Source organism: Ixodes scapularis, unplaced genomic scaffold, assembly GCF_016920785.2.
Source record: "Ixodes scapularis isolate PalLabHiFi unplaced genomic scaffold, ASM1692078v2 PGA_scaffold11__112_contigs__length_91849675, whole genome shotgun sequence".
Taxonomy (NCBI): Eukaryota; Metazoa; Arthropoda; class Arachnida; order Ixodida; family Ixodidae; genus Ixodes; species Ixodes scapularis.
The window spans coordinates 65091188-65163276 of NW_024609837.1; the positions used below are offsets into that span (position 1 = coordinate 65091188).

The window sequence follows — 72089 nt, forward strand, 5'->3', positions numbered from 1 at the left end:
GTCGAGTGTCATGCTTTCGCCTGTAATGAAATCTCGGCCCAAGATCACAGGTACCACAAGTCCTGGCATATAAAGAAATCGCTGACGTCGCTTCTTTCCATTAAACCGAATCTGCAGCCTCACGGCTCCTCCAGCTGTTATCGCTGTACCAGAAGCTAGCTGCAAACGGGTTTCGCACTCCCGGAGGCTTATCTTTTTTGCTTTGCAGAGTTCGAAAACGAAATCCCCTATGAGCGAGATAGCGGCCCCAGAATCCAAAAGTGCGGCAATGGGAAAATCGAGCAGTGATATTGTCATGCGCGGTTCAATGATATTAGGCTCGGGCTGGATTCGACATACCGATGGAATCTGTGCCACGGCCTCACTGCTCCCAGGGACTGAACCGGCCGTCGGCGAGTGGCTGTCTGGTTTCAGCGTCGCCGGCCGTAGTAGTTTCCCTGGTTCTGGTTCCGGCCCTTTGCCGCCGTCTCGTGCCACCTCTTGTTTGTAGTGTCCGGAAGTCTTGGGCACTGGTTTCGGTGATGGCCGGGCTGCTCGCACTCGTAGCAGCAGTCCGACGACAGTTGCCTGCTTAGGTCACCCGCACCGAGGTGCCCGTCGGACCGCCTCCAGTGATCGGATAAAGAACCACTATGGGAGGGCCTCCACCAGGCTTGCGGCTGGCTGTTGTCAGGAGGGCTTGTTCCGTTGCGGCGGGGGTCAATGCTGCTGGGCTGCGGGTTTGCGACCGCACCGTGCCAGTTTTCGCCAGCACTTGCAGGAGCAGACTGATGAAGATGGTTCGCTTGGGTGGTGATCTCCGTTGGGCCCCAGCTTACGATAGGGCACGGCCAACGACCTCCCACCTGTCGCGGCGACCCCCGCCCGAAACCCTCACGGGCCTCGCTGTGACCTCCGGGGACCTCTCGGGGAGAGTTAGGCGAACATACGCTTATCCCGCACGGGATATCACCATGCATGCCACGCCAACTCTCCTGGTTGACGTGGTGGGGAAGGGAGGTCTCGTTCGGACAGTCCACTTGCGTGGAGGCCTCGGGGCCCCGCCATGCGCATGCCGGTTCGAGCGCGTACTTGGCTGGTGGCGGCGGCACGTAGTTCCGCTCGGCATGAAGAGCTTCCTCGATGAGGCGGGCGCCCCGGGCTAGCTCTTCAAGGGTCTCAAAGGTGCGGTTGATCAGGTAGACGTGGTACCTTGGGTGACACTGTCTTCTGACCCGAGCTACTCTGTCCGACTCCGGTGACTTCGGGTCCGCCCTCTTGAAGAGCTCTTGCATGACCCGAACGTACCGGACCAGACTTTCATCCGGGTGCTGCGTCCTTGCCTCGAGCTCTCGGAGAATCTGCGTCGCGTAGCCTGCAGGCAGGAACTCTTCGCGAAGCCTTGTCTGGAAGTCCGCCAGGCTGGCGAAGGGGGCCTGTGACCCCAACCAGCACCTGGCGCTGGCTTGTAACGCCAGCGGGACAATCCGGTCCACGATGAAGGCTTCTGAGGCACCGGAGGCAAGGTGGTACGTCTGCAGCTCGCCCAGGAAGTCTGCCACGGACTTGACGTCGTCGTACCCCATGTAGACCGGAACAGTCAAGTGTGGCCTGGGCTCTCGCGGTGGGGTCTCCTGCTGGCCAGGCGTGTGGGCCAGGCGCTGCATCACGGAGTCGCACATCTCCGTGACCTTCGTGAGCAGGTTCATTTGTGCTGCTGCGGCCATCGCGGCTTCCTGCTCCCGCGTGAGCATTCCTGCAAGCACAAAAAAAAGAAACGCCCCCAAAAACCCAACACAAGCGCGCAAAACGATTGCCGCGTTCACAAAGACACGGTCACAAACACGCCAATACAACAAACGTGGACGTGACGGAAGCACGAAACAACGATAGGAAACACGGGGAATATGAAAAAGGCTTACCGAAAGAAGAAACCAAGCCCCGTGAAATTCCTGCGAGTGGGTAGCATACCACGTTTGGGCGCCATTGTGGTCGGTTTGCCTTGCTGCATACCCGACCCGGAGGAATAACACGGAGCCAACGGTTTCAACAACAAGAAACTACATTTAATTGGACATGGACAAGACGATTAACATTGCTACCGGCGCTGCCGGAGTCCAGGCAGCGACTCTCCGTGCGCCGCCTCTGATCTGCCTTATCAAGGCGGCGCATCCGATGTGCGCGTGGCTGGCGTGACGTCGCCGCCACGCGGGAAAAGTTCGGCTTGAGCCTCGCAGTCGGGCAACTTGGCTTGGGAGCCGCCAGGGTGCCCACAGCTCTTGACAGAAAGCGAGAAACTTTCGTACCTAAAGCAGGGGAGCAAAAGTTCCTCCGTCGCCTGCATCTGATTATGGTGGCCACCAATCGAGTAAATCGAGCTCAATAAGGCTTAACGAGAACACTAAGTCTATTGTGCGGAGCGAGAGGAGCAGCAAATAAAAACGTAATACGAGCTTTCCGCGAACTGTATTTATTTCCGAAGCCGACTTCCCCTTGCAGGTAAAGAAACTTACGTTTCGAAAGCATGCAGTCACTCAGTCTTCTCATCGTCAGCACTGCGATGTTAAACGTAAACAACCGGCACCCAGTTCGCGCACTTTATGTCTCACCTTTGCTATTCCTCAAGCCACAATTCTTTCGTCAACCGTTGCGTCAACCGCACATCACGGAGGAGTGGTAAACCATTCGCCCGCAAAACCAAAAGCCGCTCTAGAGAAAGCAAATCCGAAGCAGCCTCTTGGCTCATTTCAGCACGGTAACACGAAATTATGGCCTAGCCGCGTAGAGTAAAAGGAGGTTAAATCGCTTGCCACCAGATGGCAGGGTCAAGCAGAGTAGTCGCAAGTAGCTAGCTAGGTGGCGCTAGCTACCGCCCAATTCATGTTCTACAAAAACATATTTTATTTTCTCACACCACCAGTGCGCTTCGGGATCATCCGGAACGTCTTTCATGCGCACATGTAGACATATTATGCATACTACAAGCATCAGCTGAACGTACATATACATGCACACTAACCCGTTCACTACTCCAGAACTCTGCGTTTCCTTCTTTTATACTGGTCGTTTTGAACGTACGAAATTTCTCGGTGACTCCCTAAGCAATAAAAAAATATTCCCAGCATGTTGATTATTTTCCTGCAATGTCATACATATGAGAGTATTTATAATGGCTCAGGGGATGAATCTCTTACTACAACGAAAACGCTCGATCATGCCGGAATTATTTGAAAGCCAATAAATCGAGCCGCTCCAATGTGGTTCCAAGCCATGAGTTTGTTTTCCCGCACGGCCCTTCGTAGCCAGTAATTATAATGTAGTGTTTGTTTTTCTAGTTGTGCTGTTCGCGCACGGCTGCAATTGCCGTCTTGAATTAATCTTTGTAAAGCGGATATTCACTCAGCTGGAAGTAATGCTTCACGGGCAGAGAAATCGCTTTTCGATCAACTTGAATGCAGTCAAAGCCGCGACTTGCGGCAACTGTTAAGTGTACGGAGCTACGCCTTTGCGAGCTCGAAAACGTCTAGCGCTCATCCCAGCGCGCCACTTGGAGGCCAGTTTCAACAGGAACCGTAATATATTGAAACATTAAAATAAAGGATAGCGTTTTTTTTCAATTTTACCTGTTTTTTATGCTAAACTTCCATTGTAAATATACGTACTTTTCGTCATACTTTCGTACTGTTCAGTCTTTTCCCCAGAGCGCAATCGCTCTCGGGGACCGACAGTCACACTGGCCACTGTACAATAGGAGCTTACCGCTCAGACCAGCGTTCCAACATGACTATCCGCACGTCGATCGACTGCACCTAATTCCTCAAGTGGTCTTAAACTCTTTAATGTAAAGCGGAATGTCAACCTGCGAGTCCTTCTTCTCCGATCACGGCCCGACCAGCGGCATCAATGCCCGACAGTTTACGTAATCTCATCTTGTTTGTTACAACCACTGGTACGCGAACACACGGTCACACCGGCGATAATTCCAGTCTTCTGTTCACTACGCACAACACTGTCATCACGATGTTGCTGCTATGTTGCTGACACGCAGAAATACAGAACCACGTTGAACGCCGGTTGGCACTCGGCACGGGAAAACAGAACCCAACTCAGCACGGAAGGCACCCAGGCAGCAGGCAAGAAAACCTGTCTGCCTTGGGACGCAGTTCCTGCGATTTCCATAACGTCGAAAATGTCGACACAGTTCCGCTACTGCAGTTCCGCCACTGTAGTTCCGCGTCGCAATCCAGAGACGGCCATCTTACCCAGTGTACGTACGTAGTGTTGCTGGCACTGCTCCGGAACTTCGCTGTTTCTAGCGGCTTCGTTTTCTTGTTTGATAAAATTAGCGATAAAAACGTCAATGCAACCGAAATGTTCTGCACGTTTGGACTAGAAGACGGAATTACAGGCGGCCTTCGCTGCCGCTGAAGCTCAATCAACTCAGCTTTAATTTATTAAACAACGTGCGCGACGCGCTCAAAAAACGAAACCGAAAGAAGATGAGTCGGGAGGGCGAAAGCTTTCTCCCGTCTGCCTGGAGAAGGAGGAAAACGTCTCGTTCCTCCCTTCTTCTCGTGTCCTCTTGGAAGCGCGTCATAGGGGAGAAAGACGCGTCGTTGCCACCTTTTTCCTCCATTTTTTCTTAGAGTGCAGCATGTGAAACCCGCTCAAGACCGACAGCAGCCGTTTCTACATATTCGATGGAGACATTCAATGAGTGACAAAAGTGCGTTGTCACTTCGCTAAATGCTCTTGTGCTCTTGGTATCACCGTCTAGGACCAATCACGCACAAAAATAAGACCAGGATCGCGGCGCATTCGTAGTCTTAAGTAGCGTTCACACTGGCGATGCGATCTAGTCGCGCGATAACTTTCATCGCAAAAGCGACCATCGCGGGAAAAAAGCGACGCGATTTCAGCAGTCGCTTCCTGACCCGACTTTTTGCGATGCGATTCGCGGAGCGTCTGAGCCAATGAACGGCGTTCGGAGCGAGGGTTTTCGAGAAGCGACTCTCCAACAAAGGCGTTAGACTGGAGGCGCCTTTATACGGAAAAGTATAGCGACATCCTTTGAAGAATGCCGCCTGTTATCTTGGGCTAAACCAAGGGGCGCAACCGTCGACGCGTGGGTGTAAAAAGGCAAAACATAAAGAAAAAAGGTGTGCGCGTCGGAGGAGGAGGGAGAAGATGTCGTTACCTTTTTTTATTCAGGAGCATTAGTTGGACTCCCTCATCGCGCACGCCAGTGTGACCATCTTAATTTTTTTTGTGATGCGATCTAGTCGCATCGCCCGACTGTTTGTATAGCCGGTGTGAATGCGCCTTAATAGCAAAAGTAGAAAGCGATAAGCGCCGTGACGGAGCACTTTTGGCACTCCTTGAATGACCTTATCGGATCGTCGCGTTTAAAGTCAAATAGATGAGGGTTTGGATATTTAGGGCCAAAGTTGCCTGGCGAAAACGAACAACCGTGGGAAATGAAGTCTTACTCCGGCAATTATACTTGCGCGGCAATTTCGAGCCGAGGGTTCAGATTCTGACAAAATAAATATAAAGTTTGGTTATACTTTGACTTTTGGGAGCTTGTAAGGCCGTAAATAGCGAGGGGAAAAACAACTAAACTTTGGCAACAACAACCGCGCTACTTGAGGTATCTCAGTGTTTGAGCCCCTTCAGAAGCGCGCGGGGCATATTTGGTCTCATAACCCCTTCACTCGCATTAATCCTTGTCTTAAAATAAGATATCTTCATTTTAGATCGACTAAATTGGTAAATTGGTAAATTCAGCTTGAAACGCGGTATTTTGTTCGAGGGGCTACGAAACACGAAGAAAGCTTACGGAAATGTACCGGGTGGTTGGGAGAAAAGGAAACGGTGTTTTGCTCACCGTAAAAAAAATATATTAATTGCCGAACGCACAGTTTAGGCTCAAATGGTGGCGCTAGCGTTTCATGCCAGATTCAATATTTCAGAAATTAAACCCTATCTGGTCCAAAAGTTACGGGCGATTTTCGAAAAATGTTAATGAGAACATTTTGGTCGAGTGAGCCTCCGGATATATGGCGATGAATGACGTCTCCTTCCAAAAACGGGCCCCCTGTCATTGATTTTTTTATTTCATCGCATGTAACTTTTTAATTGAAAAATTCTAAGTTCTGTAACTTTAGCGTCATGTGCGAACCACTAGCACTACATTTGGGAGAAAACTAAGTAAGCCATACATAGTTTCTTTTTTTTTTTTGACGGAAAATGCAGGTTTGTTTTTCTAAAGTTAGGATGTTAGAGGGAAATTACATAAATGGCGAGGACAGGACGACACATTTCTGTGTACTCATCCTCGTCAATTATACAATGCTCCTCTAACAACGTAACTTTACAAGCCAGCTCCGTTTTCCCGAGTTTTTCTAAACATTCGCTATAATGAAATGCCAAGAAAGCAGCAAATACGGAGAGTGCATAATAAAAACGCTCAACACAGTCTTTTGTTTCCTTTATTTCTTTGAGTGGAGGGTTTCACCCCTACCATTTCCTTCCTCTGGTCAGTTTGAAAAGTCCTTTACCCTAGTCTTTCAAATTCAAAAGCGTAAAATTAAAAGAGTCCTTTACTGTCCAGAAACCCTCGGTTGTGTCAAGAGCAAGGCAAGATGCCAGCAGAAGGCAAAAAGCCGCACTCTAAGAAAAAAGGGAGGAGAAAGGTAGCAAAAGCGACTGTTCCTCCTTGTTGCGGACAAGTTGCCCAGAGAAGGGAGGAACGGCAGTTCAGATGAAAGGAGGAGGGCGAGTTCCTCCTTGTTCAGTTGGCGCAGGGGTAGAACATCGCGCTACTGACCGAGTGGTCAACGGGTCAATCCCCAGAAAAGTGGGTTTTTTTTTTTTTTTTTTGTAAAGTTTTTTTTTTTTTTTGTTTACCAAAACACACACAAACAAACCCAGACCGATGAAAGGAAAATTAAAGTCCTTATTATTCTCCGAGATGTTTTCCTCCTCCAGGCAGACCGGAGAAAGCTTTCGCCCTCCCGACCCATCTTCTTTCGGTTTCGTTTTTCGAGCACATCGCGCACGTTGTTTAATAAATTAATGTTGAGTTGATCGAGCTTCAGCGGCAGCGAAGGCCGCCTGTAATTCCGTCTTCTAGTCCAAACGTGCAGAACATTTCGGTTGCATTGACGTTTTTACCACTAATTTTATCAAACGAGCTAACGAAGCCGCTAGAAACAGCGAAGTTCCGGAGCAGTGCCAGCAGCGCTACATACACTGGGTAAGACGGCCGTCTCCAATTTGCGGGACACACGCGGAACTACAGCAGCGAAACCACGAGGAACTGTGTCGACGTTTTCGACGTTATGGAAATCGCGGGAACTGCGTCCAAGGAAGGCAGGTTTTCCTGCCGGCTGCCTGGGTGCCTTCCGTGCTGAGTTCGGTTTTGTTGTCCCGTGCCGAGTGCCAACCGGCGTTCAACGTGATTCTTCTGCGTGTCAGCAACATCGTCAACGTGGTTCTGTATTTCTTCGTGTCAGCGACATCGTGATGGCAGTGTTGTGGGTTGTGAACAGAAGACTGGAATTATCGCCGATGTGACCGTGTGTTCGCTTATCAGTGGTGTAACAACAAGATGAGATGACGTAAACTGTCGGGCATTGATGCCGCTGGTCGGGCCGTAATCGGAGGGGCCGGGGTGTCGCAGGGTGACATTCCGCTTTACATTAAAGAGTTTAAAACCACTTGAGGGATTAGGTGCAGTCGATCGACGTGTGGATAGTCATGTTGGAACGCTGGTCTGAACGGTAAGCTCCAATCGTACAGTGGCCAATGTGACTGTCGGTCCCCGAGAGCGATTGCGCTCTGGGGAAAAGACAACACTACGAAAGTATGACGGAAAGTACGTATATTTATAATGGAAGTTTAGCATAAAAAAAAAAATACAGGCTAAATCGAAAAAAAACAGAAAACGCTATCCTTTATTTTACTGTTTAAATATATTACGGTTCCTGTAGAAACTGCCCTCTAAGTGGCGCGCTGGGATGAGCGCTAAAAGTTTTCGAGCTCGCAACGGCGCAGCTCCGTACACTTAACAGTTGTCGCAAGTCGCGGCTTTGACTGCATTCAAGTTGATCGAAAAGCGATTTCTGTGCCCGTGAAGCATCACTTCCAGCTGAGTGGATATCCGCTCTGCAGAGATTAATTCAAGACGGCAATTGCAGCTTTGCGCGAATAGCACAAATAGAAAAACGAACACTACAATATAAATACTGGCTACGAAGGGCCATGCGGGAAAACAAACTCATGGCTTGGAACCACTTTGGAGCGGCTCGATTTATTGGCTTTCAAATAATTATGGCATGATCGAGCGTCTTCTTTTTAATAAGAGATTCATCCCCTGAGCCATTAAAAATAGCCTCAGATGTATGACATTGCTGGAAAAAAATGAACATGTTCGGAATATTTTTTTTTGCTTAGGGAGTCACCGAAAAATTCCGTACGTTCAAAATGACCACTATAAAAGACGGAAACGCAGGGCTCGGTAGTAGTGATTGGGGTAGTGTGCTGTTGTATTGATGTTTGTATGTGCGATGGCTGTGTATGCGTTCAATATATGTTGACCTGATGTTTCCAGTGTGCGCAACGTGTTACATGTGTTAGAGATTCCGAAGAAAAGGAAACGCAATTGTGGCGTAAGAAAATAAAAAAATATTTTTTTTGTAAAACATGAATTGGGCGGTATCTAGCGCCACCTAGCCTAGCTACGTGCGATTACTCTGCTTGACCCTGCCATCTGGTGGCAAGCGATTTAACATCCTTTTACGCTACGCGGCTACGCCATAATTTCGTGTTACCGTGCTGAGATAAGCCAAGAGGTTGCTTCGGATTTGCTTTTTTTTGAGAGCAACTTTTGGTTTTGCGGGCGAATGATTTTCACTCCTCCGTGATGTGCGATTGACGCAACGGTTGACGAAGGAATTGTGGCTCGAGGAATAGCAAAGGTAGGACATAAAGTGCGCGAACTGAGTGCCGGTTGTCTCCGTTGAACATCCCAGTGCTGACGATGAGCAGACTGAGTGACTGCATGCTTTCGAAACGTAAGTTTCTTTACCTGCAGGGGTAAAGAAACTTCGGAAATAAATACAGTTCGCGGAAAGCTCGTGTTACGTTTTTATTTCCTGCTCCTCTCGCTTCGTGCAATAGACTTCGTGTTCTCGTTAAGCTTTACCGAGCTCGATTTGCTCGATTTGTGGCCGCCATAATGAGATGCAGTCGACGGAGGAACTTTTCCTCCCCTGCTTAAGGGACGAAAGTTTCTCCCTTTCTGAAGGAACATATGTGTCAAGAGCGTTCCTCCCTTTAGGGAGGACTATACTGACCCTTTTTTCTAAGAGTGCGGTCACGACTTTTCCATGCAAAGACCGGAAGCCCTCGGATCTTTGGCACCCCTGGGTTCATTCCCCACTATCTGCTGAGCTTCGAGGGTGCCGCAAAGATCAATCCCTTGTTTTATTTTTTTGCTCCGTTTTATCTCAAGCTCTAGAGAAGAAAAAGAGAAAAACCGGCAGAGGAGGAATGCATGGTCGAGATAGCCACGCGATCTGCCAAGCTAAGGGACCATCATGCATAAAAGCCATTGCTGCTTTTGCACTTTGGTTGCTTACATAAAGCGCGAGGTTGCATGTAAAAAACAGTCCCGGGGCCAGGCTGTACTTTATCACGCCTCTGAGCACTTCTACGGTTCGAGGGGAGATTGTGCGCGCACTGGCTGACAATAAGAAGCCCGAAAAGACACTCAAGATCACGTACACCGCGAGGCAATCCCTGTCGAACACTCTCAAGAAAAAAAGGGTGTATTGTTACACCCTTTGTCCCATATAATACACCCCAAAACTTCAATTCGACGTATAGCGCCCTACAGTCGAACAGGCTGCCTCAAATTTTACGAGGGGCTTGATAGCCGTGTGGTACAACTTATTAATATAGCTAATGTACGTTTTACTGAACACGAAAAAAAAATAATAATCGGGGTTTTCTTGGCCCTACAGTAAAAACTCGGTGTTTTCTTTATGTGGTATTGGATACGTACTTTAGCTATTTAAAATGTACCACACGGCTACCAAGCCCCTCGCAAAATTTCGGGCCGTCTGTTCGACTGTAGGGCGCTGTACGTCGAAATGAAGTTTTGGGGTGTATTATATGGGAAAAAGAGTGTAACGAGACACCCTTTTACGCCCTTTTTTCTAGAGAGTGAAGCAGCTCAATATTATGACGTTAAAACCTACAAATTATAGAACTGGATAATTGATCGATTTGCATTGTGATTAATCCAGTAATGTTTTAATCTCGATAAATATTTAGACGGTAAATCGGTTAGGATCGGAGTTGAAAGTACTAATGCGAACAGAAAGGGTTAGCTCTATAAGTTGGCGCGTATATTTCCGTTTGATGAGGTGACACCGTTGGCTTCTTTGCTAAAGCAATGTAGAATTATGTGCGGCTTTAGTACAGAGCGAATAGGAGGTTAAAGTAATGATTAAAATATATGTTATTTAAGATTGGTTGCCAGCGTTTTAATCTTGTAGCGTCAGGGCGTCAGAGTTCGAATGAGGCCCCAAGCAGCACAATTCACCGGCTCAAGCTTGAGCCTGCTTGGGCAGCCGGGGAAAGTTTCCCTGGCCCAAGCACCGTTTTGCTCCAAGGGGCAAGCTAGCCCCAGCCTGGCTAGCCGGCCCGGCAGTTCAGTGGGGGTTCCTTGTACAGCCAAGCTTGGCTAAACGGTGTAAAACAAGCCTGGGCCAGGCTGGCAGTTCAGTGGTCAGCCAAGCTTGGCAAAACGGTCTAAATGCATCCTGGGCCACACTGGCAGTTTAGTGGTTAGTCAAGCTTGGCAAAACGGTGTAAATGCAGTGTGGGCCAGGGTGGGAGTTCTCTGGTCATTCAATCTTGGCTATACGGGGAATTTACAGACTTCTCCCAAGGAAGTCTATGTTGTCATTCAAAGGATGTTTTTGTGGCATAAGATATAGTCAGACATCTCCAATTTTTGGTGCTGTGTGCAGAAAAAAACTGGTTGCTACCTTGTTCCGGATTTAGTGACCCACGATTAATGGAGCTGCTCCAGTAATTTTCTCAGAATACTTAAACAATAAAATGAAAGTTGAAAACATGTGCGAGCTGCTGTATTTATTGTGCAGTTGGCATGCAAATGAAGCTGCAAAAGTTTGATACAGTGGTTTTTTATTTCATGTTCAGTACATGGTGCTAGCTTATGCCCCGAGTCCCACTACAGCGACAAACAGAAACAAATGACGACAAGTCTCGAACCTGAGTCTTTCGCGATTTGACAGGCTTTGTGGAATAAAGGAGGCTATGCTTAAAAACAAGCATCATGCACGCGAGGGTATCTTTGACAGGCTTATACCCTAGTTACACGGGCGCTTTCAACTGCCATTGAGTCAACGACAGTTAACTCAATCGCGATCGGCCGGAGTTACACGGCGGCGCCAACTGTCATCGAGCCGCTAATGACAGTTGAGTTCAACTGAGCTCCCCTACCTCAGTTCAACTGAACGGACTTCCCCAACTGAGGTAAAATGGCGCTTGTTCGCGGGACCGCTGCCGCCGACCATCGTTTGCGAGGCACTTACTGTTTTGGAATGCGGGGGTAGGCGTCTAGAAAGAATCGTAGCAGCAAAATATCCGGGAAGGAATAGGTTTAGGCGCCCGAGCTGCCGCTAAAACGATCCCGGCTAGCGGGCAAGCCATCAAACGAGCGAAGATGGCGGTGGGACCGGCTGTATGAATGGACAAATAGTAACAGTTGCACCGATCGTAGCGGGCGGTAGTTTGCGCCACCTATCCTAAAATATGCGCAATCTAGCCCTGAATCTGCTTTGGTACTGGTGTAAACGCCGCTAAAAAGCAACAAGATATAGAACATATTGTCCGATATACTTATTATAAATAAAATGTGTGTCTCCGACTAAATTAGTTTACCAATTAAACTGATCATGTGGCACAAGAGCTAGTTTCGTTTTAGCTTCAACTGGGTTCTAGAGAGCCGTGTAGCACCATCTCAGTTCAGTTCAGTTCGATCACAGTTGGCGCCGATAACTGTGATTGAACTGAACGACAGTTCAAAGCGCCCGTGTAACTAGGGTATTAGAATCACTCATGCTTATTTCACGAGCACCGAACGAATAAACGCCTGCCAAAGGTACCATCACGGGCATGCTGAATGGGTTGGAGGCTTGTAGCTGTCTTTGTTTCTGTTTGTCGCTCTCGTGTCCCACTAGAGTGACAAAGGCTGGTTGCTGGTCGAGTATCTGCTGCCTGGCAACTGGGCTTCACAGCTAGTAGGTGGCTCTGTCGATTCGAGTACTTATGACAGCAGTTGTCCATGGTTCACCCCATGGCCACTTCATGGCTGTGACGTAGAGCTGGATAGCAGCACCTGGAGAAGGAATAAGATAACCAGTGATGCATGTTTAGTAAATATGTTTTACATGAACCATGCTCCTAATTAAATTATAACACAGCAGAAAGCCCACCCAAAAGGTCTTGGTGGTATGTTCAGTCTCCTTCAATATAAAAGACGTACTAAAAGCGCGTGGCTGTGATGGCCGTGGGCGCTATGTGCGCTCCACGAGATTCTGTTCTGCCTCGAGGAAAGGACACTCACTCGGGGCTGAACCGGTCCTGAACTTGTTAACCGTTTTTGGTTTAGGTTTAGACTAAAAGTTTGCTTTATCGGCATTGCGCCCAGAGATGTGATCATGGAGGCTCGAAGTAAGCATGCTCATTATTGTTTTCGTTATCAGTTGTTTCTGGTGTAAAATTTGAAAACAGGCACAAATATTAACGTTACACCTGAGTCTCATATTTGAAAAATAAAATGTCTTGAAGAGCGGAATCATTAATCAGAAGGAAGGCATGGACCATGCTATTTAAAAGTGAAAATAATTGCCTTGACTCGGGCCAGTTTCTCTCGGACAGCCATTTCAGAATTAATTGCTGTGACATAATGTGAATGAACTGCTCTCCACCGTCAACCCGAAAACTGATAAGTGTGCATTGCGCTTTAGCTGAGCACTATGTGAGTTCCCCCTTGGGTAGATTGGGATCTCCCAGAGCGCACACAGTGCCCCCACCAGTCACTGCCTCGGCCAGGCGCTCCCACTGGGTCTTTCATACTGCAGGAGAATACAGAACGCAGGAACTACAGAATTTGACAGTGACAAGCATGATTTCCCTCCATTTGTAGAATACTACTGTCAGTAAATGCAAAATAAAAGCCAGTTAAAGCACCTCAATGTGAACACCACATATAACATACAGTACAGTGGAAGGTTGCTCAGATCGTTTGAAAGCAGACTGAATTGCCGCAAGGGAATTTTCTTGTTTCTCTTGATAGTAAAACCAAGCCATAAGTACAACTTCACTGTAAAGACAATGTTTTCTATCTGCTTTTCTTTAAATGCATAGAAGTACTTTTTGGTATTTATGTTACCTGCCTCTAAAAAGACGAAGGACCAGTAAAAAGAAACACACAGACACAGTTACGTACAAAACAAGCGTGTTGGTAAGAGTAACTACACATGAGGAAGATACATAGAAAGGGGGGGGACGGATGGACGGACAACTTTGTTGTCCGTCCCCCCTTTCTATGCATCTTCCTCATGTTTAATCACAAACACAGCGCTGTGTCTTTCCTTTTACTGGTCCATCTTTTTTTGCACTGTTTTAACCCATTCAATGTGGCCATCAACCAACTTGCCCAACTTTACACCTTGCTACCTCTACAATTGCAATATAAAGTGGTCTCAACTTCCACTGACAGCCCTGAAGCTATAAACCCACAAAAAACCAAATTCCCTAGTAATTAAAACAACACAAAAGAAAATCAGATCAGAAAAACATTCAGTCTGATTTGATTATATTGAATCAATAAATACAATGAATGTGAGCAAGAATTCTTGTGAAAATGTATTATAAACTTTCAATGTAAAATGGGATGAGAGTCCTACTAAAGCAACCGAGAGGAACAACCGACCCCAACACGACTTAAATACATTCAGCATGCACACGAAGATACCTTTGGCAGGCTTCCCATTTTTCGAGGCTCATGAAGTAAGCACAAGTTATTGCAAGAATGCCAAAAGATATCTTTGTATGCATGCTGCATGGTCTTGGAGCTTAAGATGGCAAGTTGGCTATTCATCACTGAATAATACGCCAAAAAAACACAGACACAACAAAGGAAGATCTGGACAGGACACGGCATAACCTTCAACTGAATGGTTCATATAAAAAAACAGAAATACATATAGACCCTTTCAGGCAACATTTCATGGGTGCGCCGCTGCCACCTTGACGTCACGTGATCCTGCTGCCATAGCCGACCTTCAGTTTCTCGCAGTTGCTCCGCGTTGTGTGCGGCACCGGCCACCACCGGAGCTTTGTTCTCGAGTTCTTTTACGTTCTGCGTTGAAATCGTGTGTTTGCTTTAGGTCCTTTTGATATTTCGGGCTTTCATTTAATCATTTGATATCTACATTTGAACATCGCTCTTGTATTTTCTTATTTATAGAATGGAATCGGACAGCGAATGGATCGACGATAAAAGATTATGGCCTAGGCTTAAAAAACCATTAAGTTCATCACATTTTGTTTTTATCGCTAATAAGGGCAGTCAACACCATTGCGACACATAAAAATTTCAACTGACGCTGTACGGCTATCGCAGTCGTGCTTCTTGCTGCATGTGCGAACTTTAGACATTGTTTTCGTAAGTAAAAACCGAACTGCATGTAAGTGCTCAAGCGAGCGGCAAGACGAGCAACGGCGACAACGATGAGTCAGCGACGAAGATTTCTTACTGTCGCCCGTTGCATTGCTCGGTTTTTGGATTTCTAGAAAACGTCGCTCATCGTCTTGGTCGCTTGCGTGCGGTTTGCCTCGTCGCGCGACTGATTGAGCGAAAGCGAAGCGAGTCGCTTGGCTCCTTGCTCTCCAAACCACTTGCATGCGGTTTTCTAGAAATCCAAAAGCCGAGCGCCGCGACGGGTGGCAGTGTGAAGCTTTCGTTGCTGACTCGTCGTTGTCGCTCGTCTCGTCGCTCACTAAAGCCCTTACATGCGGTTCGGCTTTTATCTATGGAAACAATGTCTAAAAGCGCGCACATGCACTGAAAAGCATGACTGCGATAGCCTCACTGCCAAAAATTTGGGGGATTTGCATGCCAAACCAACGACGGGCATCTGGAGATAGCCTCACTGCGTCAGTTGAAATTTTCATATGTTGCAATGGTGTTGACTGCCCTTTATTAGCGACAAAAACAAAAGAATGTGATGAACTTACATGTTCTCTGAAGCCTAGGCCATGATCTTGTATCGTGATCCATTCGCTGTCAGATTCCATTCTAAAAATAAGAAAATACAACATCTATAATGAAACATAGGTATCAAATGATTAAATGAAAGCCTGAAATATCAAAGACCTAAAGAAAACACTCGGCTTCAACGCGGGATGTAAAAGAACACAAAAACAAAGCTCCGGTGGTGACCGGTGCAGCACACAATGCGGAGCAACGGGGACAAAATGAAGGTCAGCTATGGCAGCCCGTTAAGCACGCCGACTGGTGGCAGCTCGAGTAACTGACTCCCTAAAAGCATCTATACAGATAAAAAACTGACACCTGCTGGCAGAACACTGTAAGGTCAAAATGCACTTCCTCAGAAACCAGTGCCACTAGTCCCATAGAGAGTGAAATTCTGTCAGACAATGACACTAAGGGTGCACCTCAGACAAGAGTTGTTACCCTGGTATTTTATCCAGAAGGTCACCTAGCAATTCACTGTGTCCATTGTGAGTGCAAGTCCAACTTAGAAAAAGACTAGTGTCATGGGCTGCTACAAGACAAAAACAAAGAGGAAAATTCACAATGCCTTCTTGATGAAATCCTAGAATAACAACTCATGTGAGCACACCCTCATTACTAACACATGACGAAGAATTCCACGGTCTGCAGAGCCGATGACGCTCGTTTCTGGGGGAGTGTGTTCAGACGTCGCATCAGCCCACTTCACATGGCGCAATTTCGCTTGCAAATTTACACCTGTGACATCAGGCACTGCAGCTTCCCCCATGCCAATATTTCGCTGAGTGAGTGACGCCACAACAGCAAACTCGCAAGTAAAATCACACCATGCGAATCAGGTTTACAGTGTTCTGACAGCATGTGTCACTTCCTATCAGTAGATATATTTTTTTTACCAAAGTAAACTATTCAGTTAAAAGTTAAGACGTGTCCTGCCCAGATCTTCCTTCATTTCGTCTGCGTTTTTTGGCGTACTATCCAGTCTTGAGGCATATCAGTGTCAGGTGTTTTTCTTTGTCGCTCTAGTAGGACTCGGGCAGGGTGGGTAAACAGTCATGTCTCAGTAATATGGATACTCTGCTATATAAAAACCGTTTTCGGGGACCAACCGGGTAAATACCTGCATTTTGTCCTGTTATTATGCACAGCTCACATTATGGACGCCTCTGGGTAGGAACGGAGGTGTCCATTTGCATGAGACATCACTGTCAAATTCCCTAGTGTTAAAATTAATGACTGCATGCTCTGAAGCCACGTAGCAGGCTTCTCCACTGAACACTAATGCGTAGTGGTGGCATGGCAGATGTTTGTGGCTGCAGAACACACCGCAGGCAAATGATATCCAATGTGGACAATCATGGATATTTGACATTAGAATCAACCAACAAATAGGCCTACATGTTGCTGTCACAGAATTGAACGATTTTTTTTCATCGTTAGCTTCCGTTTTGTGTAAGATGCACGAGTGCCGAAAACACGAGCTCGGAAGAGAAGAAAAAGAAAAAAAGAAGGAAGGCGGAAGCTGCGTAGAGCTAGGCTTCAGTGGTTGGAACAACAAGCAAGGCTTAGTGGTGTGGGAGGTCGAACCCCGAACAAGGCTTTGTCAAGATGGTTGGTGGGCCCTGAGCAAGCTTCGACAACGTGCATGTGCTTGTGAGCGAGCGCTGTTCGGCACTATAACCACCCAAGCCACCACAAGTTCTCGACTCCGACTGGTGCCGCAAGGGACTGGGACCACCACCGACATCTTGCGACCATGATTCGACTTTCCTCATACGAAATGTATGGCGTCTTTGATTTGGCTTCTGTTCCCTCTTTGTTACGCTTTCGAAGCTTTTGTGATTTTCTTGCCGCTGCTACGAAGAGCAAAAGGCTTCCAAGATATGTTCCTTTCCTTTATTTTCATTTTTTTACGTCCGTTTGTGCGTCCTGTGCACCTTTTCTTTAATTTTAAATTTCAGAACTAATAAATAGTGTTTCGAAATGCCAGGTACAAGTCACTCTCAATTCGTACCGCCTCTAAGGAATCCATCACCTAGGTGTGGCCCTAGCACCTGGACAGCGGTCCAATTCAGATTACAAGTTGGTTTGTTTATGGCATCTTTTCCAACCGAACCTGTGACAAACTGGCATCCACTACAGGACTTGAACCTGACACAAGTTAGTCACAGGTTCGATTGGAAAAGATCCCATAAAAACAAACTTGTAATTTGAATTGGACCGCTGTCCAGGTGCTAGGGCCAAACCTAGGCGATGGACTTCCTGAGAGGCGGTAGGAACTGAGAGTGAGTCGAGCCTGGCGTTACGGAACACTATTTAATGGTAATGAAATTCAAAAGTAAAGAAAAGGTGCACAGCACGTGCACACAGTCGTAAAAAAAGAAGAAATAAATAAAGGAATAGAACATATCTTGCAAGCGTTCCACTCTTCATAACCGCGGAAGGAAAAACACAAAAGCTTTGAAAGCATAACAAAAGGAACAGAAGCCAAATCAAAGATGCCATACATTTGGAGGAGTAGGAGAGTCCAATCATGGTCCCAAGATGTCGGTGGTGGCTTGGGTGCTTGCAGCGCCACACAGTGCTCACTCACAAGCACAGGCACATTGTCTAAGACTTGCTCGGGGCCCACCAACAGTCTTGACGAAGCCTTGCTCGAGGTTCGACCACCCAAACCCACGAAGCCCTTGCTTCGCGTTCCACCACAACCACATTGTGCGCGGGTTCCACCTTCTTTCTTCTTGATCCCTTCCTCTGAGCTTGTGCTTTCGGCACTTGCACATTTTGCTCAAAACGGAAACCAGTAAAAAGAGTACAAAAACCACTGAATTCTGTGAGAGTTGTTATGACTGTGAATGTCTAGAGGGCAAAGTTGACATTTGCAACAAAACTTGAAATAATAAGGCATGTAGAGAGGGAGACAAAGGTTTGTGTCACTGGAGCCCACAAGATCTGTGTAAACTACTCAAGAAACGGTGTGACATAAAAGCGCGACAAAAGACATTCTGATGCACGGCATATTAAGACATCGAGAAACCACTACAGAGGTGGTTTAGAGATGTCGGGGCAAGCAACATTCCTATATTGGGACAAATCTTCTAAAGGAATGTGAAAAACTCCTTTTACTCTTGAAGTGAAGAATCTTCTAAAAGGATGTGTATGTGATGGGACTATTGTGCTGGCAGTGCCAGCGCCGAAAGAGAAAGTCAATGGCTCAACAATCAATTGAAGCCAAGTATGAAACCAGAAATAGTTAAATGCCTTGCCTAGAAAATTGGCCTGCAGTGGCAAAAGCATCCCTGGCAAGCGATTCACAGTTCGCATGGAAGCTAACAGAACAAGGCCCAGATATCAGAGCTTTTGAAAACCAACACGGATGGCACCACAAAAATGTATCCTTAGTGATGGGAAAGTTTAGAACGCCAAATAGTATGAGCTGTTGTAGTAAAACCATCATATACGTATGAAACATGAAATCATGGATGACACGGGATCTCTTTGGCTGGGTCTTTGGTGGCTCGTGGACTGGGAAGCCGAGTTTGTGGATAAGCGTCCCAGCGTGTGCTTACTTGGTGACATGTGCCACTTAACACTATCCAGTTCTATTCTAGCAGCCAAACACGACATCCAAGCTGCATCCGTTAGACCAAGGCATAATTCAAAGGTAGTCTAGATTGTGTTTACCATTTATAAATGTCCAGGCACGTCTGCAATTTTGCACATCCAGAGGCTTTCAGAGACAGTCACAAGAGCCAGCAGCTTGCTTGGGCAGCCCACTGTCAGCCACTCTGTTCTTCCATGCACCGTGCCACCTCCATGAGCTCCCACTGAAAAACAAAAGAAACAGAATCGGAAATTATACTTGCAATAAGAACATCTCAGCAGCAGAGGCTACGTTATGGTGCCTGGAATGCGCCTCCAACTGGTTCGTTTCATGCTGTTGGATGTTGCAATCCTGGCATGCTGTTGGATGTTGCAATCCTGGCAGTTGGTCGTACAACTTCTGGCAAAAAATATATGAGCTAACGCAGCCGTCATTGTCCTCGCAACATTCAAAATCCTGGCTGACAAAGCTCCCATGGACTGTCAAGCTGAGGGATACCCTCTCTCCCCCCCTCCCTTTTCCAGCAGAAACTACCTCAACTGCCATGATGTTCACAGCCCGGAAAAGATCCCCTAGAAGTTTATTCAGGAGCAACTAGGGTAGCTATAGAGACAAGCTCTCGCACTATGAAGCGATTCCACAAATCTGCCATAAGCAGCAGCAGTTCATTGAGAGTATAGAAGTTTTCCTTGTAAATACATCTCGAGATGAAGTTGCATCTCTGGATTCTACCAAGACTAGTTTCCAGCAAAGATTTACGTTGGCAAGCCGGCCGAGTTGCTGAGTAGGAGGAAGGTGCATGTGCCACACCACACGAATCTTTTGCTTACATTCAGAGAAAGGAAGGCTGAACTTCCCTGATCGATACTGATTAGGCTGAAAATCTTGAGACTTTTCCGATTGCCGAATTCCTCAACAATACCAATTTTTCAGCTCATAGACACCCTGCACAGGGTTGAGTTAGGTACTAATGGTCATTAACAACTGCGTGAATTACTGTACACATATGCTGTAACTATACTAAAGCCCAACTTATTCTAGTAACACACAACACTATAAAACTACCAAAAAACAGAGCATGCACCCGTGGCAGAGTAAGCGCTCTAACCCCTACTTTTGAAACATATCACCTCATCTAAGGACATATTAAAGCCTATTCCTCTATTTTAAGCAAGTTAAAAAAATATATGAAAGAGACATCAAGCGCCCTGTCCCCATGGGCGTTTATCTCCACGACTGGCAGACAGAATGGGGATAGAACGAGTAGAACAGCAAAGCAGGAGAGGAATAGGAGAGGTGCAGTCGAAAAGAGCTAGAAAGTGATATACTTGGGGACAACATTCTGTGGCAATGGAGCTAAAGCTAGAGAGCCAAAGGACACCATTTCACTGCATAGCTGAATATAGTTCAACCATAATAATTTGCTGGGTGGAACGTAACCAATTAAAATATATGTAAAATTGTTCTGTTTAGCTTTGACTTTAGAATGTTAGCATAACATTAGCCAGGATGTGCCAAACCTAGAGCATTTCCTATTTAGCTATTTTGTGTTTTCTTGGTTTAAATTCACCCTAGGTTTTCTAACTCCCTGCAAAATTAAAATGGCATCTTTATCGTGCGCATCTTTGGGCAGCATCAGTGTGGTGTATTGTAGGTACACTCTGTGAGCTCGCCTCTTTGTTTGACATGTAAGATTTTTACGAAGTTTGGCAACCAAGAAATCTTACAACAAACCAAGCAAGTGGTGTGCAACGTGTATGACAAATGGGACAGTGGGAACCGGGACTCCTAGTTATTTCCGTATGCCAGTTGGCAAGCAAGCTCACTGGTGTGTGTGAGCAGGGGTGGGGACCGAGCTCAGGACCCCTGGGTTCTGCAGCGCAATCCTCGCTACACATATTCTGAGCTGTGGTGTGCCAGCGACTCCCTAGGGCCAGCCATAACTGAATGCGATCCAAATGGAATGCGACTTTGCGTCGTGGAGTGTGCATGCTTCTATTTCTGTATATTCCTCCCGCGCAATAGTTTTTCAGCACCAGAAGAGTTTACAGATAACTGACCTCAAAACACGGCAGCACTCATGAAATTTGTTCATGTGGCAATTTGGGTCAGGTGGTTCATGATCATTGACTAGCGCCAAAAAAATAGACAGGGTCAAGAAGTTGCCACTGGCACACTCGCAACTAACATTATTGAAAAAAAAAAACAATCTGTTACATTGCTGTGAAAAATGTCAATCATGATTACAACCAATGTAGACCTCTATCAAGAAATTTATATTCTTTTGCTAATAAGGTTATGGATGTGTCACTTGTACAATTCATGCCTTCGGCTATAATCTCAAACACCTCGTGTAGCTTTCTAGACATTTTATCTGAGTATCTGGCCAAAAATTTGGTGTCATTAAATGATGGGAAACAAGGGCAGCAGCTGATGTGTGTGGTCGCTGCAGCAGCGGCCCTTGGAAAAGACAAATGCAAAACTAAACACTGCAAAAAATTCACAGAATGCACGACCAAAGTTGTGTACGAAATCCCAATGTCATATGGTTCTGTGTACACAGGTCAGACAGGCCTATGTATTAATGACCGCGCCCACGAACACGAGGTGGCCACACAAGCGACTTCCATCACGACATCTGGCCACACACTGCAGACGCTGCTTTTGCTCCCAGTCGTTTAAGGACACCAAATTTTTGGCCAGATACCCCGATAAAGAATCTAGAGAGCTACACCAGGCGTTTAAGACTAAAGCCAAAGGCACCAGGTGTACAAGTGACAGATCCATAACCTTATCGGCAAAAGAAAGAATTTTTTGATAGAGGGTTGCACCAGTTGTAGTCATGACTGACGTTTTTCACAGCTATATAAGAAATTTTGTTTTTAATAAATGTTAGTTGCCGGTACGCCAGTGTTCACGTCAAATTTTTGTCTAGGTATTTTTCCGGCGCTTATCTACTATCATGAAGTTCGCAGCTTTTCCTGATTCGACACTGCCTACCTTCGTCAGCTGAGAGACAAATTCTAGTAGATTGACCCCGGTGAAATCTACCTTGCAAGTCTGTCCGAGTGTTTCAGTCAAAGTGTTGGCTTACGTTTAAAAACGGGTTAGCCTTCAGAAATAGATCTGAATATGCCTGCATGCTCGGCGATCGCGGTTCAGGTCCCTCAACCGCAATCCTCGTACAAAAACATGCACTGAAGCAACTGCGTGGTTGACACGCCAAACCCTAACTAAAACCAAAACCAAAAACTATTTGGTGCACTAACACAGAGCCATTAGCACTGCCTGCCTCCCCCCTCCCTAGCTTTCTTTTCATTGCCAAAGAAAGTTGTGCCCAAAAAAAGATGGGTTGCTTTTTTGTTCTAACTCGGAAGAATAAATTTAAGGCTTTATAACAAAAACAAGCAAATGCGTAAGCAACCATTCTTTAGGATGTTAATTTGTAATAAAAAAAATAAAAAAAAACAGACGGTTTGTTTTTACGTGTTTACACAGTCAACTAGCTTTGCAAATGGCAGCTGTTTGTAATTCCGTGGTCAGACCAAGGGACCACCCGACCATGTACACCTTTACTTTATTACCTACCCTATCCCCCAGCTCTCCACGGTCATCGCCAATTTAGAGTGGGCAATTGCTCGGTATATTACAGTTTGTAATGGTGTTATTTGTTTAGGAAAACAAAATGTCAGATAAATACCAGCAGGGCCCTGCGGAAGCGGTGCATGGGCCCCGTTTCACCTCTCACAAAGCATCCTGTCTTGAATGGCAGCAGAGAAACAGGTGGGGCTGATTCGACTGCAGGCCTTTGCTGAGTTGATGGCTACTATCCAGACTGGCAGCTGATCGGCATCTTCCAGCCACCTGCAGTTTTTTCTTGATGATACAGACTTCCTGCAATACCATGAATAAGAATCAGACTGATATTCTGGAACAAAAAAGAAACCAAAACTTGCTTCACAGATCAACAAAAGAACAAGTGCCAACATTACGCTTCTCTTGTTGTCGACAGTGCAAAGACCATGATGACAGCACCATTAAACTCAACCAAACAAGGAAAATGAGCTTCTTCATGACGTAATTGTATTAAGAACCAGGCATGCAGCCAGAGGGGGGTAGGAGCCTACCTCACCTTTGCTTTATTACCTACCCTATCCACCCCCCCCCCCCAAAAAAAAATCGACCATTTTGCTGGGCCCTCCTCTCCCCCTCATACAGCATTTTGTCTTAAGTGCCCCCCCCCCCCCCCCCTCCCAATACAAAGTTCTGGTGAAGTGCCTGTTAAGAACAATGTGCATGTAGAGCTTAGATACCTACTGGTACCTTAAGAAATCCCAGGAAGCTAAAAACAAATTAAACACCACTTAAAAATAGCACAGCTCGCTTGATAGGTACATGCACAGCAATCAACAAGCCTCTTGACGTGTTCTGCAGTGCAGGGATACACATCAAAAACAAACACCGGGGATGTGATCGAAATCCTTTGGGGCAGTGCAATGCGCAAGTTTATCCTGAAGCTACTGTTTGCGCATGTGCCAAAGAGGCATTAAAGCTGGTTCACACTGTTGCAACTGACTACAACCGAGTTGAACAAAACAGGGTTTTAAGCCGCTTACGACTGCCATTACTGCTGGACGGCGTGGTCATAAGCTGTCACAAGAGGCTTAAAGACTGGTTTTGTCGGAGTCAGTCCTAGTCGGGTGCAAGTGTGGACCAGCTTTTAGACTAAAATTGTATCCAGCTTTGGGTCTTTCCACAAATGCTTTAAGAGGCTCCCTTCAACTTTACCAGAGCCTCAGGTATTTATATGTCTTAGTAAGTAAGGAGACATCACATTCAAAGTTGCATCTCCTTGATTTGTATGTGTCTCTGCAGTACATGTGAGAGTGCCTGCCAGATGTGTGTGTTTCTATTGCAACTTTTGTACCACTGAACGTTCTATACCAGACCAGAGCATTTTAATCAAATCATTCAACCTCTTTCCTCAGCCATGTAAACTACTTGTGCACCCACGAGTTCCACAAGTCACGAATGTAGCCGGGGTAAATTAAAACGCCGCTAAGGCAAGCAATAATAATCTTTATTAGCGACAGTAGTACTCTGGGTGGCTCGCAAGGCTAGACATATATACAGGGGCCCGTGCGCACGATCGACTGCTAGGCAATCAACCAGAGCAAGATTATTAAAATAACAAACAAGCAACAAGGAAGAAAACAACAAGAACGATGAGATTAACAGGGCTCTGTCAACACTTTTAAGAAACTCTAGGCCCGCGCGCCTCAAACCCAACGCCACGCACCGCAGGCCGGCGTGAGGCACACGCCGTACACGAGCACAACGACGGCGCCCAGCTAGGAGCCTGTCCTATCTACCCGCCAAACGCCAGCGCAGCCAGCGCCACACGCCAGCGCCACTCGAACCGCGCCATCCCGCTGGACGCGGCGCGAAAACCAAGTGCGCGCAGGCCGGGAGTTTCAAAATACTGGGCACAACTCAACGCTGTCGCTAGCATGACAAAGGACAAGACGACACGCCAAAGTCAAAACCACCCGAGTCATCCCGAACACACCCATGGCGTTCGTTCCAACATCCGTATTCAAGCGTTTGACAACACAGAGCAGTTCACTGATAGCAACGTGTACTTTAGAAACGATCTAATCAGCGTCTCTGCAGTGCTCCGTTGTCGCAGAGCATTCACAAGACTCTCAAGATAGCGGCGCCGCCGCGCCGCCGCCGCCGGTCAGTGCTAAGACGATTTCACTTTTTTCGACTCAAATCGCAGAAAAAAGTGAAACATTATCCGCATTACGGTGGCAACGTGAGCTACGATGTTCGGAAGATGATCTAGCATATCTTGGATATTCTTCTAGCATGCATTATGAATATGAAATCGGCAAAACTTACCTGAACTCGGACCGACCGACGCACTCCGAGAAACAGGCCTTTGTCTCCGCTCCGGTGGCTCCGGTGGCTCCGGCGCGAACAAGGATCCGGAAGCTGCTTTGTGGCTTTGGATTAGCACGAAGCCAAGGACTGAATACGACGTAATAGTTTCGGTTTCGACCCCACTCTATCACAGTTCATATTTTTGGGGCCGGTGTCACTGCTGTGGACATTACCGCAGCAGACATAATTTTCCAGCTTCTTCTCCTGTTATACGCTGCTTGATAAACTTTGTTTGCTGATTGAAATGTACATCAACTTACGTCCATCTCGTCCTTCAAACATACGGTGTTCATTATCTTAATTCAACTTGATTTCTCATTTGTAAAGACATGTAATTGCTTAATCATTCACTGCATGTTTGTTTTGAGTTGTTATTTTTGCTAAAAAAATGTACGTGTTTTTTTGTTTGTTTGTTGTTTTTGTTTTTTTTTTGGGGGGGGGGGGGGTTTGGTCTGAATTACACGTCGTGTTTTGCGGCTCAGTAAAACGGGTTGTTTTGAGAAATTCAAGATCACGTACAGCCGACAATACACCAGTGATGTAGATAGAGGGGAGGAGGGAGAAGCTTTCAGGGTCGCCCCCCCCCCCCCCACCGCCCCCCCCCCCCCCTCCCCCTTGGAAAATATTCGTGGCTGCGTCGCTAAATGGGCAAAAGAGAAAAAGAGGCACTGCGTTTTTTGCCTCATAAACATACACACAAATCTAAAGAGGCGTGCATTTTGTGCTTCGTGTGGGATTTGCTGAGCACGACTTTCGGTGGTTTTGAGATGAAGCAGCTCCTCCCATCTCTTTCCACTTCTGCAGAGCGAACGCTCGAGAGGAGCCGACCCCCTCCTCAACGTTTACTTTTAACCTGTCACCGAGTATGGCTTTTTTTCTTTTTTCGTGGACCTTTCAAATCGCTACAGCTCGCAGTTCATACAGCGGTGTAATCCAGTTGCGAACGTGCTGTGCGTGTCGAAACAGAAGACATATGTTTCCCTCCGGAGCGGGATCGGCGGCCGAGTGGGCTAGAGCACACCAGCTCGGAGCACGTGGAGCGAAAGCTCGTGCTACAGAACCCAGGGATCCTGGGTTCAATAGACCGATCCCACCAAGCGTTCCACGCATGCGTGACGCTGAAATTACTGTAAATGATAGAAGCAGACACCAGTTCACGAGACAGCTCATGCCACCTCGTGCTCTGCTCGCACAGACCTCCAGCAGAATTGTCGCGCGTGCAGAAAGACTACAGCTCCCACGATGCATGGCGGCAGCGGCGGCGTACTCAAACTAGATGGTGAAATCGGTCTATCCGCACCCCTGCCCGTTTCGATCTCGATGAACATCCTACCGGCGCGCTGTCGTGTATCATTACTGCGTGATGCACGTTAAGACCCCGCGCTATCCGTTGTACTGCATTGTCTAAATGTTTAATCTACAGCTGGGAGACTCGTCGGCCATTGAGGTAGACCAAATTCTATGCTGTATAAACATAAAACAAACCCCAATTTTTCTCTGGAGCCATAGCTACAGGCTGTTTTCAGCGCGCGATCAGCGCATTCAGTAAACTAAGAACAAGAGCGCGCCCACGAGGCTTTGTGTTGCCTCTAATTTGCACGTGCTCACCCCCCGCTTTGACAAAATTGGAGCCCTGCAGAAGTTACGCTAACCTCGTGCACCGCCGAAACGTGCCCTACATGTCCTACACTTCGTTTCACACTCAGTGCGAGCGAAAGCAATGTGAGGTCGATGTTGACACGTCAAGAGCTCTCCTTCGCTCGCATTTATGATGAAAGAGAGAATAAACAGTCATAGAACAATGAAATGATTGCCATATATTTTCTGTTGTGTAATAGATGGCAAGTTAGATGTATGTTTTGACCGCTTAAGCTAAGCCTATTTCGTATTTACAAATTCTGATAAGCATGAGTCCATGTGGAACCTATCCAAACGCGGATTAAAACCCGGCTTGATTAATTTTGAGATGAAAATAAAAATGTAAATAAATATTACATTCGCGGTATCCCTTACTTTGTTCCGATTCCTTACATTGTACGCATCAGTGACATTAATGCGATGGCTGATTCGTAAATGCGATTTTCCGTGGAATAAACTTCTTTTTTATGCACTTGATCACTAGCGCCACCTGCACATACCTTTGCTTTACGCCACGCGTGGCCAAGGCTTTAGTAACTTTGTGGTGCGGTCTTTGCGGAGCGGACCGCATTCCACGTGTGTCGGCGGTGTCAGGTGAGTCAGATGGGTCGTTCCCACTTTAAATAAATACTAAAAATCAGTTTCTTATACTGCGAAGTTTTGACGTAGGTGCAGCGAGAGCAGTCTTGCCTCTTCTTGAACTCAGAAATACCAGTCAACATCTAAGCCTTTCTCGTGGCGAAGTTTCGCGTGCCGCGTTTCATTTGAAAAACTAAAGGCTTAGCACATGTCGGTTTTAGAAAGCATTTTTTGCTTGAAGCTTCTGAGGCAAGTTCGCTCTCGCGAATAAAACGCACCACCAAGCTGCAATTACGAATCATGTGAAACTGATTTTTGTTGTTCATTTAAAGTTTGGGACGATCAATTTGACTCAAGCGCCCGGTCATTCTTTTCAGTCTGTAAAGAACGCGGGGTCTGAGCGAACGGAAAATTGAACACGCCTGTTCAACGCCGCGGCAAGGTGTGCAGATTTAGTTAAGCAGCATGTTTTTCACAATATTTTTCTTGAAGCGCCGACTGAGTTGCGATTAGTTAATTTGTTCCGTGTCAATAAAGCCCGACGATCGCGTCACGCCAACAAACGCGATATTTTTTTAAAAGAAAAGGAGGAAGCGGGTCCTGGCCCAAGGTCTAAGCGCAGATACTCGTGGACGAAGCTATGTCACTGGCTATGTGATAATAGCGCAAGAGTCAAATTTAAGCGCAACGTAAGAACACATTTTAAGTTGATGTTATATAAGTAAAAGTGGCGGTATCGAGCACTTCAGGGTGCGATGAAAAGCAAGTTCCAGCCAAAAAATAATGAACGACGGTAATTGCCCGTCGTTGCTTAGCGCGCTGAATCTTGCAAAAATAAACGACACCCAAACAGTGGCGTCACTAGAGTGAGCGGCACCCGAGACGGTGGCCCGCGGCGACACCCTCCTCCCCCCCCCCCCCCCCCACCCTGCTCGTCGCCCGCCTCCATCCCCCCCTCGCCCCTCCACCCGTCGCCCACTGCGCCCCCCCCCCCCCCCCCCCCGCCCACCCCCACCATCCCGTAGCGACACGCCCCGGAGCGCTGCACCCGGGGCGGTCCGCCTCGCCCTCCCCCCCCCCCCCCCCCCCCGCACCCCCCTTCACTGCACCCGAAGCCACTCCCCGGCAGTTCCGTATAATCCTGGGGCCAGTGAATACAGTGAAGCGCCACGAAATCCTTAAACGTTGGTAGCCGCCTGTCTTCCCTGGTCGGCTCGGACCAGGACAATACAAGGAACGCCGAGGAAATCACCTCCCTGGTAGTTACGTAGAATCCCGGGGCCAATGAACACGCTGAAGCGCCACTAAGACTTCAATGTTGGCAGCCGCCTGTCTACCCTGGTCGGCTCGGACCAATAAAATACAAGGAATGCCAAGGAAATCACTTCCCTGGCAGTCCCGTAAAATCCTGGGGCCAATGAACACACTGAAGCGCCAATGTTGGCGGCCGCCTGTCTATCCTGGTCCGCTCGGACCAAGAAAAGACGAGGAACGCCAAGGAAATCCCTTCCCTGGCAGTTCCGTGGCATACCGGTGCCCGGGAAATACGGTGAGACGCCAGGCTGGCAGTTCACTGAATTTCCTGGGCGGTCCTGGTCCAGTCTACTACGGCCAAGGCCCAATCCTGGCCCCAGCTAGCCCAAGCAAGTGTGCTGCTTGGGGCTGCACATTCCGCATTGATGACATATAAAACAAACTAAGCCAAACTAACATTGCGAAGGTTTGGTGTTGTTTTTAAGCAATATGCTTGAGGTCACCACCAATCAATTAATCCATTGATCATTTAATCGGGTTAAAGTTTTCAATCAAAGCCCAGACCTAATCAATTACTTTTTTTTTACATATTTGATATATAACTTGGTGTACTTCTGCGCCTATCATCTTGCATTTTCCACTTTTGTTAATTTGAGCAAAGGCTATCGAAGACGCGAGCGATTACCAAAGGGTTTGGCACGAGGTAGCGTTTACGCACGTGTATTGCAGAAGTGTTAAAAGACGTCAGGAGAAGAAGGACGTGAAACAAATAAGAGGGACACACATGAGTGATGTGGCGTGTTTCGATCTGCTTTAAAAGAAAGAAGAGCAAGGGAAAATAAATTAAGAGAAAGAGATATACCTCATTGAACAGCTAAAGTACGTATAAAAGTCTACAAAGCAAAACCGAACGAAAACAACTTTGAGGTTTTGCAATAGTGCCGAGAAAACCCCAATTACATTATTTTGATAGTCAGTAAATGTATAGTGCTAATCACACTTGTCTATAACGCGCGAGCGTGCAGCTTTCTCCGGGGAGCGCTATACTGACGGCATTCGCGGAAACTAAGCTAGTCACGTGGCGCAACATGGAACGGCCCGCTCGAGGGGCGTCCTGCCCACTCTATCAGCTTGATAAGCGATAAAAGTAAAGTGCTTTATGATATATTTTTGTTTGTTGGTGAGGACATCGTTGATACGCCTTCATGCTTTAGTTTGTTTATTGTTCGGGCAATGATGTCTGTAAAAAGCGTGCGAGCAGCCTTCCGCGTTCGCCGCCAGCTGATAGAGTGGGCAGGACACCCCTCGAGCGGGCCGTTCCATGTTGCGCCACGTGACTAGCTTAGTTTCCGCGAATGCCGTCAGTCTAGCGCTCCCCGGAGAAAGCCGCACGCTCGCGCGTTATAGACAAGTGTGATTAGCACTGTACATTAGCTACTTTAAGACGTTGTGCCACTCGGCCATCAAGCCGCTCGTGAAGGTTTGTACCTTCGGTTCGACGTCGAACGACGTCGCTGTACGTCGAACTGAAATTTTGGGGCGTCTTATATGGGACAAGGGGGTGTAAGAGTGTGCCCTTTTTTTTTAGTATGTAGTTGCACAATACAACATGTAGTATTTCTCTCTGTTTCCGAAAGGGTGAGAATCTTGGTGAGGCAACATCAGCCTGTATTATTTTACCTTCCTCTCTCTGTCTCGTTAACAAATCCTATATATAATGTTGAAGTTCCAGCATCGCCTGTTGCATGGCGCTTTCACTGCTATTTCCGTATATATATACACACACACACGCACGCACGCGCGCACGCACGCACGCACGCACACACACACACACACACACACACACACACACACACACACACACACACACACACACACACACACACACACACACACACACACACACACACACACATATATATATATATATATATATATCATTTTTTAAAGTTTGGTTTATTAACTATGTTGAGTCATAGAATCCTCTGTACTTACAAAGCCTGGCAGTTGGAGGACGGAGCCAGACTGCCCGGTCGCAGGATCTGGTAGCACAGAGCATCACATTTGTCGCGGAACCTGGACGTCACCGCGCATCTTTCGCAGCGGCGAGGACCCGAAACACACTTGTTCGCTCGGGAGGAGTGTGTGTTCGGCGTCTCACCGCAGCGGGGCGCCACTCACGTGAATCTTCTCTCATCCGGTGTCTGGTGGTCCACCTTTCCATTTCGGCGGCCGCTTCTCGATCGTGGCGATCTGCCAGGCTCTGTCAGTATAGAGGAGGCTGTTGTTGTGTGTATCACGCACAGTGAATGCTCCATAGCCCTACGCTTTGTGTCAGCACGTGATTACTATCCCCAGTGACAGCAAACTCACAAAGACGACTAGCGTCGTGACAAAAGCACTTTTGACGCTGCTTCATTGACTCCACTGGATGATAGCGTCGTCAGCGACCGGGCTCTAGAGAGAGTTTTAGGGAACTGTTTTTGCCCATCCGATATGGTACGATGCAGCCTCAGGTACAAACTGCGCATGCGCCAACGCAGATGACTCGCTCATGCGCGGTCCGTACCGGATGTCTGAAGACGGTTCCCTAAAACTCTCTAATGTGACACGGAGTATATTGCCTCCGCTCTGATAGATAAGTTGAGGCAGCGCATCGCGACGGCTACACTCTTAAAAAAAAAGGAGTAGTACTTCGTCCTTTTTGGGGACTAAATCGATGTCACTGAGAGTGGTCCCCCAAAAACGGCAAAACCCCGGTTTAGTCCCTCCCTTTTCTTTTAGTCCCTTTCCATTGATCCCTTCAGGTCAAAGTTTTGAACCGTTAAGAGGAGTGCTTTTGATCCCTACAGCAGGGCATCAGGGACTAAGCTTAACTCTTCAGGGGATTAATTATGGTCCCTTGAACGCCGTCGTGTTTATAATTGGGGGAGTAACTTTGATCCCTTTGGGGATCAACAGTGGTGATTGGGGGACTAACTTTTTTTTATTGGGGACTAAAGTTCGTCCCTTTGGGGATTAATTTTGCCACTGAAAGGGATGGTATTTATAGTGACGGGGGAGTAACTTTCGTCCCTTTGAGGATCAATTTTGACCCTTTTAGGGATTAATTTTATAGTATTGAGAGGGTAATTTTCGTCCTTTTGTGAACGAATTTTGACACTTTTAGAGCCGAAATTACTAGTAATGATACCCTTTAGCTGTGAATAGGAGTGAAAGGTTTGCGGCATTGAACAGCTTCCTATTCAGAAAAGGCAGATTGTGCAACTTGTTTGAAAAGGTATATCTTCTGAAAAGTTGCACAAGTGTCTTTTCAGAGCAGGGAGGTATTCAATACCTCAGACCTTCCACTCCCATTCACAGCTAAATATTGCAGTACATATGAAAAGTCGCACACCTTTATTTGGAAAAAGCAAGCCTTTGTTGTGAAAGAAGCTGCGGACTGGATATGCGGACAACACTCGTAGAACTTTCAGGCAGGTTTTTTTACAGCTAACATCACCATTTTACGAAGCATTGCACCAGCTATTTGTAGAAAAAAAAAACTAGCACTTTCATTGTGGAAATATATTTATTCTAGAACTACACAACACTGTAAATGAAAACAATTGCACATCACAAGAAAGTATACAAGAAAATACTGCCATCTTGGCACTGAAGAACTTGCCGAAATTTTACATGACTAGCATATATATAGGAATCTACAATGGTTCTTAGTGCTGCTGAACGAGCCCGAAAAATTGGTGCCTGCACATTAAAAGTTAAAGCATTTACTGAATGTGCATGTTACCTGTTGAAATTGTAAGGAATTTCGCCTCCTTCCTGTGAAAAATTAGACGAACTTGCCAGGGCCTACGGTGGACATGCTTGCAGCGTTAGCAATGCTTGTAAACTGCGACGTCATTTTGTTCTAAGCAAGGGAAGCAGAAGGCGATCTCATCTGCTCGTTGTGCCTACCGGGAGTTACAACCATCGCTAACTCTATCATCTGCAGACATGACTGCTATTGACACTGGCCAGTTTGTTGGTCTTATTTTCCATGTGAAGGGAGCTAAGCTTTGAAATTTCTGCAGGAAAAATTCACATTTGGTGAAATCTTAATTCAGCTTCCTACATGCAGGATCTGATTGTTCTGGCTCGTTTCACAGCACTAAAACATATTGTAGACACCCTAATATCCATTCAAAAATAAGAAAACTTGTAGAGAAAAAAAAGCTAACAAGAGACAGCTCTTTTTAATGTCGTTTGTTCCCTTTTTTAATGAAAATGACTATAAAAAATCAAACACCTTAGTAAAAGAGCTCCCAATCATAAAATGCGAGGCAGTAAAATTACTAGTATATTTATAAATTTAAAAAAAAGAAGAACCTGGGAAAGGTTTTTGGCCTGTAGGAACATATCTGCTCAAGAAATTACTAGTATATAAGATGACTAAAGTCCCCAGGCTCGACCTAAAATGGACCGTACAAATTGACGCCTGTACGTAGCGATCTAAATTTTTCGTCATAGGTGTATTTCACAGGTCGTTTTTTTAATTACAAAGCGTAGCTCTTTTTCTGTAAATAATAGGGCGAATAAACTTGCCACGGTCTACGACGTGAAGGCGACGATTTTTACGGTCCATTTTTGATCGAGCCCGGTGACTTGGGTCACCCTATATTTAAAAAAAAAAAAAAAAAAAAAACAGAACAAAAAATTTGCCATGGGTTTCAGACCTTCAGGAATGCATGTGCTCAAGAAAGTAAAAATAATGTTCACTTAAATGCGAATGCATTCCTTCAATGCATTACACAAGCCCAGAACAACATTCTTTTAACAACATGTGCGGAAAAAAACTTTTTTTTTTTTAAATTTAGGCTGATCAGCAGCCTTGTGTCCATGCAGCCCAGCTTTGAATGTTTGAGACCTACAAGTCTCTCTAAACAAACAAATGTGCAAAAATATTTAACGAAGTACTGAAGGTCGAAAACCCATGCCAGGCAGAAACGAAGTGCCACAGCTTCCAGAGGGCCCTCTGTCTCATAAGCCAGATTTACAAAAAGCACACTGCAGCGCTCTGTTGGGGTCCTGGGACACACTTCGATGGAATAGACTGCGGGGAACGTCTGGAACAAAGGTTGGGAATTAAAACAAATCATAAAATCGAAGGCTTTCTGACAAAAAGAGAGGCCTGCCTGCCCTTAGAGCAGATACAAGTAACTGATGATAAGCAGATACAGGTAACTGATAGACTACCTGAAACAGGTTCAGTACATACTCCCTAAACCTAACACCCCAAACCAGTTACCCTAATATTGTTCTTGGCAAATCAAAGCTAAATTGGTCATTGGAGCAGCTGGAATATCCTCTCCAGGCTAGGTCATCATCGGGTACCCAAACTTCACCACGTTGTTCGACTGGTGAGCAAAGGAATAGCACAAACAACGCAAAAGATGGACCATCCCCGGTCAACAGTAAGTTTCGGGAGCACTGCGATATCTAAAACTCCTAGATGCGGTTGATGTATATGAAAAGGCTCTTAACACGGATTCATCTAATGCCTTGCATTAAAGCCAGAAAGGTATTTTGTTTATAACGAAAAATTCAGCCTTCAGGCTCAAAATACAAACGTGAGATTGTCATTTACGGATATTGTTGATCATATTCAGCCCATATCTGAACAGGACGGGTATATTTCAAATTTCGTTAAGTATCCCTTTAAAATATTTTCATACCACAGAGCACAGACACTTCAGAATTTTTTTGTCCAACCACCATCTACACTATACTCTGTATCACCTTAGGGCGCAGCGGAGGCTGCGAGCCATCAGAGCAAATCCAAAGCTGTGCGGGTGTCATGTGTCCTTAGAGAGTGGGCGCGGCGACATGTGTTATGTGCTATGTTCAAAGAGCACGATTAAATGGGATTGCTCTTAGCATCCGCTGCATCTGGACATAGGGTGAAACAATAATACCATGCAGTCAAATCCTACCAGGTGAGAAATAAGGGCCTGATTTTGTTTCCTCATATGCACACAGTTAATAACAGAATAATCACCCATGCTAGTAGATTGTTTTTTAAACTAATCCTTTCAATTGCGCTCAGTACCAAGTGTCACAGCAATTCAACACAAAATATGAAGGCTTTATTTTAGCATCACATCAGTAATGCAAATTTATATTTCTTTTTAAATACAGCCATTCCCCCATTTTTTTAATGTTACTCATCACCAGACGGTCACTCACAATTTAAAATTAATGTACAGAAGCATTTGGAATTTCAGATGCCGTACAGATAACTGTTAGATATCTCGAATTTAATTTACATAGTTTGCACCCACCTATCACATGAACTGAGTCGGCACCAATTCGGTTGCAATAGAAAGCTAGCTGGATTGGGACTTCCGCTAACAGTCAATGAAGGCTAAATTGTAAAGCAGGTATACCTTGTTTCTCCGATTCTTTAACATCATCCATCCTTTCAACAGTCTGGTAGAAAATGTCCGGCTTTGTCTTGCCCTCTGTCAGTTCAAGGGCGGTCGCCAGGTTTTCTGAGGCAATTTAAAAAGAGAGTTGCTCGGCATCGACGCTTGTGATGCGATTAAACTCAGCAAAAATCTGAAATAAAAATAGGTGATCTTTAGTGAGCCAATAAATCGTAAACTACCCTGTTTTCTACAGAATAGTTTACGATTTATTGGAGATAAGAAAGCAGGAGATAAGAAAAAAAGATTCCCAATTTATTATGAGAAACAGAATCGTAATTGCAAAGATGTCAGTGGGATAATAAAAGACTCGTGGTGCTTGCTTTTGCCATGGAGGAAGTGCCAGTTAATAAGACTATGATGTTGTTATCAGTTTTCTGAAATTAATTCGTTCCAAGCACATCTCATTATGCTTGTGATCACATTTAGTTTTGCCCGTGCTTTGAGAAGTGCTGTTAATACTTACTTTAAAATAAACAAAGGAATAAAAACAAGTATGAAGTACCCCAATTTTCCACATAAGCCAACTAATTCAGAATGTGCAGTGTTTTTGGTTGGCCAGTTACGATCAGATACATCTCAGCTGCACCAAATCTCGCTCAGCAGGAGGAACCTACCAAAATATAAAGCTATTTGCTCGGTTTTCTAGCCCTCCACAAATATAACTAAAACGCAAGTATTTTCTTATAATGCTGCTATAAAAAAGGCAAGCAAGAAGTGGCCTATGAGGAGAATTTTTTTTAAAGGCATGTTGAACTTGAATAATTCCCACTGAATTGAGCAACAGGGCAAGGACAGTGTGCTTGCTCTCTTGAAAACTTCCAACAGGTTGGCAGGGCAGTGTCATTTTAAACCTTGTTATCACATTGGGTATGCTCTCAGATCCAGCCAGCTGTCGATCATAAAACTGGTGACCATGCTTTCTGCACATACTCATGTGCATGAGGGCAGGGTCACGTAATGAAATACTTGTCGCGAGAGCCCAAAGTTTCTGCCAACCCGTAAGCTGAGCCCTTGGAACGAAATTAATAGCAAAAGACGAACGGCTTCATTTACTGCAAATGTGCTGAAAAAGAAAAGTGTACTACAACAAAGGGTAAAGTGCACCTTTTTTATATCTTCTGCATCATGAAGCCTTACAATGATCTCGCAGAACAGGGCCGGTCTTGGTTTTCCCTCAGTCACCATGAGAACAGTTGGCAGGTTTTCTGAGGCAACATTCATAAATCGCTCCTTTGCCTTGGCGCCAGTACTAATACAAAAAGACACTGCAAAGATCTGCAAGAAACATTATTTTCACATTTTCAGTCTACTTGAAGATATTTGTAAACTGCTCTTTTTAAAAGAAAAAGCGAAAAAAATCATTACTTATCAGTTGTAACAAAATCGTAATTGATGTAAGTGGGATAAAAAAGGAGACCCATCATGGTGCCAGACTTCACCATGACAGGACTAACGGCGCATTTATGCCAGGACTGGAGCCGCAACTGCAAAGCAGATTTGTGCGTTGAGGAACATTTTCCCCAACCGCGTCACCGAGATCTCCCTGCAGGAGCTTCCATTCGCTAGCAGCGCGAATGCACCATAATAGGGGTGGTCGTGGTCTTATCAGGGAACTTACTGCTCCTAAACGCATGAGCAACATCGTTAGTAAGCAACATATTACCTGGTCTGTGAGCTTTAGGGCTGGATAGTCGTCTACGGTGTTGAAGATTGTAGGGTGTATGCTGATGTACCCTCCTTGCCCAAAAAGTCCTCTTTCACCATCTCCATATTCGTAGTAGCTCCCTTCCTTTCTCTTCTCATTGCGTCCATGTGGCCGGCTATGAAATTTCAATCTTCAGTCGTGAACGAGGATGCTTGCAACTTCTGAAAATTAGAAGGAACGAAGTAAACCAACCTTGAACATAGTAAAAACACTCAGAGATTTCGAAAAAGAAAGGACAGGCAGACATAGTCTTAATTAACTAGCACCAGCTCGTTTTCGCCCTAAACCTCATAAATCAACCCTTTTCCATATGTCTGTTCTCCACCTGTGGTCGAATTTTTTTTTGCTACATCAAAAGTATTTCTTTAATAACATTCAAGAGACAAAGAAGCCTACAAGTGCGAAATCAATAGTTTAATGAGCTCAATAATCAAAGATTACTCAGTTAGTTCAATGCCTCCTAGATCGTGTTGCTGGATTCTACCCCCTCTCATAGGTCATCGCAAGGCTGACTGGAAAAAGTGCTGCATTTGCATTCAGCTGGAACACGTATTCTCACCAACTGAACACGAGTTCTAGGCCAATGCTAACATAGCACTGTCCACTATATACCCTGCACTGAAATATGATAACCGAGAAAGAAAATTAAGGGCTAAGGTGTTGGTATTTAGGAGGTGCTAGGCCAACTCAAAATTAAAGTGTCCTTTAAATGAAGCTATAGCAACATTTTGTGTCGTGATAACTGTTCATGGCATGTGCAAATTTATTTTTACGTGACTTGTTTTTATTTTTGATTGCAGCTACTTCTGTTCCAAAATGACGATGCTATGTGGTAATACCCTAATATTTATGTAAGATACTGTCATAAAGCATAGTGTCTGTCATAACCAGAATTTATTAATGCGAAATCGAATGACAGTCAAGACGAGAAAATTGCACCCTAAAGGACCCCTAAAAAAAAAAAAATTTTTTTAAAACAGTTTGTAAGGGACACAAGTGCCAAAAAAAAAACAAATTTTGCACAAAAACATTTTTTAGCAATATTGACGGCGCGAGATTAATTTTCTATTAATTTCATGACGTCACGGAATAATAATACGCAATTGTCCCCTCAATAAGATTGATTGGCATACCATTTCTCCACCTAAACGCGATGGCCAAGGCAATCCACCTCTCCTCCCCGCACCCGAAAGAAAACAAGTGGAAAGGACGTGATTACCGACTAAATCGCGTCTCGCGCAATAGACCCTTTCCGAAATTCAGTCTGGCCACTATGATCACTATCATCATCTGTGGAATGGCATCTTTGCCATACCAATGGCGGCCTTCTAGTGACTGATAAAGGAAGACGTTGAAGATGCTCCTAAGCAGATCTTGCGAGGCCATTCGGGGGGTCAGTACGACGCGACGTAGGAATGGAACTCAAGAGCTACGTAAGCGTTTATTTCTAATAACTGATTCAGTCAATCTGTGGGCGGCACACAATCGGCTTTAAACCTGAGTGGGTTGTAGATTTGTTCTGAATGTAGGTTCTTGGTCAATATTGAACTGAAAGTGATCGAGAAAGAACTCATACTGAACAATTCGTCGCGTCCCGTTGACTTGCGAAAGTGATGGTGCCGATACAAGTTCATTTCCGCCATTGATATGGCAAAACCTAAACTGCTTTACAAACCACCAGATGGCACTGAATTTCGGAAAGGGTCTATCACCAACTAATTTAACCGTGACCCATGACCTGTCGATCTTTTTTTGTTTGTTGCATATTTAATATTGTTCACTTGTTACTATATTAATATCTTTATGTGCCTCTCCCCCTCTGTAATGCCTTCGGGCCCTGCATGTATTTTCAATAAATAAATAAAAAAATTAATGAATAAATAAATAAATATTACTCTAAAGTTTTTTTTGTTGTTTATTCGCGTAAAATTTATTTTTCGACACGCGTGTTCTAACCAGACTGTTTGAAAATGCTCAGAGTCCAAAGCAATGAAAATGCTCAGAGCCCAAAGGAAACACAGCTATCAATAACAAGCAAAAAAAAAATATATATATATTTTTGAACGAAGATCACAAGAGCAGCTTTGAAGAATACAACACACATTTCGAAGCCACGAGCACAAGTTACACAGGGCGAAAGCAAACTCCGAAGTGAGGATCTCAGAAGCAGAAGTATTACAAGACAAAACACCTCGCTGGGCTCTATAAACAATAGTATCGTTACAGCGTTCAAGTTCAATTCCAATTTGGTGATTCCCGACCATGGTTGAAACTATAAACTGTGCCGCGGAGCCGACCAGCATCGGCCGAAACATAGAGGGCCGAAAGACGCTCGGAAACCCGCAGAGAAAGTAGAACATAAAATAATGCTTCACTCAACGCGCGCATGCACGACTTCGCGGCACCGCTCAATTTCGTCGATACTTGCTCCTACAACGTTTCGTCGACTTTGTTTTGTTTCGTTCACCACGGGGATTGCATTATTGGTTTAATTTCGTTCGCCGCAAACCTAGCTCAACTAAAGCGGACTTGCCCAGGCGACTCTGATACGCCACAAATGAATTGGCGATCGCCGCTTTCAAACCGTCCGCACTACGCGCTGAAACCCTTCGCTCCGCTCGGAGACACTTTAATATTGATCGAGAACATGTTTATTTACGCATACATTTCGACCATACATTTCGCCTAAGAGCGTAAGCGCGAAACTTTACTGTCGAGGCGCGAACTCGCACCAGGCCTCATGCGAACCGCAACGGTTTCGTCAAGCTCGCATCGCCTTGGTCGCCGACCGAGGCGATATGTGCGGAAAGACGCTTCCGATGAACGTCGCAAGGTTGGTCGATGAAACGAACACGGGTACTTTTCGATGAAGCTAAGTGGCATTAAAACGCTGCTGCGTCGACGAAACCATCTGCCGGTGTTACATCGTTTGTTTGATGAACTGATTGCCGCCGGGTCTAGTTTTGAAGTGCTAGGCCTCGTTTGCACGCTAACGTGGACGAGTACGAGCCCGACCGCGTCAAAGAGCGAGCGCCTATCGTACAGGGTAACCCTGCGACTTTATGAAGTACGTTCTGAAATGACTATAACATTTCTGCTGCTCTACAAGTAGCCAAAGCCATCAAAACTCACCGTCCAATCGGTTGCCACTCCGACTGCATCCGACGAGGCTTCCACCGCACCGCCACAGGTCAACTGGGTCAACCGTCACCTCCAGTTCAAACTCGGGCGCGCGCGCGGCAGTCGGAGAGTAGGTAGCCTCGTCTCCGGCGCCTCCGCGTCGCTCGGATTCCGTTCTCATGTTTTTCGCGGCCGGAAACATTCACCGAATATGCGCGTGTAGTCACAATTTCTAAATCCCGGGGCCAAAATCTTGTTTTGCCAAGGCTTCTTTCCAAAATAGCTACTCGAGTGATGCTTCGTCCACTTCATCGAAGGCTTGCGGCAGCCATTATTGGCGAGGGGACTAAAGTATTCGTTAGGGGATCAACTCCAGCGGGAGCAACGAAATGCCCGCGGGACGAACTGCTCGAGTTACCGCTTCTGAATAGAGGGCGCTAGGGTCGCGGGGATGAAAGATGGCGATTGGTCCCTTTGCGCACCTTTTTTTTTAAGAGTGTAGCCTGAGGTCTTTAACTTGCATTACGCGGAATAGTGTTACAACAGGGAACGTTATACAAAACAGAAATATCGGTACTTGGAAGGAAGAGAACGCGAACGAGCTGAACATTGAAGGGTCGGAGAAGGGAAAGATTTGGGAAATGAGGGAGGCATCGCATCTATAGACGCTTTACACACGCGCTATATTGCAGCCGCCATTGCTGACCTCCTCTTGACTTGCCGAGACGCTGATCGAGCCACTGAAACGGGTGTTTACGAGCCTTCACAAAGGCCGATTCCTGGATGAATGAACAAATTAGAATTTAAAATGGCAATACCCCAGTCCTGCTGTGGTAACGATGAACTCAAGTGATCAAAATAGGAGGAAACAAAACTGAAGGTCGGTTAGGGCGGCGCCCATGCACGGCTGTTACAAAGCGTCTAGAGACAACAGAGTTCCAAAACCTTGATGCTAGTTCATGAACGAACGACATAAAACGGTGAATAAATAATAGCAAGATGGAGAAATGATGCACACTCTAAAAAAAAAAGGGTATCACCTTACACCCTTTTGTCCCATATAATACACCCCAAAACTTCATTTCGACCTACAGCGCCCTATAGTCGAACAGACGGGCCCAAATTTTACTAGGGGCTTGATAACGATGCGATATAACTTATTAAATTGCTAAAGTACGTATCAAAGACCAAAGAAAGAAAACACGGAGCTTTAGCAGTACGGTCAAGAAAACTCCGATAGTCTTTTTCGTTGTGAATAATACGTACATCAGCTATCTTAATAAGTTGTACCACACGGCTATCAATCCTCTCGTAAACTTTGGGGCCGCATGTTCGATTATGGGGCGCTGTACGTCGAATTGAAGTTTTGGGGTGTATTATATGGGACAAGGGGTGTAATAATACACCTTTTTTTCTGAGAGTGCACGGGGCTTAAAACGCGGGAATGCAAACACGTTTGGAAAGGTTGCAGTATTCGCCGGGACATAGCACAACGGAGTGCTCTATGCCTAAGCCGAGCAAGAATAGGGTGAAAGAAACGCTGTACGAGAAACTCTATGACAGGAAGAGTGAAGAGACACAAAAAAGTATATAAAGACAAAGCTGAAAACAAAGCCGCCAATTTAAACAGAACTAGGGCATACAAAACCAATGGGATATCGAGACAACCAGTAGTCATAAAAGAGCCGGTGAGACAAAGAACGAAGGCTAGAATGGAAAGACGCCAAAACACGGCAAATATCCCGACAGATACCACAGACAGGTAGCATAAATGGAGATGGCGAGGTAACCGGAATCGGACCTCTCCCGATATGCGGCATCGCTGCGTGTGTTTTTGCTTGCGCTGTCTACTTCACTGCCGATGTCGTCTATTACGGGGAGAGTCCTTCTTCTGGTATGTGCATGGAAGAGCAGGAGAAAAAAAAAAAACGAAGGGAAAGAGGAAAGGAAAGGGAAAGGTGCATTGCGTATATCCTCGGGGGCGATAGCAGATAGCTGCACTTTCCCCCCTCTGGACTTTTGGCGGAAAGAGAACGGTCGCCGTAACGGTTCCATCGCAGTCCTGGCAACAATGAGATTCGGGAATAGGGACAGTAAAGGAAGCAGAAAAAAGAGGGCGATAGTGGAGGAACAGGTATGGGGATGTTGTGATCGGATGGAGGTTGTTGCTTCTACGGTTTTTTTTTTCTTCTGCCTTTTTTCTTTTTTTGCCATCGGTTCCGTTGTTATTGTCTGGTGAAGTTGTGCTTGTTTACAGGGGCGCTGCGAGCGAATGTATGTATTCTGCTCGAATTTTCTTTTCTATCCAAGTCGTGTGACGTGTCTGTTTCGGTTGCATCGCCACCTATTTGCGTGCCTGTTCCTCGGTGGAGGTTTTGGTTATATATATATATATTCTTTGGGGAGAGAGGTAAGGGGTGTTGTCCCGCGATATTTCTTTGTCCGCTTTCCTCTGCTTGTTTCTCTGGGCGAGTTCTACTGGCTGCTCTTATCTTGTTTACCTGTTTATACAGGAACTCGCCGCGGGCTATACGCCCACAGATCGGAGTCAACAACAAAACAACACGCCCGGTGAGGTTGGGTGCGGGGTGAAGGCGTAATGGCGCGAAAGATGGTGGCATTCGTGGCGGGAAAGCATTCTGGCGGGAAAGGGAGCCGGGCTAGCCGGGCGTGCTGCTCTCTTCAGATAGCGGGCCATCGCATATCTGAAGCCTCGGGGCCCAAAAGAACGGGGACGGGAGTCTATATTTTAGGGTGCTACGGCTGCTTTTCTCGATATGGGATTCTATTGGCGTTCGACTTGCCTGCCTGAGCGCATATTCGAGTTCAGAGCGCGACAAAGTAGGCGATGACTAAGGTTGAGGCCAGACTCTGTTTTCAATTGATGCGGGTTTGCGGTTTTGTTAAAACTTGCAAAACGTATGTTTTCTTTTTAAAACCTTGTGTGCATCAGGTTCAAAGTGCTAAGCCTGTAGAAATACTGGTATATGCACATATATTTTTAATATTTGGATGTCATCAAACACTTGAAGACGGTGGAAATGACATCGTATTTTATTACTCTAGCAGCTACTATAAGACGTTGCACATGAACAGTTTAGGGGAAGCTCCACCCACCTCTTCCCACGTTAGTAGAGCGAATTCTGGAGAGGAGGTCACCTCCTATCCGACGTTCGCTCTGCTAAAGTCGGAAGGGGGGAGAGAAGCTTCCCCTTTACCTCTTAACCTGTCACAAAATGTAGATGCTTGTAGAGTCACTCCGATGACATGCTCAGGCTTAGTGATTCGGCATGCACTATTGTCTGGCAGGTTAAGGATAGCTCTTCCCACTAAGCTCCTCCTTCCCACTTTAGCAGAGCGAAAGCTAGGGACGCGAATGGAGAGGAGAGAACTGCCAATCACGGTGAACAGAAAGCTTTCTGGAACGGGTTTGTCCTGCTGATTTCCGATATTCAGCTTAATTGACTTCATGGTTTCACAACGGAACGGAATATACATTGAAGCGGTGCCAATGAACAGAAGCTGCGTGCCTTGAGAGTGGTGCACTGGGACCGTCGGAACACAATAATGCGCTCATAAAACAGAAAACAAATAAACAACTGCAAGTTGGTTCTGCACCCTCAGAAAACAAAAAAAAAAAACGGTATATTCTTACACCCCTTGTCCCATATACATGGCTTGCATTGACGTCACATCTGCCGCCATTGCTCCGTACCGTTCTCCTGTGCCCGTAAATTCTGCAGACTACATTTGACACCATTGAATATGTTTTTCTGGTCAAGGCTTGCCGAGAAGAGCAGATTCGATGGTGCCAAATGTATGCCGCAGAAGGCTCCGTACAGGAACCTGGTACGGAGCAATGGCGGCTGGTACGGTGCCATATGACCTCACGTGCAAGGCATGTTTACCACACCCGAAAACTTCAATTTGACGTACAGCGCTCTGCCGTGGAAGAGACGGCCCCAACTTTTACGAGAACAACACGTAAATTGTCTATATTTGACCTCCAGGATTACGCACATAAAAAAATTCAGATTATTGCACCAAGTAGTCACGACCGCGCTTTGAGAATAGCGCTGAAGCCCCTGCTTGCCATCGCGTTCGGTGCGAGGAGGGAAACATGACGTATTATGCAGAAATCTCAACATTTCCGCGCTTTCCGCAAGTCTTAACCAGTCAAAAGTTATGGACGCGTTCTCTCACAAGCGGCAGGCGCAAGACAACTAAAACCCCTCGGTGGGAGAGATGCTATATAAACGACTGTTCAAGTAAAATTTAGTAGCTGCGTTTGAGACGTTTTGTGTGTTGTCCCCTTCTTCGTCCGTCGTCTCCGGTTTTCAAAAATATGTAAAACCCCTCGGTAGGACATCACACTAAGCGGTTGGTTTTCCTCGCGTCTATTTTGGGTAAAAGGCTCGTGATATTCAAATTTACCGGACAAAATACGCTGGAATTCGCCTCTAACTCGTATTTTTCCAGAATCTCTTCAGTGTACCTATAAAAAAAGATAACGATAAACCACCGCAGCTACGGTATAACAATGCCGAACCCTTCGTTGCGGCTATTTCTTCCAAAGCTGTGTACGAGGGTCATGTAGTTCATCGTTTATCTTCTTGGAAGTTTTACAGCAGTTCGAATTAATCAAAGGCGTTTGCAGTCCGACACAACATACAGGTGCTGAAATTGTATTGGGTTAGCAAACGCGCTCGTAATCTGAGAAATAATTCGCAGCGGTTCAAAGGGCGTCCCATTTGCAAAAGCTGCCCGCTTCTCATTGGAGGGAATGGTCCCGAAAACCCATTCCCTCCAATCACCCGACCCCGTAAAATGCGGCCCGAAACTTCCCCGCCCACGCAATTCTGTCCACACGGGATCCGTTATGTAGTTCCCCTTTTTAGTTATTTCCATCTGTCTCTCTCACTCTCCCACCCGAGCAACCCTTTCCCCTCATCTCACGTGACCGGCACGACCCCTGACCCCGTGACCCAGAACCACAAGACGTCAAGGGCCGCCCCTTCAAAGAGACATGGATCCAGGATCGAGCGGAACCTTCCAGCTGCGTTTCTGAATCCCCCCAGCAAGAACACAGCCGCGCTCTGGTCATCAGTGACCCCTGGCGACGAGTGCTCGAAATAGCGATAGGAGGATGGATACAGAGCGGGGCTCTCGCTCCGAAGGGTTGCAACCCTCGTAACTCTTTTACTTACGATGGACCACAGAGGGCGCCACGAGTTATCGAAGCTAATCCAACGCCCTGTTAGTATCACGTGACCGGCAAGAGCGGGCGCAGAAACGCATGGGGACGCGTGATCACGTGATGGGTTCACAGCACTGCGGTGGCTGAGATGGCTCGTCGCTGCGGTTCATTATAAGGAACTCCATCCTTCTCTCTCTCTCACTATTCTCACCCGTTGGATGGAGAGAGGGAAAGAACTCTCCGAGTTCTTGGTCGGGGGTCTGGATTGAGCTTTCTGTATGGATCCCGCGCCGTTTGTTGTCGCTTCGACGGTACCAAAAGAGTGCCCGGATGTTTGTAAGGGTGTCCTCTCCCTTTTTGGGGGCCTCGAATGAAAGAAGGGGCGCCCGTTGTTGTGTTCCTGGGTGTCCGCCGCCGACGAGGAGGCTCTCCCCTTCGAAAATGGACGACTTTGAGCGGCGCTTTGTGTTTGGGCACGGCGTATTTGGCGCTCGCTAGGCGAGGACGGTTGTTTCTGATCGATGCCGCTGTGGGGGATGTTCGATCAGCTCTGCAGCCGAGGTTAGCCGCGGTGTGTTGCCTTTCATCGACTTTGCGAGTGATGAGGAACCCTCTCTGGGGTGCCGGAACAGACCAGCGGTCGTTGTGAACTTGGTGAAGGAACCGTGCGAAAGCTCTTCTCTTCTTTGAAACAGTCATTTTTTTTTTTAATTTCAATACCCCGTGTTCTATACCCGTTTTTACTTTAGAAAAAAAAAAAGAAAAGCAAGTTTTGCTCAGTGTTCATACGCTGCACGAATTAGTTCTTACAAGATTTCGTGTCTGGGGAAGAAACGATATTTTTAAGGCTTGAAATATCTAGGTCTCGATAATATTGCACGTGGCTGATGTAAAATGCACCTATCTATATCTTTATTTTTCATATAAAGGAAAAAGTTAGTAAGGCTTCGCGAAAAGATGCACTTTTCTTACTACGGTACCTGCGGTAAATTCGAGTATAGTTATATTTCGAGAGTTGAACTTCTTGTAAAAATAACCTTCATTTCCCCACGCTTCTCGTCAATTGGGGGTAGAAATATGCATGTTTTTTATTTAAATTTTTTTCGCACTAGCCAAAAAAAAAGAAAAAAAAGCTGTAACTTTCTGGTGAATAACAGATCGACGCAAGACTAATACCTTGCAACGAACGTTCAAGATCAGTAGTATTGTCGTTGTAGTGCCCTCAGCATTCCCCTCACCCCAAAACAACGTATATTCCGGACCATAGTACGCACCCTGTGTATCCACCGAGACGGCGGCTAGGGTGGCGCTGTTATCGCCTTGGCGCATGCGCAGAAGCATTACCTCACGCGAATCTGGTTTCTGCGCACGAGCAGTGCCCCTTGTGGCGGGGAAAAACGCTGACTCGTTTGTAAACAGCGCATTGGCCTGTTAGCGCCAATAGGCTTCGGTGGCGCACTCTTGTGGCTTCCTTTTGTGACGTTATAACAGGATTGGCCTCGCCGTGATTGGCAGGATTTGCCTCTGCCTCGCCGTGGTTGGCAGGTGGTTTCATTCTGTCACGTCATGAACAGGATTTGCCTCGCCATGATTGGCAGGATCTGCCGTGCCGTGATTTGCAGGTGGTTTCTTTCTGTGACGTCATCAACAGGATTGGCCTCGCCGTGATTGGCAGGATTTGCCTCTGCCTCGCCGTGATCGGCAGGTTGTTTCCTTCTCTGACGTCATGAATTGGATTCGCCTCACCGTGATTGGCAGGATCTGCCTAGCCATGAACAGGCGATTGCGCAGGCGTTATCATAATACAGAAAGCTATTGATTTGGCCAATCGCGAGCTTCGACCACAGCGACGCTTTTGTTTGCACACGTCGCTAATTGCTAACCGCACCCGGTGTAAGAGCTACGTCACTATGGCTGTTCTTTTCCCGCATTCTTGGAGTACTTCAATGTTACCCCCCTTTACTCTCTGCTACCGGCGCCTACCCGCGCTAGTCGCCACCATCGTAATTTGAGCGTCTGGTCGCTATTCATAAAGGTTTGCCGATGTCTGACCAGTCATAAGTTGTAATTTGTGATTTGAGACTGTGCTGGTGTTTATCCCGCTCTTATTTATTTTTTTCTTGTTCCTCCCGTTGCTGGCCATTTTAGTTAAAGCTTCCACCAGCTCGCTAGCTTGCTAGGAACGCCCCTGGCGGGAGCACCGGTGCGGTAAAGAGCGCCGATTCAAAGCATGATTGTGCTAAGTTAGATTGCATCTCACTAAAATCTAGTTTGCGTGCTATCTCACGTTGTTATACTCCATTTCAGTTGAACTCCGATCACTGCTGACGCTACAAACCGACGAAGCTAACCAACCAGCGACAAAAGCGTACCGTAACGGCACTCATCGTCTCTATGCCTTTGCCACCAACGACTTAAACAATCACCCATATTGAGTCCGCCGCGGTTCCGCACTTTGTTTTTGTACAAGTCTTGAACTCGTTACTGAAAAAAAAAATATTACGACTATAATTACTTTAATGAAAAATGTAACTGATTACTGTAATCAAATACTGCATCACGCGAGTAATTGGAAAATTACCAGGGATTATTTGATTATTTTTCACGTTACTTTCCTTAAACGTTTGATAAAGACAACAAAAATGCTTACATATTCAAAGTGATTACATTTTGTTTCTTTTTGAAATTCGCACCTTGTTAAGGGGCGACACTACCCAGAAAAAAATCGTCAAAAAAGGTTGATTTTGAAAAATGCCATATTTACATCCGCCATATTCGCAGAGTTTCATTAGTTTGATATGCATAGTTAATTTGTATCAATTTTTTTTGGTCCACCAATCCTAAAGAAAAGGGATGGATGGGTTGGAACACTTTGAAAGCATTTTTTTTCCGTTCCACTTTTTGGCGTAAAGTTAACTTTAGGAAAACTATCGTATGTTAATGGGGCAAAAGGAAAAACTCAATCATTGTTTTTCTTAATTGGAATTTTATTGGCAATGCAAATGTGGAATTGTTCTTTGGCTTTGTGGATGTCTTTTATAAAAGATGTTAAGATTTTTTCTGACGGGGCATAAAATGCAACAAAAAAACAATATTCGATTTTTTCACGGCGATGTTTGTATAAAATAAATTACTTATTGGAAATTTTGTTTCCACAGTTGCACTCTCCAGGCATTCTGTTGCAGATCTAGAGTAGAAAAAAGTTGGGTATTACATTAGTTTCCTAACGATAGTTTTCTTAAACAAAGTCGGTGTGTTCCTGATAAAAATGACTATAATTTATTTTACAATTCACGTACACGGATGAAACTTTGCACTGCATTCTGCCTAGCAACTACCAGTATATACTGTAAATTTCATTTGAATTAAGCCCAATGTTAAAAAGTTGACCCTCTTGGCTAGTGTCCGCCCTTCAGCTATTGCTAATTAGAATTTATCGCTTCCTTCAATAATAGACACAGACATAGGAGAGAGAGAGAGAGAAAGAAAAACAGATAAACAGCCACATTCTGAACTAGAAGAAACCCCTATCTGGTAACAAAAGAATGACCGTAGATAAGATAGCTTTCTGCCCTTAGCACGCTCTATACAAGAAAGCGCAGGAGACCTCCTTGGAGATAAATTTGGGGGGGGGGGGGTGGGGGGGGGGGGGGGGGGGACAAGAAGGATTCAGAGCCTGAATATCCAACGAGTCAAAAGATCCAACGATACAAAAGATCCACTAGTGGATATTCAGGCTCGTTGGACATTCAGGCCTGGTTGGATCTTTCGTCTCGTTGGACATTCAGACTCGTTGGACATTCAGTGTCAAATGGATATTCCGTCTCGATGGATTTTCAGTCACGGTGGACATTCCGGCCTGGTTGGATCTTCCGTCTTGTTGGATATTCAGACTCGTTGGACATTTCGTCTCAGTTGGACATTACTTTCGATGGATATCAGTCTCGCCCGCCACGTAACCAAGTAGATACCTGATTTGAGCAACGCGTTTCGCATTGTTTACGTATTTCGAGCTGGTAGATCTTCAAATTTTTAAAAAGAATGCTGGTTGCTCAGGCGGATGCAGGTTGCTTAAACTTGGCTGTTAAGATCGACACAATTTTGAATTGCCAAACGGTTTATACATATTTGTGCTTGTTTTTAGCTCGTTTATTCTTGTGCGGGCCGTCCAATTTGAAGGAACCGCTGGCCATTGTTTGTTTTGGAGAGGGATGCGTGTGGCTTTCGCCGGCTTACGCACGTCTCTAGGGGTACATAGCTTCCTCCCGCCGGGGTCTGCTTTTTGGGGTTGTCGGAGGAATTCGGGTGGCCGTTATTAGGGAGTTTTCGTAGATCGTTTTCGCCGTCCCGCAATGCTATCCGCAACCCGCTACGATAACCGGAACGCTACAGTCAAGGCCGTCGGCACGCAGGCGCAGTAGCGGCTTCTTCGTTGCGGAGGGCTTAGCGGAAGGGGAAACGCGGTCTACGAAAACTTTCTATTCCCCTGTGCCTCCTCTACCAGCCATTTTCGGCCTTTGCAGAGGCACCTTGGCTGGGTGCTTGGTTGAGACGGCGGCTGAGACTGCAGTGGGAGCCGCGTGCCCGCCGGACCAATCAGCCGCCTCCCTCTTATTACCTGACCCGGCCCTCTGCGTTGGTATGAGTGGGAGTTTGATGACGTGGCAACTTAGAGACTGGACGTGGCTTCCACCGCAGTCTCAAGTTTGGAGCAAACGGAACATAGAGCGGCAAAGCGAAACTACGAAGTTGCGAAATAATTTTCGTGAATGGGCTTGGCGTGGCGCCGAGTAGGCTCCGGCCGTTTGTGCTGCCGAAGTTACGGGCGTATCACCCCGTGTCTGTTGCAAATATAATCCGCACTAATGAGCGTGTTGGGCGGCCCCCAGTCGACAATTGGACGGCGGACATCCCGTCACTCCGATAGATTTTAAAATGATTGATTGGCCGCCCCAGAAGGAGACGAGGCGGGAACCTTTAATGTCGCGCGACAGGGCGGGAAAGAAGATTCGATCTTGGGGACTGCGAACCAAAACCAAAGGGGCGTTCTTGTTCTGATGTACAGTATCGCCGTTGTTGCGCTTTCAATTAAATGTGACCGCCCCGGTCATTGAAAAGTCTACCACCGTCGTAACGTGTCAGCAGGACCAAACAAATTTATATAATATTTTTGTTTTTGCATCTTTCGGATACTTTCGCTAATTTTGCGATACATCTAAAACTGCTGAAAAATATGAAGAAAAAAAAACGCAGAACTTCGCGTAGCCTTAACTGCAGAAAAATCTCAATATTTATTTTAGAAGCATGTTTTAAGTAGGTTATTGCTTAATTAATAGATTTATTGGCAAAAGCAAGAAAAGGCTATGCCAGTAATTAAACTTCAGGAATAAAATGTAATCAGTGATTGGTGCACACCAAAGCAACTATTTAGACAAAAACGTTACGGAGAAGGTTTCCGCTTTTGGCACCTTTCTCGGCGTTTTCGAAAGAGGACAACTTGATCAGCGGAAACCATGACACATTTATTCACATCATGCGTCACTAAATGACTACTGAAAAACTGTTAAGTAGCCGCTGGGAGCACACCAGTGCTCGCGATTCTGTCCACGTAATTGCAGACGTCCTGGTAGGTGGCAGCATTGCCGCTGGTGAATGAGGCAAAGGCATCCATTTCTGCGTGGAGCCTCTCGTTTCTTGCCGAGACGGAGCTTGATGTAGGTCTTGCCACAGCGAGCGGGTCAAGCAGAAGAGCTTGAAGTCGATTCTGTGCGGCATGCTGCGCAACCTGAAGGAACTGAATAAATTCAGTCAGGTCGGGATGGCGACTTGAAAGGCGACTATGCAGGCCGTTGTGCCACCCCTCAACTACGTTCGTCGTCCTTGGACCCCGATTTCCAAACTGTCCCCAAATCTCTCCGATAATGCTATGGGATAGCCAGAAGTTCCTGAAGTACCGGATGAACTGGTCCAGGCGAGCGGCATTCAGCTGGGGTAGATTTGGTTTCGCTGCAAGAAGATCCCTTGAAAACAGCAGGCGGCAGTGGTCCGGAACGAAAGGCAGGTGACGAATTCTGACGAACCATTTGTTCACCTCAGGGCCTTCACGGCAAAGAGCCCTGAGCCCCAGTTCGTCGCGCTTGGTGTTAATGGCTTTCGCAAAGTGAAATGCGCAGCCACGTACCTGGGAGTAAAACGAGCGAAAACATCTATTGGAGCCCACACATGTGTGGTCACAGTTGCAACAAGCGCGTAACTGAATCCTAGATATAGTACTCTGCCACCTTTGGCTTCATTTATCTTTTATAGATAAAAACGCCATACTTAAGTAATTTACTTACTCAAAAACAATACTTTGAGTTTTCTTACCTTCGGAAATCCCGCGGTGGTCTTGAAGACGTTCATCACAGCCTGGATAGCTGCGGACTCGTAGTCGAAGTGCCACGTGGTGGAGGTTGAGAGGCCACCGACTCCCCCGAACTTGGTCTCAAGTGAAGTCTTTAAGTTGCCGAAAACAACCTCGTAGGCCTGAACGTCGCATGACTGCATGAGAGCATAAATGATGGAATGCGCTTCGCCTTTAACAATGGCATGTAGAGTGTAGAATTGCCCTGGGCTGTGAAATTCACTGGGGTTATATTTAAAATTGCCGTCGCCCAGAATGAATTCAACATTGAGAAGCACTTCCAGGTCTTTTTCAGCATAAAAAAGCAGGAGCCGTCTCCCTTCCGTCTTGACTTCCAGTTGCAAGAACACTTGGAAGTCGTTGGTGACGCGAAGCTCCGGGAGAATAGCGTCCAATGCGTTGTCCTTTAGTCTGTTGTGATGGCGATTGCGTGAGAGGGCTCGTCTCTTGGACGTAAATCCATATGCACTGTTCATGCTGGCTTGTATGCCATCTTGGACTTCATCTCCGTACTCACGAAACCTTTCCTGGACGGACGTCACAGCTTCGTCGAATGCCTCGCGGGGTCTCTTGCGGCTGGTACGTACATCCGTACAGACTTCGTACATGAATCGCTTCGCAAGCACTGCCGTCGCATCGGAGTCCTTGTCTGGGCTGCAGCTGTGCGGAGTCATGGGATTATCAGGATCGGACACCATAACTCCGTTGTTAAGCGTGAGGTGCGCTACTGGACATTTTTCCCCGGTCACCGTGTGCTTGCTGAGGTGAAAGCATTTGATGCATCGATAGTACTCGATGCTAGGATTTTTTGGGCTTGGCACTCTTGAACGAAAATTCAAGAACCGCGTTGGGCCAGCGACGGCTGGCCCAACGCCTGTATGACTGCTTGCTTGAGCGCTTGTGAGACGGCACGAACGTTGGGACACCCAGGTGCCCAGGATTCATCTCGTTGGCTCAGCGAGTACGCTGCAGCCTGTAATCAAAACGCGACACATACAATCAGACGAGGGGCCCTTGAAACTTCGAACTGCACTTGAGAAACTTGAGCCTCTCATGTGTCTTGAAATTTTCAAATTCCAAGACCTTACTTCTCTGCATAAATAGCTAACAGTGATTATTTGTATACAGCTCAAAGTACATAGGCGTAATAACTACAATATTTTAGATGCAATTACAGTACTTTGGTGTCGCAGTAGACACACATTAATAATCGAACGATAAAAACAACACTCACCGTATTTGCGTGTCAGTGATTTGGAGAAGACGAAGCTCAGGGTTCTGACAGAGGGAGGTGGCGAAATAGCAGTCCTTTATATAGCCATGTGAAATGTCGACCCGGAACAAGCATTGTTTGTAAGTGGATGGTTTCGTTTGTCTGCGGTCCAAGGTTTGAACCCACTCAGGTGGTGTTGTACCATTGTTATATCGAACAAAGAACAAGGGCGAACCTTCCTAAGATAACGTAAGAAGGCAGGCGAGCTGGTTAAAGTTAAACATTTCTAAACCCCAGGACGGAGGCTACAAAGAGAAAACAAACACAAGACTAGACGCCTTGTGTTTGTCCCGTCTTTGTAACTTCCGTCTTGAGTTTCAGAAATATTGAACCTTTCTAACCTGGCAAGTGATTTGAGGTCACTACAATACAAAAGAGCTTTGGTCCAAAACCGGAAGGGGGGTGACATGGGACGTGCATGTGTCGAAGATAAAGCTTCGAAGACCTCTTTGTTGTACGCCTACTTTTTGGTTTCGGAGGGAACAGTCGCTTTTGTTTTTTAGACTCCGTGTAGAACCCTGTTTAGGAAGTTCACGATGCTTCTGCGTTGAAGACTCTTTGTTTCTCGCATCCCTTTAATTTCTGTCTGCAACGGGTTTCTTTTTTTTTTTTTCCTTCCTTACTAAAATATATTTTGGAGTGCATTTGACTGCAAAGCTTCGGTGTTGACTTTGGTTGCTTTTGTTATTTTTAATCTTTATATTTATTTACCCCGAGCCTGCAGCGCCAGTATCAGGCATTATCGCAGAGGGCGAACAAACATTAAGAAAAAGGCTTTCGGCATTTGTGGTCCAACCCATTTCCCTAGGCAGCGTATTGCATTCCTTCGTGATCTAACAAAAAACACAAAAAAAAACAAAAAAACTCGTTTTTTATTTTGTCCTCGGAGATCACGCATCTTATGTGTTCTTTACATTGATAAATAGAATTTGGAGCATTTCAGCAAGCCCTTTTACGTAAAATACAAAAGACGCGCGATGAAAAAAAAAAAAAAAAAGGTCTTAGCTTATCATTATTAATTTGGGAGCAGTATAATCAATAAGTTACAGAAATTAAATGAACATGGAACATTGAATATCTAGCCTCAGTGGACATTCAGACCTGGTTGGATATTCTGTCTCGTTGGATATTCAGTCGCAGTGGACATTCAGGCCTGGTTGGATCATCCATCTCAATGGACATTCAGTCACGGTGGACATTCAGGCCTGGTTGGATCTTTCGTCTCGTTGGACATTCGGACTCGTTGGACATTCCTCTCAATTGGACATTTCGTCTCGATGGATATTCCGTCTCGCCTGTCACGTGACCAATTGGATCTTTCGACTCGTTGGATCTTCCGTCTCGATGGATATTCAGGCCGCAAGCGGACAAGAAGACCCACTTTTGTGTGAGTCTGGAGGAAATTTCACTAGCTTTTTGGCAGACCAGTAAGAAAGCTCACCCCAAAATATATCTTCATGTAAAGTGGTCGTTATCATTTAATAGCAGTAGTGATACCACGGTTTTAGGTGCCCCTTACGCAGGCGGTACGGGTCTAGGCCAACTCGTCGGAGGCCAATTCTTCGATTAGGCCACTTCACCATAGGGAAACTCGTCGAAGGAAAACTCTTCGAAGAGGCCGACTGGTCGCCACTGTTTAAAAGCCATAATATATAATTTTTGTCCTGAAATTTCAAAGCAAATCCTGCCCTGTAGTAATGTGTAATATCGCCGCACGGTAATATACCACCATTGCGCTCTTTCTTGTCGAAAATAACAAGTTACAGCTTTCGCCACTTTCACGATGCAGTGGAGGACGATCACTACGTGCATGTGTATCACTGAGGCGTACGTTAACCTACCCGGCACACACGTCTACACCGCTTCGCGGCGACAGTCTGCAGCGGCTCATAACAGAAATGTTAAACCACCCGGCCCACCAGTCACGCCGCTTCGCGGCGACAGTCTGCGGCGGCTCTTTACAAAAAGTGATAAAGAAAACAAACAAAAAGACGATCCCGGAATGAGCATTTTTTAACTTGTCTCGAGGCACTGTCCTGTCTTCGCCGTCTTGTGATTTTTCTTTTCATCCTGTAACCTAAGGGCGCTTGCCCTAGTCCAAACGCAGACAGAAATTTAGGTCAAACAAGGAACCACGAATTTTTACCTCGAACCGTCATTCAGCCCATTCGACGAATCACCCTTCGACAGATTGCCCCTTTCGACAAGTTGTCCTTCGACGAATTGCCATATTACGAATTGGTCTATTCGATGAATTGGCCGTCGGCAAATTGGCCGTCGACGAGTTGGCCGGATCCCGGGCTGTACACTGTGCAACAGAGGTAGCTCGAAGCGAACTTTTGCATTTTACTTAGAGATGGGGTTAACCAGCGTTAAACTTTAATCGCAGAAGTTTGTGCCACGAATGAGCTATTTCCACCGCACTAGTAGAGTTTTGATGGCAAATACTAAAACGTAAAAAACTCAGGGAAGAAACATCGCTGTTTAATGTTGACAGTGTCGCGCCGTGTACACACTTTACATCAGGACGCTCTGTTTTAGGCAAAATAAAAATAAAATGATGATTAAAAAAATCTTATTCTTCAAATTTAATTTAAATCTTGTTTGATTTACATCAGATTAATCTGATTTAAAATCATTCTAGCTAGAAAACATTTATTATTTATGACTACATAAATTTTTAAACGCGGCAGGTCGTTCGATCAATTCTTCCGATCAGTGAAAAGATTACAAAAAAAAAAAAAAGAATTTGTGCAATTTTAAGAGGAAGTATAGTAAGGGTTCCGGCGAGCTGGTTAACCATGTTGAATTCACCTGAGACCCCGGTAGAAAGAAAACATCAAGTCGTAGAAGTCAGAGTGTTAAACAATGCATACACTTTACCTCAGTCCCTTCTACGTTTTCATGTTTCCTTTCCACCCCGGTCTCGGGTTCGTTCGTCCGTTACGCCCCCTCTTTTTGCAATCAAATCAGAACACAAAATAAAAAAAAAAAAAAACGAAAATTGGGAAAAAATTATGTCGCATTGCCAGAGATGAAATTTTAACCTTGCAATTTTAACAACTTCTTTTTCATAAAAACACCGTTAAACTAAAACCAAAACAGCTTAGAGCTTTTTCAGCGAAACAGATGGATTTGCTTTTCTTGCTCGCGATCTGATTTTCTGGAATAACGGCATTACCATTTCTCAATTTTCGTTTCCATATTTCGTGTTCTGATTTCAGGGCAAAAAGATGTGACTTAACTGAGGAACAAAATGGAAGATAGAAATAAAGCTGAACGCATCGATTTGCTCAGCAGATCACTGCTTTTTGTTCGTGTTCAGTACGATATAGATTTTTCTGATGTGATGATTCTTTGATTAAAATACACAACATACATGCATTAAAAAAAATATCAACAAAAAAAATTGGAATTATTTTTGCGGGAACGTTTTCAACAAAAACATCGAGTAAAATTGTTCTGATTTCAGTCACGATTCAAATCATCTTGATTTTTAGACTCTACCCTGACTGTAGCCCTCGTTCCGCTTTTATGTCAACCCATTTCGTGTGAGTGTTACCATATTTAATTTAGACGAAACCGGGTTAAGGGAAATACGATTTTTTTTTAAAATTCAGTTCGAAGGAGGTATGAATTGAAACCACTGCTTCCCAAACAAATGCTAAAATGTGAAAATGTGACAATGCCGTGTAATTATATTACATTATACTACATAAAAAGGTCATGCTCCTGCCCTCTGCACTGGTTATAGATTCGCCTGTTATTTTTTATTCAGCGCTCTAATGATTTTATTTTCATCATGCAATGTGTGACGTGTTACAGGACGTTTTTATATTTTAAAAATAAATTCTGCTAGTGAAGTACAGAATGACCCTATGCGCATAAGGCGCCCCAGCGCACTTCAGTTGAGTGAACGTACTTCCCTCGAGTGAACGCTCGACTCTTAGATTCATAGGTAAGCTTTTCTCCGCACCCGTCAAAAGTCCGGTGAGCTTTTCTCCGCATCGGACAGTTATTGGGTGAGCTTTTCTCCGGCGAGCTTTTGTACGGTGGGCTTATTTCCTCTGAGCGTTTCTCCAATAGACTTTTCTCCGCCGCTCGCAAAACAGAGTCGTCGTCTACGCCGCGTCAAACCCGGATTGAAACAACCCGGGGCCCTAAACTCGTCAAACACAAAGTTAGAACCGAAAGTTTGCGGAGCGCGCCGATTGGACGTCGGCGAAAAAAGCGCGAAGTCATCGTCGGGATCGTCCAATCGGTGCGCTCCGTCAACTTCGGCCCCAACTTTGTGTTTGACGAGTTTAGAGGCCCCGTGCACAGGAAACGATGCAGTCTTGACAGTTCGACAGTGAAAACGGCGCTGAGCGCGTTGACATTCTAATCCTTCTGGTAACTGAATTACAACGAGCGTTACCGCAGAAAAAAAATCTGATTGGAGCGTTGAAAAGTTACAATGAAATGTAATTGATTACAAGTAATCCGTTTCTTGTAACCAGAGTAATCAGTTCTTTGTAACTCAAGTAATCAGTTACTTGTAACTCGTCGCGTACCTGTAGGAAACCCGCAAAGACAAGGAGGGCCGGGACGAGGCGCTTCTGGCGCATCGGCTGCGGTAACGGAAGATGCCGATAGAGGGTTTACTACGGTTGATCGAATGCCATTTAATCGAAGCACGTTTTAGAGAATGGGCACGTTTTATCGAAGCTCGGTTTAGAGAAGGCAGAGCCTCAGTTTAGAGAAACGCCGTTTATCGAAAAGGGGATGCTTTTTAAAGGAACGCTTTCCTACTTCTCGCGTGTATCACTGGTGCGCGTGTTAACCCATGCCACCGCTGCTCTCCCGCCGCTTCGCGGCGGCAGTCTGCGGCAGCTCATTACAAAAATGTTAACTCACCTGATTTACCCGTACACGCCGCTTTGCGGCGGCCGAATTCGCTAAAAGGAGGCTCATCGCCATTTTCTCTAAACTGTGTTTTTTTATAAAGGCATTCAATAAACCGGGGTCGGTAAAAAGGCGTTCGCTAAAACGAGCTTCTCTAAACCGCATGCCTCCGGCCGATAGAAACACGCGCGTGACCCGCATACCTCTTTAGAATTAGGCTAGGTGGCGCTAGCTACCGCTCATTACAAAGGGTATAGCCATGAACATCCCTCCGTCCATCCATCCATCCAAAGTGAAACAAAGCACATACGCGTTCATCTTTTCGCGTCGGGGCTTATCAAGCACTGATATATAGGGTGACCACCTACCTGCCTGTGGAATGCGGGACACCCTGAGCGGGAGGGAGGGGGGGGGGGGGGATAGAGTAAGAGGAGGACGGTATTTTCACGACTCAAGAAATATGTATTAAGGGAAATTCACCAACGCTCACACCCCGAAATGCTGTGCTGTCCGGAAGCGTATTATACACCTGAAAATTGTACGCGGCAATTAAACTAAGATAGGCTTCACTCACAGTGATATACTTTTGTTTATTTTTAATGGTAAATATTTTATTAAAAGTATATAAGTTGAAAACATAAAGATCGACTGCACCAGACCCCAATGCAACAAAAGGAAATGAGAAACAGTAAATTTTTTCGTCTTATTGTTTCCTGTCGATACTTACTCGTATATTAACATGCTCTTACACAAAAATAAAACCTTATGTTGTTGCTTTTTTGACCGTCGTGAGTTGCAGGTTGTTTGCCTTCTGTGGCCGTCTTTACTAAAAAAAAAAAAAAAGCTTTGCACAAGAACCCTTTTGCATGATACAGTATGATTTGCAACTAATTACAATAGTTTATTTTTCAGCTTTTGACGAGCAATTTTCGCTCGCAATATTTTTCCATCAAGGGGAGAGGCACAACGGCGCATGTGCGTCAGTCTCCTGCAAGAACGACGGTTGCTTCCCACAGTGCTTGGCAAGAAAATGAGATACCATCAAGATTCACACATTTGACAGCGACCCCCGCGGTTCCCCTTTGCCCGTTGTTCGGAAGCGCCATAATTTGCGCAGTGAATGTTACGACAGTGTGAAATGCGGGACATTTTGAAGATTTTGGAATTTCTTGCGGGACGCGGGACACGAGCCCTCAATGCGGGACAGTCCCGCGAGTCGCGGGACGGGTGGTCACTCTACTGATATATCTCTCGGTCGTCTCTCGGTCGTTTCAGCTAACTTTTTCCACAATTGTATCTCGCTCTGCACGCTGCCAGTTGGCGGAAAAAATGGTGGCAGCCTTCGGGGGGACGCAACGACAGCGAGATATCCTCACGTCCGTTTTGATTTCCCCGCCTTTGTATTGAACCATAGGCAAGTTCTCGGAAACACGTAGTGTTACTTTACAGTGCATGGAAAGCATCTGCGAGTGACCTGTCCAAAGCGTCCTCAAGAGTGGTCTCCCGGTCGCTGCCCGATGACTTTGTAAAAGTGTCGCGCTGTGACCTGCATCGATCCTGGAGGTGGAATTGCAGCGGAGCTGCATGTTCCGGACCACTGTTACGCAACAGGTTGCTCATCAACTTGACGGTCCATGGAAGCTTCGGCAGAGAGGAGTTGGACACGCCGCGACGACAGCGACACTCGCGGTATATCCCGCTTTTTGCCCGAACTTCTACGACCAATCGCCAGGATCGTGACGTCCAACAGCATCGCACTCTTAATCTTGTGACGTCATCTGTGGCCACTCAAGGATTACTTTCGATGTACGTGCGCAATAGGACGCTAAACACCTGTTGGAGACGCCTTCTAGGCGTTATCCAGCGGCTTCTGTGACCCCTTTTTGTTGCCGCTCGGGGTCCGTGCGATATACGGGACATAATCGCCTCGTAATAAGGTTCAGTATTTTCGGAGTTTTATTTTGATCTCGGATTCGGGGCTTCTTTTTCGAGAATTCATTCCCCCCAAAATAAGTGCTTTTTTGGTGCCAATCTCGTAGATTGGCGAAAATAAAATGTCGCGTTGATCTGCGATTCTAACGAAGAAAACTGGACACGAAGGTGGGGTTTCCCTAGCTTCCAAGAAGCACGCGCGTGATTCGCATACACGAAACGTGTTTTGTATATACTGAGGTACAGGTAAGGTTCCCGAAGAACGAAGCAGCCTTGCGCAGGTGTTGACGTCTGATGTCTTCTCGTGATGCTTGGTTTTGTTCATACGTAAGAACAGCTGTGATCCGGGGTTGTTCGGCGTTCCCTGGTTTTGATAACACCTGCTCTGGGGTGACTTTTCGGGGATGTGAGGCATGTCCCGGAAACACGTAACCCTACGTTTTAACCAGTGTTGTCGCTAACGCGTGACTAGAAACGGCGAAACCGGTAATGGGTTATGTTTTCTCTAACATAGCAATGTACTCGTTACATTTTCGAAATAGCGATGGATAACGGAGATCCGTTACGCGTTGCATCTTGTTCCCAACACTTACGAAATTATTACACACATTTTTTTACAGTGGAGCTGTTAAGGGCTAGCTTCCCCAGGATCGCATCCGTCCTCAAAGAAATGTCGACACAACGCTCTGGACAGCCACCGCCATCTATGAGCGACGGTGGCAACTAGACGACGGGTTGCCTGGTTGCCATAGTTGCTCATAGATGGCGATAGCTGTCCAGAGCGTTGTGTTTGCCGGTTGTCTGGTTGCCGCCGTCACTCATAGATTGCGCCAACCTTTCCAGACTCTCCACTCCGGCTTGCCGACTTGCGGCCGGCCATTACTTCATTCCCACCATAGGACAGCTTCGCTAGCCTTCCTTCTTCATTAGAGCGAAAAGGCTGAACGTTTTTTTTTTTTTTTTTTTTTTTTTTGTTTTTAGGCAAATGGAATCTTGCATGCTGTCCACATTCAAAACTTTGCCTTTTTTTTTTCCCACGCAAACGCTCTCACTTTATTGAAATATGTCGCCTTTGAACACCCGAGTCAAAGCTGTAAAAATGCCTTAACTCAAATAAAGAATGACGCGAAAGTAGCGTGCGTTATTTTTTATCGGTAACGCTAAGGGTAACTGGTTGCCTGTATTTTGAGGCGACGTAGGTCTGTATTGACGCGTTCCTTTTACATGCCAGAAACGAGTAACGCATTTCGCTACTTTTTTTTTTTTTCGGTAACGCCTACAACACCGGTTTTAGCCAACAACCTTCACGTTGTCTCAATGTCGAGAACGAGGCGCCGAGGGCCGCACAGTTACCCGAACGTCCAAACGGTCAGGTCACTGACAGCGGCGGCCCGCATCTGGACGGCAGCTGAGCGAAGCGGATGGCAGTTCGCGCACCGACACGAGAAGGAAACCTAACGTAACAAGTCCGCTGCCCTGCCCGCAGGAAATAGGTCTTTGGGCTTCGAAGACACTCGCGCAAAACAAAAAAAAGCCTACAAAGCATCACGTGACATACTGGGCCAGAACGACTTCCTACGCAGCTGTGACACTCCGGGAGGCTCTCTCGGAGGAAGCCCCGGACTCGTTTTCGATCCTTGTCCAACAGCCACGGTCACTGTTGGACCAGTCTGTTTTGTTTCTGCTTCCACCTCAAGCGGTTTTTGTTTTTTTCTGGTTTTGAGAATTTGAAGTGCGTCTTCCGAAAGTTCTCAAGTTCCAGTCGGGTTAGGAAGGAAAGTTAGAGGAGGGTGGGTGGGGGGGGGGGGGGGGGGGGGGGGGCGAAAGAGGGGGGGGGGAGGCATTTTTCAGTTTTTACTTTTGTTTTCAGTTTTTTTTTTGTTTTTCTTATTTTAGGCTTGCCAAGGAGTCAAGCATTGCTTCAGTCTAGCTTCGGGGTGGCGGCGGAGGTGGGAGGGAGGGGTTGTCGGAGTTGGAAGTCGTTACGGGTTCTAGAGATCGTCTTACGTCCTTTCGATGTCCATCATTTACTTCGGTTTGAGGTTAAGATTTTTTTTTTACTTTTTTTTTTTGCGGGGGGGAGGGGGGAGGGGGTATTGGTAGTTGGGCTTACGTATCCATCTGGCGTAGTGACACCACGTGCTCCACATTCTTGGAAAAGCTGTGTCCTTGCCGCTACGTTCGTCCTCATCCAATTTTTCTGAGACTTTTTTTTTTTTTTGGTTTTTCTTGGCTCTAGTATTTCGGCGATTGTCAAAAGGAAATGGTCTGGTTCTACGAACGCTGGGCTCTCGAAAAGACGACAAACGCTACAAAACGACGTCTGTACTTTTTTCTTCTTCAAAGGTCTGACACACACAAGTGTGATTAATGAAGTAGATATACTAAAGTATACACATAAATCCACCCATTGCTTCTACTTTCCCACAGAAAACTAGTAAAGTAATCGACCCCAGCCCTCTTATGAGTACCGGGACGTTTTCCGAACATTTGAGTCACATACATCTTCTGAAAAAAAAAAAAAAAAAAAGCGCGGCCAACGACGAATTTGAGAAGGTGTTTTCACCTGACCATTAGTATCTAATCGTTAACTTTCCGGTTATTTTAGATTCTCAAAACGGCATATATTTCTCCCGGTTTGAAAATGGACATTTAGCGATGTCCATTATTTGATTCGAAATATCGGATTACAAACTGCTCATCTTTTAAACCCACCACATTTGCTAGGCGTCCTTCCGTAGGAGATTTCATTCGACGATATTTTCCTTTTGGTAGGAAAGATGTACAAACAGAGGACTCCTTTAGGAGGGGAGGGGAAAAATAGTCGGTTATCACCAATTTTCTTACCTTCAAAAGGAATCAGATCACTATTGTGATTACTAGCTAATAAAGTTAAAAAGTAGCCTAAAAATAATCGACTAGAAGTAATTTGATTGCCTGTAATGAGTACCGCACAAGTGTGCAATACGGTCAATGTGACACTGAAGCTTTACATGCTCGAGTCAGGTTCACTACCTCATTAAAGATTTGAATTTTGATTCGAAAAGCGTTTTTAGTTTTGTTACTACGTAGAAGAGTGGTCAGTACTTAGAGTTCTTCAGCGAAACATTTACGCACGGGAACGTTTTAGAGCCTACTAACTTAAAACGTTAAAATGGGGCAATCTTTTCTGATTGCGATAAGAAATTTGGGAAAACCCCACGTACTTTCACGCCCTTGGCTCAATTTGGGAGGGGGGTTATGAATCTATTATTTATTTACCATAGTTATGCATACAAGGGCGGGTAGTGCGCCCAACGAAGATGATATTATGCGTTAGCTTCTGAACGGGAAACGCAGCTGCCAAAGATATTATGTTTGTGTCGTTATAGTAAGAGATACACTTGAAATGCAGTAAATCTACCAACACTATACCCGTTTTCACCTCAAGAGCCGTAGTAAAAAAAAAAGTCCGACTTCTCGCGGAGCGTTACTGATTTCCAAGTTTATGCAGAGAATAAAGATTTATGTCGGTGCATATTAGATTAGGTATGCGTTATCTTATCAAGACGTACACGTTCCAAACGCCAAAAGCATCGTTTTTTCCTCTGACAACCAAATCTCGTAAGAACTACTTGGCGCCGCGTATGAACAATGCGCAAAACTTTTTTTTTTTTTTTCTTGCGGTGAAAACCGGTATCGTCGTTGGTCTTTCCCTTTGGTGCGAGAGGACCGTTTCCGGGAAGTACACTATAAGGTCATAAAAGTATGCAGATTAGTTTTAATGGAACAGATCTGAGTGGCAAATACAAACACCAAGGGTCTGATTATGTTAACGTGCACGTTATGTCCCTATACTTGTAAGAAAGAACCGTCGGCGGGAAGTAGACAGACAAGAAAATTTGAATCCTTTTTAAATGTGACAGAAGACACTACGGATGTCGAAAAAAATATTCATAGACTTTCCACAGTAGTTCCTAAGCAGTTTATTAAAGAAAGGTTAACGCATAGGAACACGATGCAGACTACTGCCTTAATTCAACGAGCGTCTAGGCAGAAATTTTGACATGATCTTTAGTCTATTGCGTTTTGTACGGCTTTGTAAAAGAGCTGCTTTCACAAAGTAAGGGATTTTGGATCACCTTCCAAGTTTAGGCTTTGAATGTCTAAAATGGAAGGTTTTAAGCCAACAGGGTGGTATCTGCAAGTATTCTTAAAAAAATACTCAACCTTACTAAGCTTTCGAATGCGATATTTATAATTCTGTTGTAATTAACAGTTTGTTAATTCAAGCTTACCTCTGGATCTTTTCCGCTACTTCCGTAACCGACTGGCATTTCCATTCAGGTAGTCACCAGTCCGGTACGCATTAGTGTATTGAAGATTCATTTGAACATGAGTACCTTTGCACTCTAATATCCCTACATTCCTTAGGAAGTTTGACGTATTATATCAAACACCTTTTCGAACATACTATCCAATTTGACGCAGTAATGTGTTTCTAGTCGTTCAATGTGTCGTTATATTGACAGCCGAGGCCAGACGCGCTCAATAAATTTGGTCTCCCTTCATTCTTTATGTCCCATTATTTTTTCTTTATCGTATAACACAGCACAATACTAATAAACGGCGAAAACTTTGGCTTCTCGCCGTTTATTAGTATTAGTTATTAGTTATTAGAACGTAACAGCACAATACTAATAAATGAAAGTTGAGAACCAACTAGTCTCTTCTAAAGCGTTGCTGAACTCCGCTTACAGCGGCTACGTCGTTTCGGGTCAGCATTGTATAGTGAGCGCCAGAAAAATCACCGCAGTATGTTGTTTTAACCATAGTTGCGAAAGAGCCTTCTTTTCCGCCTTGAAAGTCCTACCTGTCTACAGCATGGGCGAAACGGATTGAACGCACTTTAAACTAACCGCATAAATCGGTTTCTTAACTTATCGCGCTGGGGTTCACTACAGATGTGCTCGAAGCTGGTGAGTTCATTAGTTGAGAGTATGAATACATGAAACCTCGGAAGTCGAAACAAAGGAAAAAAAAAAAAAAACTGGTTTGATCCATGGAGAAAATATCGCTAAGCTTTTTATCTTAAAATCACCAGAAAATCGCGGTGGGCTGTTCTGGCACTTTCTATGATTGAAAAATTTGTGAAATGGAAAGAAAAGAGAATTGGCTTGCCTATTCTTCACTTCATTTGGCCCAAATAAGCGCCACAGTAACACATAATATTTTGTGTGTGTGTGCACATGCAAAGTATAAGGACTTCATAATTTTTTTTATTTACTCAGGTGAGCCAATCTTTCCACAATTTTAACGCAAACTTCCACCAACTTCAGGTACCTCCGTAGTCAATCCCAGCGCGACAAGTTAAGAAACCGATTTATTCGGTAAGATTAAAGTGTGTTGAATCCGTTTCGCTCACGCTGTAGATACTGATAAATGTAATTTTAATACCACACTAAATACCTTATGGAGTAGATATTTCGTATCATTTGAATTATACTTCTGGAGCATCTTCTAGACCAGAGGTCTCCAAACCCTGGCCCGCGGCCAGGATTGGCCCCCGGAAGTTCACCGACCGGCTGGCAGTGGCTGTCCGCGGTCTTTCCAGTGAAGCCCGGCGAGCTGCCCGCTTCCAGCGTACTAGCTGCTAAAGGTGAAAAAAGTGCGCGTAAAAAAAATGACGCTGCGACGCCCTTGAAATGCGCCAGTTATGTTACCAGAAAGATGAGAGGAACTGCATCGTAACGCGGGTCTTCTCGCCGTATTATTAATTGAACATTCTCAGCACCAGCATTACCATACTTTAACACTTCATGTCTGCGTAACTATATCGAAATTCCATTGCGTTCTCTTGTGCATTCCTCCTTGTGTCTCTTGTCGGAACCGTTTCACATTGTCAGCATCAGCTTTATCATTCTAATTAGTGTTTTACACTGCGCGAATGTGCCAATGTTCCCATGCGCTTTGAATATTGACTGGTGAGTTTTCTTGGCCACAGATGTCGTCTAATGTCATAATTCTATAAATATTAAATTTCAAATTCGAGCATATGCATTGATCCACTGAGGGGTTTTAGTTGTATACATACTACAGCATTCATTTCTGCGTTTAACTGCCCATTTAGAATTATTCCTTTAGGTTTCTTTTTTTTTTCGTTTATGATTCGTTAATCAGGCCCCTTAGCCAGAAAGTTTGGAGATCCCTCTTCTACTACACTGACTCCCTGATATATATCAATGGCTAAGCTAGAGAATCGTTTTTTTTTCTACCCGTTTGTGAAGGAACTTAATGGTTAAACTGGGAAGTTAAATGAAGAAGTGCTAATCATTATAATGGTCCTTAGAAAAAATTATTATTCCGTGGCGAATGCTTGGAGTTACAAATGCATTAGAGAGCCGACAAACCGTGGCTCCGGAAAACAAACAGATCAAGGCCTTATAATTGGTTCGTTTTTACTAAGCGAGAGTTGCTTAAATAGGTTAGCAAGGCCAACCTTCAGGCCACCTAGTCCTAACCTGTCATTCGCTCACCAGTCTCGAGAACTGGTTGATATTAAAGTTCGTCAACATCACTTTGAGTCTCAGAATTTAACTCATTATAAACTTTCGAAAGTCGCTCGTGAGTCGTGCAATTTTTCGGGGTCTTTATTCGTTACAAAATCGCGAAAGACGACGTGAAAACCGTGTCGCAGGAGCCGTCTATATACGCGACTCAATCCTCTGACGTCACGGCATTGCGGTGGCGCTGCTGTCGGCATTACGCATGCGCAGACGGTTCGCCTCACGTGAATCTGGTTTCTGCGCAGGCGCAGTGCCCACCACGCCTGATGCCGGTAAACGCGGGCGGGCTTGTTCGTAAACAATAGTGTTGGTGTATAAAGTAAAAAAAAAATAAAAATAAATGACACGTATATCTGGTTTTCCTCCTGGTGTAACCGAAAGTTAGGAAGATATATAATGAAACATTTCTAATCCTAGAAATAAAGTCACCGACACAAAGTGTACGGCGAATGAACGTGTATATCTCTCTCTCTATAATTAATTCGTTCATATTACTAAATAATAATTATCATGTTACGGGACGCCTCACACAATGTCTTCAGACTGTGGTTCAGAGGCTAAAAGCGCTGAAAAAAAAAAAGAAAAAAAGAAACGGACAGGTGAAAGAGACCAACACCACAGAGTGCACGGTGCTACCCTGTTTACGAAGAATGCGCTCTTCGGTGTTGGTCTCTTTCACTCGTCCGTTGTTTTGTGTAGCGCTTTTAACCTCTAAACTACGAATCACCAACTAGCCCAAGTGCATACCCTTCTGCAGGCCGTGTTTTACACGATACATTGGTAGGGCGACAGCGGCTTTCGTTCATCACTTTCCACAAAGTTTCAAAGGGCTCGATCGAAGCAGCAGTGCTTCGTTTCGTCGCAGATCTTGCCGTATGGGACGCACGATCGAGTCTTGAGCCCGGCAACAAGTACCTCTTCGCGTCTCGCTCGTGAATGGATACACATTCGTGTGCCTCGAGACGAAGACGCAGATGGCTCGAATGCTCTCTGAAAAGAAACCCGACGCGTCGAGGAATTTTCCCTATCGGAGCTCGGCACGTGTACAAAGATACACTCCCTACTCCGTTTCACGTTGGGACGATGAACCGCCGGGAACGCTACGAGTTATTTGAGCCAATCCGATTGCTGCGTGAGTGTCACGTGATCTTTTGGAGGGCCGCAGCTGCTCACGTGACCCGTTGGTTCAGTGCGACGTATAGGGCTCGGTGTGGGTCGTAGCACCCCGCTGTGGTTCAGCGTATAGGAGCTGAGTATACGGTCCGGCGCAGTGTTCATCTCGGTCTCGCCCATCCAACAGCTGCGTTCGCTGAATGCCGAGTGTTGTTTATTCGTAGCGGAAGGGTTGAGCCGCGTCCGTTCGGTCTTTTTGAATAGAGGCGCGTCCTTAAGGGGGAGCGTTTGAGCGGTCCAAGCGGAGAAAATATGAATTGCGTCCTGTTAGTTCGTGCAGACGGTTTTTTTCCCCCGCCGAGCGAACGCGCGAAAAAAACACAAACTCAGCAAGCCCCGGTTTTTGTTTGTCTAAAATCTGATAGCAAGATTAAACGATCAACCTCTCGGCACGGCACAAAATACTAATGCTCCCGAATCCAACCAAATGGAAAACCAATCTGTTCTAATATCGGGACAATCACACCGTGGGTGCATCGAGAAAATATAGAAGTATTTTAGAATTGGCTATGACATCGTATTATGTTGGCTAAAATATAGCCGCAAATATTTCTTTTTATTTGTTGTCTCGGGCAGCGATTTATGCAGCTGATAACGAATGTTACTGACAGGAATGAAACATATAATTTACATGGATTTGATCCTAACGTTTGGGTTCTCGGCTCTACTAGATATGCGCGGCAATTCGGAACAAAAAGAAGAAACGGTTTTCCCTCTGTAAAATATCCACGCGCACCCATACGGCCCATATCCCCTAATACCATACAAAGGACCCACACGAAGAAAAAAAAATCGAAAAGCTAAGTAGCTTTACCAGCAAATTTCAATACTTCATGTGATTTAAGACAATCTTTCTTATGTGTGTATTATCGACATTAAATGCACAAAATACGGTCTATGGTGTGCACCCCACCCATTTGATTAAACTATGGCTAATTACATAATTATTAAAAATAGGAGAAAAAATAATACCTTTTATGTGCAATCTGAGGAGCAAAATATGTTTGACAACCATGACCAAACATCTAATAAGCATCTAAGTTCTTCATAAAAAAAAATGTATATATATTACGTTTTGTTTTTTTTCCAATGGAAATATGGCATGTGGGCCATTGAGGCACAAGAGTTTTTCTTTTCGATGCGATTTCAACTAGAATGTTTTTAATAGATTGGCTCGGGACGTAAGACGCATGAGTACGCAAGGCATTAATATTCTCATTCCAAAACTGCATCGTTGATGCTGGTGGCTCGAGTTTTTATTTTCTATATTTTGCTTCCAATAATTAATGGGTCTAGGTTCGACTTTTTTTTTTTTCAGTGTAATCAGGAAGTTCTTTTTTTTTTTTTTTTACTTTCTGCGAATTGCAATCTTCGGCAAGTCTTAAATCTGGGCCAGACGGGCACGTTAAAGACCTTCAGAACGAACTCGTTTAAGATGACGGCGAACCAACACAGGCCGATAAGCAGGAGATTGCGAGCTAATTCCGCGATGCTTCGAAGGAGTTTGTTCTGAAGGCCTTTAATCTGCCCGTCTGACCCAGGTAATACACCGCCCATGAATTTCGACACGAATTACGGTCATCTCAGACGACTGTTTTTAACACACTAAATGTTTACACGACTTGATTGTTCCACAGAGTTAAACCACTGGGAAGGGACAACGTCCCCGCCTCAAGCAACTTTGGCTGAGGTTGTTTTAGTGGCTACAACGAATAATGATTGAACGTACTATTTAGTTTTACTTGGGTATACATTCCTTGACCTGGAAGATAGCATGCTATAGTGAGTGAGGTATTGACGAGAACAAAGCAACATACTTGACTCCTTTGTACTTCCGGATCTGGTAATTTACGACTAAGTATCTTTCAGTTGACGAGTTTATAACGCGGTAGATTAGTCAATCTGTGGATATAAGAATTGTATGTCGTGTGTGTTGCTGATACGCTTGTTGCTCATTAAACAAATATCTCTGGTATGCTACTATCAGGGATGGGCAAAATACATGCAAATATGTATCGAAATACAATTACAAAATACTTCATCAAAAATGGATTTAATTACAAATCTAATTACATTTCCGAAAATGCATTGAAGTACAAGATACAAATACAACCAAATGTATTTGGTCTCCTCCAAATACTTTTCCAAATACATTCCTCAAAATTTGCGTCAGCGACTTCAGGGCACCTGCAGCGGGTTTCTGGGTATCTCATTTTAATTTTGCATCGCACATTCGGGAGTTAGTGTGCGAGGCTCTAGTTACGTAATAGAAATATAATCGCGAAAACAAAATGTAACCAGCTTGGACGTAATAGGTGAAAAAAGTACAGAGCTTCAAGCAGCCTTTTTTGTCGATTACATTTTGGCATAGACCAACAAAAAACCGAGACGACCAAGGCGCGCAGCACTAGCTAGAGAATTTTTTATTGTTGCAACTCACACTAGTTACGAAAATCTGGACGAACCGCGCATTTAGAATGTTCCAGGCACAAATATGTATGGAAATCAGGCTGGAAAGCATCCGAAGTTGTCACACGCACTTATTTAGCCAGTCTGCCTGTGAACGTCGATTTCGTCACTATTCTTGCCCTGGACTAGCACCGTAATCACAAATTCACTAAACGCTTGTGCTTGATTAAGAGACACTGCATTCGGTACAGAACGTTGTTTTATTCCTGCTCTGGACAGTGACAATAAATTTGAGGGATGTATTTTCGCCCACAAAATTGTATTTAATTACAATTGTATTTGAAATACCCACGTTTTAGTATTTAAATACGCACGTCAAATACATTACCCAATTTCTAATTAAATACAGATGCAAAATACACAAAGTATTTGAAATACTTATTTCAAATACTTGTATTTGAAATACTGCCCATCCCTAGCTACTATAATATGGCGTGTTTAGCATGTTGGTGCAACAAAACATGCTCCACTGCCGCTGCTTTTTTGGGGGACTTGGGAGCAGTCGAGTTGTTTTTAGACCAGCTTTTTCTCCTCGTTTCCCCCAACATTGTGTTTGTTTGAAAATAACAGAAGTTATATTATTAATATTATTATTTTTATAGGGGCACGAAACCACTTTCTACGATAGTCGATTTATGGTCATAGCTCTGTCTATGGGCTGTAACCATAAAAGGAACGAAAATCAACATTGATTACCCCAGAAATAGCACCGACACCGGGTGGCGCCGTTGGACGAGGAAGAGCAGGGCTCTGCCCTCCTCGTCCGATGGCGCCACCTGGTGTCAATCTTTTGATACCGAATTTAGTAGAGAAATCGGCCATGCATGAATGTATTGTTTGTTTTTAGAATGTTTGGAGCCCATAGATGACCATAAATAGACTATCGCAGAAAGTCGTACAATGCCCCTTTAAGGCAAGTTCACCCACTTGCTACTGCTTGCGACCGAGGGCGTTAAAACCTCTTTAAATCTTTTGCTACGAGAGATCACAGTGGCGTCACCTACCGGGTAGCCATCGAACACTGGCGATTTTGGTTTATTTCCTACCTTTTTTTTAGTATTTATTTAATAAAGAGAACTGACAAGATTATTCTTAAATAATAATAAACGTTAATTTTTTTATAGATCTCGCAAATACTGCTAGACCTTAACTCATGAAATGAAGTTCCTGGTCCACATCATAGATGGCGCAAGCATGCCGGTGTTTTCTCTTGCCATAAGAGGTCACAATAACTCGATCGTAACATAACGTGCTTGAACGAGTCATTAGGGTGATGCCAAACTTGCGATATGGGCGTCCCTCGAATACCCTGCGACAATCCGATTTACACCCTTAAGGGAGTCAATGCTCTATAGGCTTTGTCCCATGTTTTGTTCGTACGCTTGTTGGAAAGAAGCGATCCTTTCGTAATATATATAATATAACTAAGGTTGGGAGAAACGTTTATTGGTTCAATATGCTTCGAAAAATTTAAGTGAGACATATGCAGTTTGAAAATTATACGTTCGCCCCCGCGCTATTGCCTCGAATGCGGTGTTTACGCTTAAATTATGAAGGAAAGACCATAGCCTCCTCTATACTCATAAAACCTGGCAGTTCGACGACAGAGGCATAGAGTGCCCGGTCGCAGATTTGGAGCGCGAGGATTTGGTAGCACGGAGCATTTCTCGGGGAACCTGTCATCAGCGCACAGCTTTTGCAGCGGCGAGTACCCGAAACATGGTGTTCAAACCCGAAGAGAAGAGAAGCGGTAGCTCCAGGAACGCAAGGAGCACAAGCGGAGATTCCGTCGCTCGGGACAAGGTTGTTTCGGCGTCTCACCGCAGCGGGGCGCCCGTTACATGACTCTCCTCTCATCCGTTATCTGCTGCTCTACCTTCTCACTTTCGGCGGCCGCGTTTCGTGGCGATCTGCCAGGTTTGGCAGTATAGAGGAGGCTACGCAAAGACATAACTTTATGAAGTGCAGGCGGGTTGTGGGATGCATACACCTGTAAATATTACTAACGCGTTTCGGGTAAAACAATATGAAGTTTGCGGTTGCGTGCCGAATAACGCGAAACAAAATCCGAATTCACTCGTAACCTTTCAGTGTTCTCAGCTCAAATAAAATGGAACTTTAAAATTACGAAGCGAAAACCACACCGCCGTTTTCATAATACATTCGAGATTTACAAACAAACGTGCGAGTTTCCTGTAACAAATTAAGATGTATAAATGAGGCGCTGAACTAATTTACTCGCATTACTCGAACTTCGAGAACAGCAGACACGGTGGAACCGCGGGCATCCCGTAGTAACGCAACGATTTCGAAAGCAACCGAGCATAACACGTGCTACTTTGTTGTTTAGGCTGAGACATAAAACACACCATCAAACCCAACTCTATACCAAAATTCAAAACAAGGAATCCTAAGAGTCACGCTGAAAATCCCGCCACCCCAACGCAACTGCCATTGCTACGGCTCAAATTCCTGCCTTATTATTCTAAAAGTTGAGAAAGAACGAATGAGATAGAAAGAAAGAAATGAAAAGGAAGAGAGGAAGGCAATTGTTCGCGCC

General features: G+C 45.4%; 1 long non-coding RNA gene across 1 annotated transcript; it reads right to left on the reverse strand.

Moving 5' to 3' along the window:
* Positions 1-12133: 12133 nt before the first annotated feature.
* On the reverse strand, positions 12134-22873 carry LOC121835039. The gene is made up of 3 exons (XR_006077455.1): positions 22645-22873; positions 19025-19167; positions 12134-12415 (listed from the first exon to the last, which is right to left on the reverse strand). It is a non-coding gene; the product is annotated as an uncharacterized LOC121835039 (long non-coding RNA).
* Positions 22874-72089: the final 49216 nt, after the last annotated feature.